At 39.3% G+C, this 72,089-nt stretch overlaps 5 protein-coding genes across 6 annotated transcripts in view; all 5 read right to left on the bottom strand.

Moving 5' to 3' along the window:
- Nucleotides 1-6,388: 6,388 nt before the first annotated feature.
- On the bottom strand, nt 6,389-9,776 carry LOC130217630 (zinc finger protein 271-like). The gene has a single exon (XM_056449773.1). It carries the CDS (start codon nt 9,772-9,774, stop codon nt 8,692-8,694), a length of 1,083 nt encoding a protein of 360 aa, XP_056305748.1. The 5' UTR covers nt 9,775-9,776; the 3' UTR covers nt 6,389-8,691.
- A 10,921-nt stretch (nt 9,777-20,697) lies between these two features.
- On the bottom strand, nt 20,698-36,776 carry LOC130217620 (zinc finger protein 239-like). Its single transcript, XM_056449763.1, has 2 exons — nt 36,600-36,776; nt 20,698-22,406 (listed from the first exon to the last, which is right to left on the bottom strand). The coding sequence occupies exon 2, from the start codon at nt 22,399-22,401 to the stop codon at nt 21,271-21,273; it is 1,131 nt and encodes a 376-aa protein (XP_056305738.1). The 5' UTR covers nt 22,402-22,406; nt 36,600-36,776; the 3' UTR covers nt 20,698-21,270.
- Nucleotides 36,777-43,083: 6,307 nt separating this feature from the next.
- LOC130220655 (gastrula zinc finger protein XlCGF7.1-like) lies at nt 43,084-50,323 on the bottom strand. Its single transcript, XM_056452874.1, has 2 exons — nt 50,141-50,323; nt 43,084-44,793 (listed from the first exon to the last, which is right to left on the bottom strand). The coding sequence occupies exon 2, from the start codon at nt 44,786-44,788 to the stop codon at nt 43,958-43,960; it is 831 nt and encodes a 276-aa protein (XP_056308849.1). The 5' UTR covers nt 44,789-44,793; nt 50,141-50,323; the 3' UTR covers nt 43,084-43,957.
- Nucleotides 50,324-54,048: 3,725 nt separating this feature from the next.
- On the bottom strand, nt 54,049-63,991 carry LOC130220654 (zinc finger protein 501-like). Of its 2 annotated transcripts, XR_008836214.1 has the most exons (3): nt 63,664-63,991; nt 55,064-56,563; nt 54,049-54,819 (listed from the first exon to the last, which is right to left on the bottom strand). XR_008836214.1 is itself a non-coding variant. In XM_056452873.1 (2 exons), the coding sequence occupies exon 2, from the start codon at nt 56,556-56,558 to the stop codon at nt 55,596-55,598; it is 963 nt and encodes a 320-aa protein (XP_056308848.1). In that variant the 5' UTR covers nt 56,559-56,563; nt 63,664-63,991; the 3' UTR covers nt 54,972-55,595. The 2 variants fall into 2 exon arrangements, 1 of the variants encoding a protein (XP_056308848.1); XM_056452873.1 differs by lacking the exon at nt 54,049-54,819 and having other exon boundaries at nt 54,972-56,563.
- A 4,203-nt stretch (nt 63,992-68,194) lies between these two features.
- The window catches only part of LOC130220652 (zinc finger protein 271-like), a 14,887-nt gene continuing 10,992 nt past the window's right edge, over nt 68,195-72,089 (bottom strand). Inside the window, exon 2 of the mRNA XM_056452872.1 lies at nt 68,195-70,280. Within this exon, the coding sequence (XP_056308847.1) occupies nt 69,193-70,275 (1,083 nt within the window). The 5' untranslated portion in view covers nt 70,276-70,280 and the 3' untranslated portion in view covers nt 68,195-69,192. The remainder of the gene's footprint in view (nt 70,281-72,089) is intronic.

The following is a 72,089-nucleotide window of genomic DNA, read 5'->3' as shown; positions in this document are numbered from 1 at the left end:
AACTTCTTTTAATAAACAAGCTAATATCTTATTTACACAACGGCATGTGATTTCTGTCTCTACATGGTCGCGCAATTACACATTTCTGCACTCTGAATCGCGCATGGTGGAGTTTCACACAGACCCTTTCTGCTGAATGGGAATGAGAGTGCACGCCACATCTAACAGGACTGAAGGCTCCCGTATATTAGGCCTATGCATAGCCTACAAGCAGCCACAACACAAGTTAACCCAGATCGGTGCAGTTTTTCGCAGGTTTTTACGTCTTTCATTCATGTTAAGAGATCGAGTTTATCGATTTAAGGAAATATGTCTTGACAATCCACACAGATGTGACTTAGTAAAGCGTGAAGTCCTGTAGGATTTTACGTGTTGCATTAGTCTGAATGTAAATCCCCTTGTCAGGCAGTGTATCTGTGCGTTCAGTCCGTTACCACCATGATTGAAACCCAGTCAGGCAGTGTAAAACACAGAGTGGACCAAAGCGCATTGGTGCAATTATAATGCATCTAATATTTTTATTTAAAAAATAGCGATGCCTCAATTTAATAAAAAATTTAATCGTATTAAAACGCAAATTACAGTTAATCGAAAGAATCGCCCAGCCCTACGAGCACGTTATTAATATGAGCTCAAAATGTTTGTTGTTTCACATATAGACGCGATCGCGAGCTCTCTGGACAAAGTGAAACCGCTCGCACTTTTAGATGGGCTGGTAAAGCAACAACAGGACACAGCAGATTTTGTCCTTCCTGGCTTTGTGGCTGTTCATCAAGACAACAACAAGGTTAGTTTGAGCTTGGGTCGACCATGGCTTGTTATTATATGTATATATTATTACGGTGTAATGTCTCGGCTGTGTCTTTAAAAATGGCGCTTCGTTTTAATTCTCCTGCTTCTGCGAATGATGCTTCTCTGTAAACCAATAACGTTAAGCTGTGTGTCTAGCTCCACCTTATGGTACCCTTTGTGACCAAAAAGTAGTATGGTGCGGTTCGCTTTTATGTACCTTTTGACAGTGAAACGGCCATAAAAGCGTACCGAACCACTCAATGGAAATGGGCCATAATGATCTTAAATTCCACTAAACTGATTCATTAAGTTTTAATACTTTAAGACCCTGCAGACACCGATTGTAGTTTCTACTAAAATCATACCGGACTTTTATTTTAATAGGAGATTGTTTTGAATATTCATTGATAAATAAATTACTTCCATCCCATTCTGGACTAAAAAAAGACATAAAAAAGCATTATGGGGTAACCTAGAGAAAATAATGCTGTGAAATGCATAAAACACTGACCAAACCTTGATTCTTGCTCAAAATGATAACAAAATAAACCAGGTAAACACAACGAGCTGCTGTCTATATATTTTGTGAATCACGGCTTGTTATTGTACAAATAACTTTTATAGTACATTAATAGTAATTTTTAGCTCATCAATTTTACAGTCTTTTACTGTTTTTACACAAAACTCACATTTCATAGTTCGGTAACACTTTAGAGTAATTTTAGCCCATCAGTTAATGTATTTACTAATATTAAGTATGAATAATTTTATAAATCATTTATTAATCATAGTTCAACATTTACTAATGCCTTAATAAAATCCAAAGTTGTGCTTCTTAACATTAATGCAGTAATTTAACATGAACATTAGGTTAAATAATATGAACAAAGATGAATACCATAATGAATGTATTACTATTAATTGCTTGTTCATGTTAGTAAAGGCATTAACCTTTATCTAGACAAAAAATAAATAATATCAATTATTTTAAAGTGTTACCCATAATTCTACTATGGTGAAATGATCAAATGCTCTGCATACTGTAGTAAACATGAGTTTTTACTACAGTAAACTGTGGTGTGTTGTAATATAGTTGTTGAAAATGTAGTAGAGTGTTGGGTGTTTTGTATTTATACTACACTATTTACTATAAATGACTACAGTATTTGTCCATGAGGGTGAAATTAGTGAACACAGCATTTGATTTGCCGCTAATAAAGATCAGACAAATCCTGAAGTATAAGAATGTGTGAAAGTAAACAGGAATCATAACCTGTGCTTTTACCGCGAGAAGCTTTTACATCGAGAGCTTTAATAAAGAGGTTAGTGGCCAAAACCAAGCAAAAACAAAGCTGAAAACAGCGCGGGAACCGACACTGAAGAGGAACACAGCCGAGAGAAAAACACTTGAATATTGAGAAAGTAGGAATCTGAACTAATAAATAAGGAGAGAAACACAACGTTACCTGTTTACATATGAACACGTTAAAAGTCCGCTATTCCTGATCGCTTTCACAGAGGAATTGACAGTCAAGAGCCAGGATATAATGAATAAAGGCAGGAGTTGTGTCGTGTTCGCTAAATAATCTCTCTAGAGTTTATAAAAGCTGAAGTGTAGCCTCTTTGTTTCTTCTCATCTTCAACACGAGTTTAATGTTGCTTGTTCTGAGCTTTTACTCCAGCGCCTCCGCTATCAGTGTGCTGTGTGCTACTGCCATCTAGAGGACAACCACAGCAACAGCGACTTACAGCGGTAACCGGGCTCCAGGAGGAAATCAGGTTCAGTAAAACTAATCATTTCAGAATCAATGTTAAGCAGACAATAAATAAATAAATACCAAACACATTCAATAGAACTTCTTGTTTTAGTTCGACTCATCATAGGACAAAATCAATGTAATTTACAGCAGACACCACACATGAAATAATACTATAGTAAATAGTGAGCGGAGTGAAGCAGCAGGAATTTGTACTGCTCCACACTCCATGTGTTTTGTATCCGCTCACTCCACACTGTAGGAGAGGGGTCTTGATGCAGACCTGGTGCAGTGCAATCTGAGCTGAATCCAATGCTTTTTAATGCGATCACCTAACCCTTCTTGTCACTCTATTGAGTGCATTGTGTCTGACATTGCATCGCTGAGTGATGCAATCCCAGCTTGCATCATAAAGGCTGCATCCAGATACTATTGCACTGTAGACTAAACCCAGCTGTTGTCATTACTAAAGAAATTAAGTTAATATAATTGACATTACTTAAAATATCAAGTTTAGGCATCAAAACTTAAACAGGTGTGTTTAACTTACTCATTAGGCAGCAAAAACCTTTAATTAATATTTTAAGTTCTCTGAATTGGACATTTTAATTAGTTTAAACGATTCACCACACTGTAAAAAGTGATTTGTTACTTAAACAGAGTAAACTAATTGCCTTAAAAGCAACAAGTTGACTTCACAAAGATAATGTGAGTAAACCCATTGTAATCTGGAACTGTTCAGTTGACTTCATTTGTATAATTATGCTAATTGAACTCACTTATTAAAGTCAACTAATCTCTTTTTACAGTGTCAGACTATTTTAGCACGTCTGTTTTTAAATAACCACTGTAATTATTACAATATTACATATTTGGTGCTTCATTAAGTTGATCAAATCTACAATTATAGTATAGGAGCCATATTACTTTTCATTTAATTATAATGTTTATTTGTATACTGATTAGTTTGGGATTCACAGTGACGTTTAATGTTTATAGTCACGTGGGCCTACCTGGCACCTGCTAGAGCAAATAAAGCGCGTGCACAATCACACAGGTGTTAGGAGGAGAGAATGAGAGTGGGGTAGCTGTACTTTTTGTTGACCGCCACAGCACACGCAACAACGCCACACGCAACAACCCTATACAATGCAATAATCAGCTCCATAGACAACAGGTATTTAACCCATAAATTAATGTTTTGTTTGTCATGTTTCAACTATATATATATAACATTTTGCTAATAACATCTTGGGCTCAACGTGTCTGTCTCAGCCATCAGCACGTCACAAATTCAAAGGACCCTCACTGCCTCACTAGCAACTTAAGGACAAGTCAGGAAGTCGCAATTATAGCCTGTATTGAGTTTAGAAGACACACTGGAGTCTGGAAGAGCAGATTTATCTTACTGTATGTCATTTTGCTGGATACAGAAAAGCTGGAAAAACACAAATATAATAAATCTATATTGGTGTATTGGAAAAAAGGGATTAGTTTACTTTATTATTTAATAAGTGAGTTCAATTAGCATAATTATATAAATGAAGTCAATTGAACAGTTCCAGATTACAATGGGTTTACTCACATTATCTTTGTGAAGTCAACTTGTTGCTTTTAAGGCAGTCATAAATATTAGTTTGTAAATGCTCTGTTCTTGTAACGTGTTCTGTTTTAACATTGGTCTGACATCTGAATAAACACTTTGTGAATAAATATGTCTTATTTTGGGTTATAAAACATAAAGTAACATTATTAAAATACATCAAATCATAATTTCTGAGCATTTATACAGGTCAGGATTCAAACTCAGGCTATTTAGCAGCAGTTACTTTGTGCACACAATAGCCCACTAGACTACATGAGATACCCAGCCAGTAAAATGCAGATTCATTAGGTCTCGAAACGCTTCTGAAATGACCAAAGCTTTGAATCACTTTATTCACATAACCAGGGGCCTCATGTACAAAGACTTGCGTTGATTTGATACTAAAACATTGCATCCGAACGAAGCTGTAAATGTGCGTACGGACAAAGCTGTAAATAATTCAGATGTATGAAACACTGCATATGCAGAATCCTACGCATATTCTCTTTGTACATCAGAATTAACGTGAAACTGAGCGCACGTGCACAAGCGCAAAACCCCTCCCTGCCTCCTCCCCCGCATAAATATGGTGATGACTCTACTTTGGCAAAACCAAATGAAAAAGCAATGTGAATTGGAGGTGCTTCTGTCAGAGGTAGACTGGAGAAAACTGTGTTATTTGCAAGTTTGTCCTCTGGATTTAATAACAAAAGAAAAAAAATAGAGTGGGAGAGTTTAGCTGACGTGGTTAATGCAGTGGGGTCTGAACATTGCACTGTGAGTGAATTAAATAAAGAAACGGTCCCATGTAAAGGTGCAGTTTAAGAGGAGAACAGTGGCGCACTGTCAAAGTGTGGACCAAACAGGTGTGGGAACAGGGGATGCTGAACCAACACCCTTTGAGGAGAGAGTTGCCTCAATTGTGGGTGACACTTTACTGTCTGGAGTAGTATCCGTGTCTGTGGGAGACACAGATGTATTAGAGGAACACTTTGTGAGGGTGGTATAGAAGCACCCCTCTGCTCTTATCAAGGCAGCACCACCGGCATTTCAGCTGCCCAATCATTGTATTTGTGCACTTGGTCAGTTTGTGGGTTGTTGAGGGGGGTTAACAGCCCCGTCTTTAATGGATAACCACAGTCTCCTGATACGCAGTTAATAATAATGCTCAAAAAAAAAAACTTAGCTGGAATAAAATCTTTAAATACATCACTCACCAAGAAGCCACCCATCGCGCACCCTGCCACCTTGGAGCCTCCTCGCTGTCTCTCTTTACAAATTTAGACTCAACTCAGCACAAAGCTCCAGGAGTATAGCTCTAGGAAATCTGAATGGCTAATAAGACAGTCATCATCGTGTGCCAGAAAATCCCTGTGATTCCTAAAAATGCGTTCCCATGGGATTCGACCATTGACGATGTCCTTTAATAAGGCCAACACTGCCATTACCATAGACTAAGGGTTGTATACATCTGCAAATGCTTTTATAGGTTCTAAATAACATAGTTCGTTAAAAGATATTGTTAAATAACCCATTTTATCAATTATAAATGAATAGCAATGTTTTTCACATGTGTTGGTGTGATACTTTGTGCGCAATTTAACATAATTGTCTCTAGGAGTCACCAATGGAAATAAAACAAACACACAAGAAATACACATACGCCAGACATGAAGTTGGCGCAGTCCAACGCACACTCTCACGTTCATTTCATCATTAGTAAATCCAAATGTGAGCGTGAAACCTGGCGTACACAAAGATTTTGTGCATACACAGCGCTGACACATGAGGCCCCTGGTGTTTCAAAACACAATCACGTGACCTGGGTGTTTCAAATCATCTTAATCATTTGCGCTTTAAGATCTGGACACTTTGTCGAAACATCAGTTTCACGTCATCCATCCCTAACGATGCGTTTTCCTTGCCGTCTTAGACCCTTGCCTTGTTTTATTGTTTATTCCTGTCTGCTGCCTGCCTTTTGACCCTCCGCCTGTTGTATGACCACGACCCTGGATTTGCCTGTATACATCCGTTTGCCCCTGTGTCAACCGTTGCTTGCCTGACCATTCTCTTGTAATAAACCTGTATGTGGATCTGATACTGCTTCACTGACATTGTTTACAGACTGACAGACAGCATGCAGGGCTGGAGCAAGCTGAACTGACACTGTAGGCAAACAACACGCATCACGCTGCCCTCAATTTGAAAGTAAAAATAGAAGTGACTGGTGTCGCAGACGATAGTGAGGACCAGGAGCTGGACGCCACCCTCACTATTTCTGCTGCCCTTGGCAGCTGCCTAGGTCACCTCTATGATCGCGCCAGCCCTGACAGCATGCAAGAGAGGCATGACGTTTCCTGGTGACGTGGAGCCGATCTGCCAATCACAACACATTCAAGAGTTCAGACTTAGCTGATGTTTGATTATAAAAGCTCCTCCTCATAAGTTCCTCGAGCCCGGGGCTCCCTTCCGTTTACAGGATAAAAGGGGAGTTTGAGCTCAGGTAGGACTTGAGAACCAAACCAGCCCCGCCCATCTTACTTAGAGTCTATGACAGATTATAAGTTGCTATATAGAGATATGCTGCTGGTTAAGAGCTCGACTATAGTGCTAATTTATATTGATCAATTCACTTATGACGCAAGTTTTTGGACTGTGGGAGAAAACCAACCCTAGCACGGGCAGAACATGTAAACTCTGCACAGGAGGCATGGGGTGGAAGGGGGGATTGTTCTAGGTGAGGGGTACTCAATAGGTGGACTCCGGTCCGCACCTGGACACGAAAAAATCTGGACCGACGCCAAAACCAGCATGCCAATTTAATCATAATCCAAATGAGTTTTCAATGGAGTGCGCAATTGTGGATCCGCGATATATCCTTGAGGATTCTACTCCGTTTGGCTGCTTCAACTATGTCCAATCACAGCAGTTGTAACAGCCAGCATTGCTATAGCAGCTAGGTCACTCGCTCGCTCACATGCTCACTATCTTGCGCACTCCAGGCTGTCATTTTTATGAGAGAGGGGATTAGTGTCACGCTCGACAACTCACCATCCTGACCTCATGGCATACCACTGCATAATTCACCAGATGGTTTTGTGTGCCAGTCTTGGAGAAAGGTACTCAGATGTAATGACAAAAGTGATGAAACTTGTCAACGATCTGAGAGCATCCTCTGCTCTGCAACATCGTTTGTTGCGCTCATTTCTAATAGAAGTAAATGCAACGTTTCTTCACCACAATGTTGTGGCTTAGTTAAGGCAAGGTACTGGAGAGATTTTAGGCACTGCGGAAAGAGCTTGAGACATTTCTTTTGGATCAAAAGAGTGCAAAAGCCTAACCATTTGTGGATTTCATGAAGAATGAAAAAGAAATGGAAGTTGTTGCTGTTCTAGCTGACATTACTTCGCACCTTATGACCTTAATATGAAGCTCCAGGGCAAAAATAGACCTCATGTCAGCTGTCCGTGCTTTCCAGAGGAAGCTGGAGGTGAGGTGTTCAAATGTGACTTACAGCAGAACTTGCTTCACTTCTCAAGACTTTTGGATCAGACTGCAGGAAAACATCTACATCACAATTATGCTGAATTCCTGAAAAACTCATTCAAAATGTCCAAACTCAATTTAAAGATTTCCCTCTGGGAAAACAAATCTTGAGCATAGAAAATCCATTACTAGTCAAAAGTATTGCAAAATTCTCAACTGAAGCCATGAAAGTCTTCCCATAGGCAAATGCTGCTGTTTTACAAACTGAGCTAATTGAGCTCCAAGAAACCCTAGCACTGCAGGAATCTCTCTGTGACCCTGTCACCTTCTGGACAAAAATTACTGCAGCAGGTGTTCCTCTCCTGCAGAAGATGGCCCTTCAGATTCTCACAATGTTTCCCTCAACGTACTGCTGTGAATCTGCCTTTTCAAACATGAACATGGTGAAAAACTTCCGCAGCACACTCACCAATGAACTGCCTCCGCCTGGCCCTGACCTTTTATGCCCAAATTTAAACAACTGGTGGCACGAAGAAGGTGTCACCTTTCACACTAAAGGTTCTATGATGATATTTTTTGTGTATAGTTGGAAAATTTGGCGATTGCCTTTTTCTGTTGGAGTTCTCTATTTGGAATTTGAGCTTTACTTTTCCGGACCTCGGCCTAAATGAAAATTCGGTGAGTGGACCTTTCAAATTTATATTTGAGTATCCCTGATCTAGGCAAAGATAACTAAAGTAAGAAACTCAGGTTATTTATAGTGAGTTACGAATCATGCGTTAATGTGGGACCAGCCATCATCAATCATAAGCACGCGCTCCTCTCGAAATTAGTTTATAAATAAACTTCACTTAGGTTAGCTGACTAATTAGAGCCCGTTGAGGGCGGGCCTTATAGACAGAACCAGGAAATATAGTAGTCGTTTTCATGTTAGTTCAGTAGCTGTATAAAATGAAGGTAAGATATGTGAACAAATAACATGATTTTTTACAAATGAATCATGAAAACACACATTGTTTTGCACCACATAAACACAATCGAATCTTAAAAAAACCACGGTGGACCACCCCTTTAAGGTTTTTCTCTGGTGTGAATCCTCTCATGCGTTTTCAAGCCTCCTAACTGTCTGAATCTCGTGTGGCAGTGTGAACACTTGTAAGGTTTCTCTCCAGTGTGAATCCTCTCATGTTGTCTCAGATGTCCTGAATCATTGAATCTCGTGTGGCAGTGTGAACACTTGTAAGGTTTCTCTCCAGTGTGAATCCTCTCATGTTGTCTCAGATGTCCTGAATCATTGAACCTCTTATCACAGTCCGAACACTTGTAAGGTTTCTCTCCAGTATGAACCCTCACATGTTTTCTCAGATTTCCTGAATCACTAAATCTCTTATCACAATGTGAACAAATGTAAGGTTTCTCTCCAGTGTGAACCCTCGCATGTTTTCTCAGATTTCCTAAATCACTGAATCTCTTGTCACAGTCTGAACACGTGTAAGGTTTCTCTCCAGTGTGAACCCTCACATGTTTTCTCAGATCTCCTGAATCACTGAATCTCTTGTCACAGTCTGAACACGTGTAAGGTTTCTCTCCAGTGTGAACCCTCGCATGTGTTTTCATATGTGCAAACTGACTGAATCTCTTATTGCACAGTGAACAAATGTAAGGTTTCTCTCCAGTGTGAATTCTCTCATGTATTTTCAAATTTTCAGCCCTAGAAAAGGTTTTCTCACACTCAAAGCACCTGTACTCTCCCACACCGGTGTGGATCTTCTGATGACTTCTTAAACTTTCTTGACGTGTGAAACTCTTCCCACACACAGAGCATGGATAAAGCTTCTCCTTTGTATGAACTCTAAGGTGGCTCTTCAGGTGTGAAGCCCTTAAAAATGTTTTGCTGCATTGATCACATTTGTGTGTTTTCTCTCCAGTGTGGATCTTCATGTGTTTAGTAAGGTTTGATGAGTTTCTGAAACTCATCCCACACTGAGAACATGTGAATGGTTTCTCTCCAGTGTGGATCCTCATGTGATATCTGAGACTCTGTTTGTTTGCCAGACTCTTCCCACACTGAGTGCAGGTGACACATTCTTTGTCTTTTCTCTTCAGTGAGTGAGTTTTTTCACTCATTTTCTCATGACGCTGTCTCTCCTCCATCAGGCCTGAAATAAAATGAAAAAAGACTGCCTTTTAAATGACATAACAACACGCTGACATAATAATAATATATTTTATAAGGATCCATCCAGTTAATCCAATGACGGAGTCCACTGGTGGATGAAGGTTGAGGGTTATATCCTTTGTTATGAAGTAGTGTTTCACAGACAGCACTTTGGGTTAAGTTACTTGAAGACCGATGGGTTAACATTGCTGCTGAGGAACTGTACTATTCACTGTCTTTAATAAAGTCTTCTCCCCATAATGACTTTGGTAATCGTACTTATTTTATGTAACAGAGTAATCTAAAACATTGGCGAGCCACCCGTGAAAGGTTAAGCCAAACACAGCTGAATCTAACAAAAGGTTCACATGAAAGAGAAATCCAAATCAATAACTAGACTAGTGAACAAACACTTTATGTGGGTTTTTAATCAAAATCTCTCACTTTTAAAAGAGTGAATTAAAGTTTAGGTACAGGTGCCAGTTGCACTAGCAGTGCGCAAGTTACTGATATTCAGCAAAAGAGAGGGCATGTTTCGTGTTCATCATCATCATCATCATTTTCATCTGCTTATCCGGGGCTGGGTCGCGGGGGCAGCACTCTTAGGAGAGAACTCCGGACTTCCCTCTCCCCAGACATTTCCTCTCGCTAGTCCGGGGGGATCCAGAGGCGTTTCCAGGCCAGCCGAGAGACATAGTCCATCCAGTATGTCCTGGGTCTTCCCCGAGGCCTCCTCCTGGTGGGACATGCCTGGAACACCTCATTAGGTAGGCGTCCTGGAGGCATCCTAAACAGACACCTGAGCCACCTCAGCTGACTTCTCTCGATGTGGAGCAGCAGCTCTACTTCGACAGAGCTCCTCACCCTGTCTATTAGGGTGCACCCTGCTATCCTACGAAGGAAACTCATTTCAGCCGCTTGTATCCAAGATCTTGTCCTTTCGGTCATGACCCAAAGCTCATGACCATAAATGAGAGTAGGAACGTAGATTGACCGGTAAATCGAGAGCTTTGCCTTTCAGCTTAGCTCCTCCTTTACCACAATGGACCGGTACATCAACTGCATTACTGCTGCCACTGCACCGGTCCACCTGTCAATCTCACGCTCCATCCTTCCCTCGCTCATGAACAAAACCCCAAGATACTTGAACTCCTTTACCTGGGGTAAGGCCTTTCCTCCAACCTGGAGATGGCAAACCACCTTTTTCCGGTGGAGCACCTTGGCCTCGGACTTGGAGGTGCTGATTCTCATCCCAGCCGCGTCACACTCGGCAGCAAATCGCCCCAGTGCACTGCAGATGTGTGCGTTGTATGTTATTATTGACTGACTGTAATTTAATATGCTATAAAAATGTGATTTATAACTTCATTTTCATAGGACAGAAGGCCCTAGAGTGGACTTTACGTTTCAGTTTAAAAATAAACTTACGAACAGCTGCTGCAACTCTACCTAGGACACACCAAGCCGACGCAAAACAACCATCACCAACAAAACCCGTCTGGACCAAAAAGCTGCGCGTGAACACACCAAACAGACGAAAGCTGACTGAAACAAGAGCCGCATTCTGAGCCTGTGCAAGAGTTCGTGTTTTTCAGCACCAGTAGAGGGCAGCATCTGTTTTCTCGTTCCACAGAGATAAAAGGAAATTCTGGCGTGTAGACAAAGAGTAAAGAGAGCAGCATTTAGTACCATTATCACAGTAATTATCAATAACCACAGAGAAATTCGCTCCTGCTCATATGTCTGATAACCAAACCAACAACCAAACTAGCTTAGTTTGACAACCAAACTAGCTTAGTTTTAGATCCTTAGGGCGTGCTCACACTAGGTACTAGGCATGGGCCGGTATAAGATTCTGACGGTATGATAACCTTGGATAAAAATATCACGGTATCATGGTATTGTGATCACTAGTAAAATATAGTTTTTTTTTAAAATGTCTAGTTAAAAAAAAAGACATTTTAAGAAACACTTAAAATATTTTGGAGCAGTAACTAGTCAAGCTGAATAATTGAAATTAATTATTGAATTCTGCTGTCTTCATTAGTTTCAGAAACAGATTTATTTACAATTTAAAACGGCAACTTTGGATATATTTTCTGTTGGAGATACAGTTGTAAACAACTAAACAACAACAAAAAAAGTTTTTAAAAATCATACACATACCATAGGAACAGTATTACAAAAAATTTTGACAGTTTTAAAACCTTGACTTTTCCAAACCTCGGTATACCTTTAAAACGGTTATCGTGCCGTGCTTACTAGGAATTGTGGTTACTAGGAACTGTGCACTAGTTTGTACACCGAGACTAATAACCACGCACACTAGATTAACTATGACTGAGGCTATTAACTAAGGCAAGCTTGTGCAAGTTCATTATTTCAAATGGAGGGACACGCACGCGACGCAACGCTCTCACGCTTTAGATGTGCACTAGTTGAGATGTGGGCTTTTGTGACCGCAGGAACTGCAAACAGCTGAAATTTGAGGAAGAAGCAATAAAAAAAAAACATGTTGGCAAACCCACTTAAAGTTAGAAATATTGGTGCCGATGAGAGGGATCATGTGGTGAAACTTGATCCGCCAGCCGAGATTAATCCAGTGTTTTCGGAGAGAGTGCAGAAAGACTCAGTGGATCAGCTGTTTAATGGCCCGAATCTCGATGCGTTGCATTCTCGCGTTTTCAACGCAAATGGATGCTAAATGTAAAATCTAACAGTGTATAGATCTTTGCTAAAGAAGCTCAACTTTACTTATTTACTACTTGTAAACTAAAATTCGGCTCATGACAACGAACGGTACTGTGCAGGTGGTCATCGCGAGAATCCTGCTCTGCGCCGCTCATATATTGGGTCGGCTGACTCGCCTGCTTTCTTCCACAAACACAGAAAAATGTAAATCAGTGCATAATGAGACTGAGCATTTACAATGACACAAACCCAAACCAAAACCTTTAAAGAGTAGTAGAAGTGACACTTCTGCCTTTCTTTTGTCCGATCTTTCTGGTTTTTATATTGACATGCGTATAAAAACAACAGTGCAAAATAAATATTTCTTACTGCAATGCTTCATTTTTGTTTGATGCAAACCATAGATTTAATTTTCAAAAAGTAACAGGAGGACTGTTTACAGCAGGTAACTCACATTAAAGCACATTCAAAGCAGCATCATAATGTTATTCACTGTTAGTATTATTGTCGTCATCGACTTCATTAATATTTGATCATTATTAGACACTAATTTTGGAATTATTGCACAAATATCATTAAGTCATAACAGAATAATATGTTTCTGGTTTTTGTTAGTCCTGATTGATGTTGTTTTCACATACAATAAATCTGTTAATATACAATTTGCTGTGGTGCTCATTCATTTTTGGTGGGTGCTCCTAACTTGTTTTGGTGCTCCTAAAATTTATGAAGTTGGGAGCAACTTCACAAAAGTTCATTTCAAGCACCATATTAGACAAATACCATTTGTTTTATTTATTTATTCATTGTTCTGTCATTTATTTTCAGTGTAAAAATTATTTTCAATGTCAAAAATGTAACTTATTTTTAAGCACAAAGAGAGAAATGGACTATTGTTTGTTTTTAATATTATTTTGTGCTGTATTAGTTGGTTATTGAGCAGCAAAAACACTTTAATATATAAGGAGTTTTCATGTGATTTTTCTAAGCTAGTAGTGTTTTGAAATTAATGAATGCATAATATTGTGATAACCGTGAAACCATGATTATTTCTCAGACTATAATCGTCCAACCAAAATCTATTATCATTGCATCCCTAATGCCTACTAGATACAGTTGCCTTGAACCATGCTGAATCGCGATTGTCCCCCCTCCCCTCCCCCTGACAGCATTCTGAACCAGAGCATGCTTACGCTATCAATAATGCGACTGTTCAGTTTAACAGAAGAGAAGCGCTCTCGCTCAGCAGTGGAGATTGCTTTATATTATTTTAGTCATTTGGGATGCAGTGACACGTAGTCAAATATTTTGACGAACAGATCCACAACTTTTGACACTCATAAATTATAATAAAGACCTCGTGCTGCAGGTATTAGGGGGTTTGCTGAAGGTGCAGCTGAAATGCAGCGAGGGGTTTACGTCTTTAATAAACTATGACAGTTCGTGTTTATTGAACAGTAAAAATGATTCATAAATTCATATGAAAGTGCTTTAAAAGTGACGTTGCGTCTTCAGATTCGCACTCAGGTGCGCTTTACACTCTCACTACACACGTACTACGCCAAAGCCTAAGTGAACTGCGCTCTGGCACACCTCTTCCAAACGGGCCAGGGCTAGCCAACTGAACTGCGCCTGGGCCCAGATTCAGAGCACTCACACTGTTCAAACTAATGTTGATTCTTGCTCAAAAGATATAATAAAACATAAAAATAAACCAGAAAAACACAACGAGCTGCTGTCTATATATTTAGTCAATTACAGCTTGTTAATATGCAAATAAATGTTACAGTACATTAATAAATTATTATTTCAGCTCATCAATTTTACAGCCTATTATTGTTTTTACACAAAGCTAACATTTCATAGGTCAGTAATAGTTTACAATAACTTTAGTCCATTAGTTAATGTAGTTACTAATATTAAGTATGAATAATTCTGTAAATTAATCATAGTTCAACATTTACTAATGCCTTAATAAAATCCAAAGTTGTGCTTCTTAACATGAGTTAATGAACAGAGATTTAACATGAACTAACGTTGTTTAACTTAAATAATGTTAACAAAGATGGATGAATACCGTAATGAATGTATTACTAATTGTTTGTTCATGTTAGTAAAGGCAATAAACAACCTTTATCCTTACAATATTATAATGTCAATTACTTTAATGTGTTACCCAAAATTCTACACTTTTCTGCACAATTTTATGGCTACCCACATGACAAATACTACGGTAATTTATAGTAAATACTATAGTGTTTTGAACCATATTATAATAAAGTGTATTGTACAACTGTGTTACTGAATGTTGAAGCAGTAACTATGGTGAAATGACCAAATGCTCTGCATACTGTAGTAAACATGAGTTTTTACTACAGTAAACTGTGGTGTGTTGTAATATAGTTGTTGAAAATGTAGTACAGTGTTGGGTGTTTTGTATTTATACTACACTATTTACTATAAATGACTCCAGTATTTGTCCATGAGGGTGAAATTAGTGAACACAGCATTTGATTTGCCGCTAATAAAGATCAGACAAATCCTGAAGTATAAGAATGTGTGAAAGTAAACAGGAATCATAACCTGTGCTTTTACCGCGAGAAGCTTTTACATCGAGAGCTTTAATAAAGAGGTTAGTGGCCAAAACCAAGCAAAAACAAAGCTGAAAACAGCGCGGGAACCGACACTGAAGAGGAACACAGCCGAGAGAAAAACACTTGAATATTGAGAAAGTAGGAATCTGAACTAATAAATAAGGAGAGAAACACAACGTTACCTGTTTACATATGAACACGTTAAAAGTCCGCTATTCCTGATCGCTTTCACAGAGGAATTGACAGTCAAGAGCCAGGATATAATGAATAAAGGCAGGAGTTGTGTCGTGTTCGCTAAATAATCTCTCTAGAGTTTATAAAAGCTGAAGTGTAGCCTCTTTGTTTCTTCTCATCTTCAACACGAGTTTAATGTTGCTTGTTCTGAGCTTTTACTCCAGCGCCTCCGCTATCAGTGTGCTGTGTGCTACTGCCATCTAGAGGACAACCACAGCAACAGCGACTTACAGCGGTAACCGGGCTCCAGGAGGAAATCAGGTTCAGTCAAATTAATCATTTCAGAATCAATGTTAAGCAGACAATAAATAAATAAATAAATAAATAAATAAATAAATAAATGACCACCAAAAACATTTAATACAACTTCTTGTTTTAACTCAACTCATCATAGGACAAACAAAACAATGTAATTTACAGCAGACACCACACCTGAAATAATACTATAGTAAATAGTGAGCGGAGTGAAGCAGCAAGAATTTCTACTGCTCCGCACTCGATGTGTTTTGTATCCGGCCCTCTCCACACTGTAGGCTAAACCCTGCTGTTGTCATTACTAAAGAAATTAAGTTAATATAATTGACGTTACTTAAAATATCAAGTTTTGGCATCAAAACTTAAACAGGTGTGTTTAACTTACTCATTAGGCAGCAAAAACCTTTAATTAATATTTTAAGTTCTCTGAATTTAATATTTTAATTTGTTCAAACGATTCACCACACTGTAAAAAGTGATTAATTACTTAAACATTTCAGCATCACAAGCACAATGAGCACCTTGTGTCATCATATAACACATATCAACCAATCAGCGTGGGTGTCAGGGCAGAATTTCAAGCGCAACCAATCCTGTTAAACAGAGACATGTGCTGTAAAAAGTGATTCGTTACTTAAACTGAGTAAACCAATTGCCTTAAAAGCAACAAGTTGACTTCACAAAGATAATGTGAGTAAACCCATTGTAATCTGGAACTGTTCAGTTGACTTCATTTGTATAATTATGCTAATTGAACTGATGCTGAATTTTGCTGATACACAGCAGGACTGAAGAACTACCTGAACCCATCTGATAAAAGAGAAACGGTAAATCAGTATTAGAAATGAGCAGATTTACTCAGAATAAAGAAAATACCACATCATATCATGTTTCATTATTTATTCATTTACTAATGTGTGTTGTTTTCACTATAGGTTTGTCCCTGCTTTCATTTTTGTATTTTCTTTTATTTATTCAGCATAAACATACTCTTTATAAATACCTGAAGTGTGTTTTAAATTGTCCTAGCCTGACTACAGTACAATGTCACTACGACTGTATTTTTACGACATGGTTAAACCTCAGAAAGTAAAGGAAAAACCAAAGTAGACTGTTTTACCTGCTCTCTATTAGAAACGGAGACTTTACAGCCTTTATGTCACGGTCACCAGCGATCCAGCCTGTGCAGATCACTGAAGAACTACAAATCTGCCACTTTAAAGAACTACATGTCCAGTCATGCATCGCTCACACACGCCTGTTCCTCATTCGGTTCATTACTCATACAAACACGGTTGGGTGCTGCTCAGGAACGGATTAGAAAGACTATATACACAAAACAAACACACACTTCAGTGCTGAGTCTTATTATCTGTTGTTGTGAGGCTTCATGAAACTGCGAGGCTTCATGAAACACTGAAACAGCTGAAGCAAATGTGTTGAAGCGTTTTGAAACATGTCTCTACAGTGACACCTAGTGGTCATTTTCTGTATTGCTCTGGAACAGCTTCAGCAAAAAAACAGTTCAGCAAATTGATGTATTAAAGGGTCTCGAAACACCAAAACACATTTTTGAGCTGTTGACAGTCGTATATGTGTCCCACACTGCTAAAACACTATTATGACACAGATATTTCACTTAAAAAATTTGAAAAAAAAAAAATTGGTTGTTTTTGCGTTATTTCGAGTAAATTCGTTCTTCCGGTTTGAAACTAATTTTTGAAGCTGCGTCACGGCCATGAGATCTTAGCGTGTGTTCCAGAGTGTAGACTGGACGTCTGTACCTGGGAGTACCTTATGACGTCTCTGAGTGTGCTGTATTCATTCATGAGTAAGACTTGGTTCAAACCAATCAGCGCGCTCTATTGTGTATGCGGTGCAACTTTATTAATATGCATGATAGCTGCGAAGACTGTTTTTACCTGTTACAGTGTTCAGACGGCAGAGAGACGCCATGTTGTGTTGCTAAAACAAGCATGCAGTGTTGACTTTATAATTTACTGCAGTGAAGGTTTTATTTTTATTTTCTCTCTATGAGAGCGCGGCTGGACTCACGTGTGGATTACAGTGCACGCGACGCTCGAGAACAATAGTCGAGATACTATGCGCAAGGAACATTTTTTTACCCGAGAGCTTTTCTCATCTGGAAATGGTGAGATCCGGATTTGCCGCTTGTCTCCTCTTAATAAAGACGCGGCTCTAGTTGCTGTTGATTGTCCAGTCTCTACAGATTTGGTAAGTGAACGACCAGTGGTCTTTGTTTATTCAGATGGCGTTCGTATCGAACTAACTATTACACCAAGTGTAAACATGTTAGCACCACAATCAAACTATTTCCGTCGTGTAGGATTTTCACCGCATTTTGTGACAGGAAAAACACACACGGCTTTCTGACGCTACCTGCCGAGTGCATCTAAGTTTCCAGGAAATGCAGAGGTTTTTTGCATGAAAAATACACTCTTACAGCAATTCCTCAAATCAAATATCTCGTTTGTCACGAGGGGCATGAATGAAATTCCTGAATGAAAGAGCCAAACTGTAGTTCAAGTCCACCATTTAATAATTTGGCAAATAATTCAATTACTGATGTCCATGTAAACACAGTCACTGTCTTTCTCCCGTGTGTGTTTGTTTTGGCTCTGTGAAAATCAGCGCGTGCCCAAACCGACACTGCCATTTTTATGCAAATTTTTACAGGCCATCCCTCTTTCCCTCCTCCGACACTCCCCCTCAACAGAGTTGAACACGCCCACTTTCCTGACTTTTTCCAAAGTAGAGGTGTGAAAAAACCCAGCTGAAACAAGGGGGTTTCATGACCCTTTAAACGCCACGCTGTAGAGTTGAGTTTTCAAGTGATTTAGTGGAGCGGTGAGTTTCTGACTAGCATGCAGAGGTAATAGGTTTGAATCAACGGTGATACAGTTATGAATATTAGTTTGTAAATGCTCTGCTCTTGTAACGTGATTTGTTTTAACATTGGTCTGACATCCGAATGAACACTTTGTGAATAAATATGTCTTGATTTTGGTCATAAAACATAAAGTAACATTAAAATACATCAAATCATAATTTCAGAGTATTTGTACATGTCAGGATTCAAACTACTTTGTGCACACAATAACCCACTAGGCTACATGAGATTGTCAGTCAAACGCAGATGAAGGATTCGGATTTCTGCCTTCCAATTCGTCTCATCATGAATCAACGTTTATCCTTTTGCATCATCCTGTTCCTCATTATTTTTTATTAAATATAATTATTTGAATATTTAGATGAGTATTTAAATCTGAAAGGATTTTAACTAACGAATAAGTAACACACTGCTCTATGTAAGAATGTTCAGTGCGTTTGCCTGTCTCTGTGTATCTTTTTCAGAAGCCACCAAACTAGGTCAGAGGTCACGGAGACCTTGATTGGAACTGAGGGCTGAGGACAGCAAGCGTCTGTCTCTAATGTTATTTCTACGAGTTAATACTATCTAAAAGTGATTTTGCTATTTTACGGTTAATTCTTTTAAAGTGATTCTACAATTTTATTCAAGATAGACTTCGTGTAGTAAGGATATTATAACTGCCTGCATGTAGATTATACCAGGTTTTATAAAGATGGCTGAGAGTACACTCAGCCTTGGATAAGACACAGATTATACTTTAAGTGTGTGTGCTCTATTTGATTGTGGATCCGTTTCACAGGTCTGGAGTCAGCTCTAAACAGTCTACTGGATGTTTGACGTTTATATGCTTAAGATATTGTTCAGAATTGTACGTATGCACCCCATGTGGAAATGTTCCTACTCTATCTGTGTTTTAACCAATCAGGTTAGAACACCTATATGTATGATGCAGTATTGACCTTATGTGAGAGTATAATTGTTATTGATTTGTGATTGTAAGCAGAGCGGCCTAGGAACTCATTGCGAGTGTTGAAGCTGGCTTCTGCTGATGAAACTGCAAACTATCTTCAGTAAACTTTATTTATTTGAAACTCTGACTCCGGCTCTTCTTCATCTGACAGACTGCTCATTCTTTGGGTTAAACAATAAACCATCCCTACAAAGATAAGGCAAGTCTCGAAACGCTTCTGAAATGATCAACGCTTTATTCACTTGACCTGTTGTTTCAAATCACCTTAATCACATGACCTGACTGTTTCGGATCATGCTTTGGTGCAGAGTTTCAAAACACTTGTGCTTTGGGATCTCGACAGTGTGTCGAAACATCAGTTTCACATCATCCATCCCTAATGTTTTCCTTGCCGTCTTAGACACTTGCCTTGTTTTATTGTTTATTCCTGTCTGCTGCCTGCCTTTTTACCCTCCGCCTGTTGTATGACCATGACCCTGGATTTGCCTGTATACATCTGTTTGCCCCTGTGTTGACCGTTGCTTGCCTGACCATTCTCTTGTAATAAACCTGTATGTGGATCTGCAATGACCTGGAAATGAAATAAAGGAATATTTGTAACACAAAGTATTTGAATTTGTTTACTACTGTCGCTCACAAGGTTAAACCACATCATATAAAATGGCATACAATAGTAAATGCATTGTACTGAGTGGGCTTCATTTCTGTGTCTGACTCAGGCTCAAACTGATACGGCTTCACTGACATTATTTACAGACAGCATGCAAGAGAGAGGCATGATGTTTCCTGGTGACGTGGAGCCGCCAATCACAACACATTCAAGAGTTCACACTTAGCTGATGATTGATTATAAAGCTTGTTTGGCATGCTATCTGAGGAGAGAGGCCTGAGCTCATAAGATCCTCGAGCACAGGGTCCCTCCCGTTTGCAGGGCAAGAGGGTAGTTTGAGCTCAGGTGGTTCTCGAGAACCCCAACGCCACCCCAACCCCCTCATTTAGAGCTGATGACAGATTATAAATTGCTATATAGAGATATATAACTGGTTAAGAGCTCGACTATAATGCTGATTTAGATAAACTTCACTTAGGTTAGCTGACTAATCAGAGCTCGTTGAGGGGGGGCCTTATAGACAGAACCAGGAAATATGATAGTCGTTTTCATGTTAGTTCAGTAGCTGTATAAAATGAAGTGAACAATAAACATGAACAAATAACATGATTTTTTACAAATGAATCACAAACACACATTGTTTTGCACCTCATAAACAATCAAACCTTTATAAAACACTGTGGACCACCCCTTTAAGGTTTCAGAAAGTGGTAAGAGCGTCAAAGGTCGCTCTGGCCACCCTGGTGACAATGCTGTCTGCCTTCAGCTCTTATTATCAAATACATTTAACTACGGAAAATCTAGTTGCATGTGGTCTGGCTTTGCTCCACTTTTCCAATATGTGTCCATATGTCTGAAATATCCTGAAGCAGCAATACTGTTTTGTATTGTCACATGAGATTCCTGCTTTTTTAAAGAAAAAAAAATCTATATAACATTAATGCACATCAGTAATTTCCCAGTAACTTTTTAAATGCATGTTCCTGTAAGAAAACATTGCAAATAATTGGAAATCTGACAACCGCAATAATCAAACCCTTGGGAATAACTGTGGTCCGAACCAAAGTTCACAGTGACTTTGTTCTCTGAACTCTTCTCAAGTGGTGGACTTCTACATTCTGATTGGTTGCCGCCGAACCGCATCATAGCTTATTACCATAAAGTTGACTTGATTTCAACTCTTCTTGACGCCCACACCGGCCAAGACGTGCCGCGCTGCTCCTTGCCGCTTATCGCCGCTGGCTCTCATTGACTTCCAGCTACTTTAACGGTCTCGCCGCTTTCGGTGTGAACGTACAGTTTCTCTCTGGTGTGAATCCTCTCATGTATTTTCAGCCCTCCTAACTGTCTGAATCTCCTGTCGCACTGTGAACACTTGTAAGGTTTCTCTCCAGTGTGAATCCTCTCATGTTGTCTCAGATTTCCTAAATCACTGAATCTCCTGTCGCAGTGTGAACACATGTAAGGTTTCTCTCCAGTGTGAACCCTTTCATGTTGTCTCAGATTTCCTGAATCACTGAATCTCTTGTCACAGTGTGAACACTTGTACGGTTTCTCTCCAGTGTGAACCCTCGCATGTATTTTCATTTGTGCAAACTGACTGAATCTCTTATTGCACAGTGAACAACTGTACGGTTTCTCTCCAGTGTGAACCCTCACATGTTGTCTCAGATGTCCTGAACCACTAAATCTCTTATCACAGTGTGAACACTTGTAAGGTTTCTCTCCTGTGTGAACCCTCGCATGTATTTTCATATGTTCAAACTGACTGAATCTCTTATTGCACAGTGAACAAATGTAAGGTTTCTCTCCAGTGTGAATTCTCTCATGCATTTTCAAATTTCCAGCTGTACAAAAGGTCTTCTCACACTCAAAGCACCTGTACTCTCCCACACCGGTGTGGATCTTCTGATGATTTCTTAAACTACGTTGATGTTTGAAACTCTTCCCACACACAGAGCATGAATAAAGCTTCTCCTTTGTATGAACTCTAAGATGGCTCTTTAGATCTGAAACCCTCAAAAATGTTTTGCAGCACTGATCACATTTGTGTGTTTTCTCTCCAGTGTGGATCAACATGTGTTTATTAAAGTTTGATGAGTCTCTGAAACTCTTCCCGCACTGAGTGCATATGAATGGTTTCTCTCCAGTGTGGATCCTCATGTGTTTCCTGAGACTGTGTTTGTGTGCCAGACTCTTCCCACACTGAGTACATATGAATGGTTTTTCTCCAGTGTGGACCCTCATGTGACGCTGGAGACTGTGTTTCTTTGTCAGACTTATTCCACACTGAGGGCAGGTGACACATTTTTTGTCTTTTCTCTTCAGTGAGTCAGTTTTTTCACTCATTTTCTCATGACGGTGTGTGTCCTCCATCAGGCCTGAAATAAAAAAAGACTGCCTTTTAAATGACATAACAACACGCTGACATAATAATAATAATATATTTTATAAGGGTCCATCCAGTCCACTGGTAGATGAAGGTTCACTGCATGTTCTGCCTTTTCAGTGGACAATGCCGTTTTCAGGGTATATACAGGGATCATGTAGTGAAATTCATTACCTTTTAAGACCTTTTTTAACACTGTTTCCATAGATTTCAATAACTCATCGTCACTTTAGGTTTCAACTAGTAACATTGGTGACATTTGAACGTACTGTATATTTACTAAATACTGATTGTAATATTACAAGCACAACTAAAGAGTCTTAGCTTTTGAAAACTCCTTGTGAATGCAATATAAGTCAGAATAATGGGAACGAGGAGTAATAGATTTAAACGACTACCTCCTATGAAGGTTGTAACAGTTAAATAATGTTACTATTATTATTTTCTGATTTGTTTATTTTTTTGCATTGTGTATTGTTTGGCATGTTAAAATCAGTATGTTGACATGTTGTAATATTGCTTTCAACCTCCGGGGGAAGCTAGGTTTATTTGCACCCTTATAAAGAGCCACTTACCATAGAGTAAGAATGAGTGTTTAGTAGAGTGTACACCGCATGTATCACTTTCGCTGCCGGCCTTCGCATTTTGTCCAATGTTGAGAACTGTTGCAGTTATTGCTCAATTGTAAGTATATGTGACTTTATTTGATCTGTTGTTTTAGGCAGTTACGCATGTTGCGATGTTGTGAACCCAGTGTGGGCCCACTATGAGGCGTGGGAGGCCTGATCACCACAATAACCCCCCCCCCAAAAAAAACCCAGTGGCAAAAATCCAAACACAATGGCCTGACCCGGAAGTGTAAAAAAAGGTGGTATTTATTTACAATAATATGGAGGATAAATGTCCAGTGCAAAATATATATCAAATCAACAAATCAAATATAAAGACGAATATATAACACAAAAACAAACCAAAGAAAAAAAAAAGTCAAACGTAACCACGGTATACAAGTATCCACTCACTCAGAAAATTGCTCACAGCTCTGCCACAGCACGCTCGCTCGCCAAGTAAACTGACCCCGCGCTAGAGTCTGGTGTCCACCTTCATACGCCAGACTCCGCATATTAACAGGATAAACAATGCTGGATGTACCCACAGACAACACAAATTATACGGTCAGATGTTCAGCGCGCGAACCACCATGGCGCGGCTTCTGATGTAATAAGTGCGTGCCAGCCTTGCACTGAAGTCCGAACCCCCCTCTAGACAAACAAACAAAAACACGAAGACTGTGTGTGTGTGCGCGTGTAAGTGTATGCTTCGTGTGAGACTGAAGGGGAGAGATTAACTGTGGAGGTGTGATTGTATGCCTGTGATATGATGCGTGCACTCATCAATATAACCGCTGACGGAGGAGGAAGGAATGAAGGTAAGTGGTGTGGGCGTGTATGTATGTGTGTGTGTGTGTGCCGGTGCGGCCGTCAGAGATGGAGGGGAGAAGTCTCACTTCTCCACATTATCCTCCCCCTCTCCAAGCTGCGTACTGTCCGGAAACCTGGACAAGAAGTCGGCTAACAAATTTTTCCTCCCAGGGCAAAGACTTATCTTGAACTGGAAAGGTTGTAATGTCAGGTACCACCGGGTCACTCTGGCGTTAGTATCTTTCATGGAGTTTATCCAGGTAAGTGCTCGATGGTCTGTTTCCAAGTCAAACTCCCGCCCCAGGAGGTAGTAGCAGAGGGATTCCAAGGACAATTTAATTGCAAGACACCCCTTCTCTATGGTAGAGTATTGCGTCTCCCTGGGCAACAGCTTCCTACTCAGAAATACCACAGGGTGCTCTTGTCCAGCTGGTCATTGGGCTAGTACCGCTCCAATCCCTCTATCCGATGCATCCACTCGCACCATAAATCTCTGAGAGAAATCAGGGCTCTTTAACACAGGATGTGTACATAGCCTCTCCTTCAAAGTAGTCCATGCCTGTTCACAGGCATCAGTCCAAACGACTGGATTCTTCATCCGTTTAGCGAGCAAGTCTGTTAGAGATGCTGCTGTCGTTGCGCAGTCGGGGATAAAACATCGGTACCATCCATCAATCCTAGGAAGGAACGTACCTCCTTTTTGGTCCTAGGTTTTTGGCTTCTCCGAATCTCTTCTACCTTGTCCACCTGTGGTCTGAGTCCACCATTGCCCAGTCTGTACCCCACGTAGTTGGTTTCCTTCTGTCCCCACTTGCACTTAGTCACATTTAAGGACAGACCCGCTCCTTGAATTTTCTCCAGGGCCTGTTTTACGTGCTTCAGATGTTCCACCTACGTGTGACTGAATATCACCATGTCGTCTAGGTAAGCAGAGCAAAACTTTCACAGCCCTGGAGAACTCGGTCCATGAAGCGCTGGAATGTTGCAAGTGCCCCATGTAACCCAAACGGAAGTACCGTAAACTGATATAGGCTAAGAGGGGTTTTAAAGGCAGTGAGGGGTTTCGATGAAGGATGGAGGGGCACCTGCCAGTAACCTTTGCACAGATCTAGTGTGGTTATGTAGCGGGTCTGCCCTATTCTCTCCAGCAAGTCATCGATCCTCGGCATGGGGTAAGCATCGAACCTGGATTGAGCATTTAGTTTTCTGAAGTCAACACAGATCTTTAAAGATCCATCCTTTTTAGGGACGATGACTATGGGACTGCTCCACTCCGATGACGATGGTTCAATTACTCCAAGTTGCTTCGTGGTTTCTAGTTCCTCCTTCAGTGGCTTTAACAGTTTTTCAGGAGCATGATATGGTCGTTGTCTTGATGGTGTTGTATCTGTCAGGTGGATGGTGTGCTGGGTTACCTTCGTTCTTCCTGGCCTCTCCTGGAACAAAGATGGGTAAGCATTGAGTACCTCCTTTAACTCATGTTTCTTGTCCTCCAGGTGATCCAGCTTTAGCTCAGCAGCTTGTCACGGTGTAAAAATCTCCTCAGCATGATCGTCTTCATCCTCCTTCACCATCAATACTTTCTCTCCTTCCTTTGTCTCTTTCCACTCCTTCAGCAGGTTGATGTGGTAAACCTGTCAACTTTTCTTCTTCTCTGGATGGAGAATCTCATAAGTGACTGGCCCCATCTTCTTTGTCACTTCATATGGCCCCTGCCATTTCGCCAGAAGTTTGTTGGTGGACGTGGGTAAAAGCAGCAATACCTTTTGTCCTGGCTGGAACTGGCAAAGACGACTTCTTTGGTCATACTATGTCTTCTGCTTTGCTTGAGCCTCTTTAAGGTTTTAAACAGCCTACTCCCTGTAGGTTTCCAGCTTGTCTCTCATCTTTAGGATGAAGCTGATGCTGCTGCCGTCCTCCACTGCTCCAGAAGGTCTAGTCCACGCCTTCTTCAGAATATCCAGTGGTCGCTGGACTGGCCAGCCACACATCAATTTGAACGGTGAGAAACCTGTTGATGCTTGTGGTACCTCCTTGTATGTAAACAACAAAAATGGCAACCATTTGTCCCAGTCTCGTCCTGTATCTGATACAAACTTCCTCAACATGTTCTTCAATGTCACGTTGAAACACTTCACCAGCCCGTCTGTCTGAGGATGGTATGGTGTTGTATCAGTAATCAGTAATGATCTCGTCCGGGATTCCTACTCTGGAAAACAATGCAGTGAGAGCTTGAACAATTTTAGTGGTGGTGACTGTGCGAAGTGGGAATGCCTCCAGGTAACGAGTGGCGTAAACACAAATGACAAGAATGTAGCAATGTCCAGCACTAATTCTCTCCAGTGGTTCCACAAAATCCATGGCAATACGGTGGAAAGGGGTTGAAATAATGGGAAGTGGATGTAATGGTGCTTTGTCTCTATGACGAATCGCACTGGATGTCTGACAGATGTTGCATGTGTTGCAATGTGTCTGGACGTCAGTGTACATGGTTGGCTAATAGAAACGTGTACTGATAAGGGTGTATGTTTTCTAGAATGCCAAATGTCCTGCCCATGGAAGTGTGTGTGCAAGATGTAACACAAGGGGATGAACAGACATGGGTACAACCAAACGTATTACATCTCCTACTTGCACATATAAAACATCGTCAATGACAACAAATTGTTCATCATTCAAATTGATGTTATCAGGTTTTTCAGCTCTCACACACAGTTTTCTTAAAGAATCATAATTTTTCTGTAGTTTAGAAATGTTATCAGGAATCTTTCAGTTTTCTGCCTCTAAACCATTCATATTAGGTTTCTGACCTGGAGACCCTAGCCTTTTTAACAGTCTTTTCTGCTGATGCGTTTTCCTTTCGCCCTTGGTTGCACCCTGCAGCAGACTATCATTAAAGTCTAGCAGTGGCTGCAAACCAGCTTTTTTTTGGGCACGCAATACTACAGAAAACACATTTTCAATGTCATTTAAACCTCCATAGCCCTGCTTGGTAGACAAATAGCACAATTTGGGTGTAAAGGTAGGTGTAAAAAATTTGGGTGGTGGTAGGTAGGGTAGGTGGGGGTGATCTCTCCACTGTGGATACTCTACTGGGCGATGGCGCGTTCAGCTCTGCCGGCCGTATTGACTTACGGAGTCCCCACAGCTCACAAATAAACTGTTCCTCTCTTGTTACTCGCCATGCCCTCACTGGACTGAGTAGAAGACTCACTGGTGCTGGGACACTCCGTAGCTGCCTCTTGTCCACCAGATGACAGTCTAAGCCAAGCTGCGTCCTTCACCACTGATCGTAGACCCAGCCTCCTCCTCCTCATTCTCTTCCGGGTGGCCACCGCTTCTGACACCAACTGCGATGTTGTGAACCCAGTGTGGGCCCACTATGAGGCAAGAGGCCTGAGCACCACAATAATCCAGCCTCGCAATAATTGGCCAGCCTCGCACCGAAGTCCGAACCCCCCTAGACAAACAAACAAAAACACGAAGACAATGTGTGTGTGCGCGCGTAAGTGTATACTTCGTGTGAGACTGAAGGGGAGAGATGAACTGTGGAGGGGTGATTGTATGCCTGTGATATGATGCGTGCACTCATCAATATAACCGCTGACGGAGGAGGAAGGAATGAAGGTAAGTGGTGTGTGCGTGTATGTATATGTGTGTGTGTGTGCCGGTGCGGCCGTCAGAGACGGAGGGGAGTCTCACTTCTCCACACATGTCGATTTTGTTTGTTTGTTTTAGAAAGGACTGTTTGTATTTTGCTATCCTTATGCTTCTGTTTGCTTGCTGTTTTCACTTGGAGTTTAAGCAATACTAAGCTTATCCAACTTTTCGGGGAGCAACATCATCTCACTCAACAGAGGGCAACTTAACGTCTTTCCTATATGCATCAACGGTCGTTTCCTAACAAGTGACTGGACCACGAAAAGAAATTGCATCGCTCTCAAGTGCTCGTAACGATAAGTGGTCACTGACTTTATTCAAAAAGATTATTTAGATTCTGACTTACAAAATGTCTTGTTTTTTTTGTTGTAATTGATGTTTTTGGTTCGATGCTAAAACAACACATTGGGGTAAAATAAAAAGAGAGTTTAAATTGCTATAATTAGTTTCAAGAGTGTTTATTCAGTCAGCCAAATTTGTGTAGAGCCCCCCTCAGAGTCATACCGATTCAAGGAGAGGAGGTGTTGCAAAGTGATAGATTGTGTAACTTGTTTCATAAGCAAACAAGTATCTGTTTGGCCTACAGGAACTTAAGGGTGGTTGGAGGAGGTTATATCCTTTGTTATAAAAAAGTGCTTCACAGACAGCACTTTAGGTTAAGTTGCTTGAAGACCGATGGGTTAACATTGCTGCTGAGGAACTGTACTATTCACTGTCTTTAATAAAGTCTTTTGTACTATTTACTGTCTTTAATAAAGTCTTCTCCCCATAAGAACTTATGCTTACTTATTTTATGTAACAGAGTAATCTAAAACATTGGCGAGCCACCGGTGAACGGATAAGCCAAACACAGCTAAATCTAACAAAAGATTAATAAGAAAGAGAAATACAAATCAATAACTAGACTAGTAAACAAACACTTTATATGGGTCTTTTATCAAAATCTCTGAATTTTAAAAGACTTAAGTTTAGGTCCAGGACACACCAAGCTGACGCCAAACAACTAGCACCAACAAAACTGCTTGCAAATATTTGAGAAATGTAGGAAAATTACAATCAGAGCCGCCAGTCCAACGCCAATACTACACGCTGAATCAGGTCAACGAGCTCCAACAGAAGTGCTCTCGCTCAGCACAGTGGAGATTGCTTTAGTTATATAGTTTTAGTCGTTTGATATGCAGTGACACACAGTCAAATATTTTGACGAACAGATCCACAACTTTTGATGCTCATAAATTATAATAAAGTCCTCGTGCTGCAGGTATAAGCAGGCGCCATCAACAACAGCACATCTCTATTTGTTTTTTACTTCACGTCAAGCGATCTTTACATTGTTTGAATACGTTACTAAGCAACGCAAGACACTGAATTGCGGCGGTGCCACAGTGTGCGAGCCTCATAGAAAACGTTTACAATTGGGTCATGTCTAGGGTTGGGTACTGAAACCAGGTGCCATTATAGCACCGGCACCTTTGTAACCGGTATGTACCGGATCAAATGAGAATATGAATTTTGGAGCCTAATTTCGGTGCCATTGGTGCCGCGACAAGGACATAAGAAGCATCAAAGGGGTGCATTAAAGACACATAGGCATTGTGTCACACCATCTATAAACATTTAATTCTAAACAACTTTGAGGAATACTGACAGGCGATGTCACGCGATTGTTATTGTCGCTTAGGGAACGAACGCACGCAATGCAGGCAGTACAGCGCATTCAGCCTGGTTTTTGGTGAGCGAGAGTGATACTTCAGATCAACATGCATGAGCGCGTTCATCAAATTTGCTTAAACTAAGCATTCTAAAGCGTATTTTACAAGCAAGGATTTTACTACGAACTTGCGTTATCACTTAACAAGACACCACGCAAATGAATTAGCAGCACTGCGACCTTAACCGAAACCTCTTGATTCAAGGCAAACTACACTGAATGACATCATCAACAACTCAACTCGCGCAAAGAAGATACCAGAATCAGTTGTGCACTTCATTTGTAAAGATCTGTGGCTGGATAGTGTGGTAGAAAATGCCGGCTTCAGGCATAAGGTGAACACTATGGAGCCGCACTACCTGATCCCCACTTGCAGACACATAATAGACGTAGCAGTGCCCACAATTTATGTAGAGGTAAAGATATATGTCACAACATGGCTTGCCTCGGCAGAAAGAGTGACCCTGCAATGCCATCAATGTAGCTTCTGAGCGTGCACTGAAGCTCCCATCATTCACACGCTTACTTGGATGAGTGAGATGCATAGCCAGTTTTTTAGACGCAGCACTACAGCCAGCCACGTACTGCAGCAAAAACAAAAGCTACTACCACTGCCCGAACACAAACTTATGACTGACGTGGTTACGAGGTGGAACAGTACTTTTGACATGCTGCAGCGGTTTCTGGAGCAGCAGCCAGCTATTTGTGCAGCCTGAGAAAGACTGATAAGGACTTGTGCACATTCAGTGATTCAAACATAACATCTGCAGAAGAAATTGTCAGCACTCTGAAACCTATGAAGGTAGCTACGCTTGTCATATCAGAGGAGAGCACCGCAACCCTATCACTAGTGGAACCACTCCATGCCCAGATGGTCCATGATCTACAAGAGAGCCCCAGTGAGTCCACCATGATAAAAGAAATTAAATCTGCTATATGCTATATGCGTCCGAGACACTCGGGACAGTATACAGGAAGGATACTGGCCCGATCGGACCAGTGCTACCTTGTCACTAAAGTGTAATTTGGCTGCGACTCTTTGTCAATTGCGTGCAAATACAGGGTGCTTTTCACACCTGACGTTTGTTTCGAAACCTGTCTCGTTTGCCCAGTAAGCGCGGTTCATCTGGAATATGTGAATCCTGCAATCGAGCTCGGATCTACGCCAAAACAATCAGTCCGAGATCGCCTGAATGAGATAGTCTCGGCTAGATAGAGCGGATCAATTGTAGTGAGAAAACAAAACGAACCAGGCTTTATCAGTGTATTATGGTTGTGTAATAGCCATATATACGGCTATATGAAGAGAGAATGATGAGTAGGGCAGGATGTCATTTCTACCGGTAAATGTGCGTTTCGTGTCTAATACGAAAGTGAAAGCATGCTGAAATATCCCAGAGAGCTGTTTATCTGTTAGGAAAATTGACTGAAATTACCATAAGATAGTTTTTTTTTTACATTATTTTGTTCATTTCTGCACTGACACCTCGACAGCAAGACCAACATTGATCTGCTTCATGATCAGACAGCAGTCCCGCTGTTGTGCCGAGAAATGCACCCCTGCAGTAAAATGCACACACCCCCTTCATAGACTTTCAGTAGCATTCTCAGTCTACATATAAAAAAGAAACAAAGGCCATAATTGATTAAACTGTAGGCTAATGTGATTATTATGTTGATGGATCAAGCAAGAACAAGAAGTGTGCAAGAAGACATCCCATCCAAGAGACCCAGAGATTGTTTTACTTTAGCTGATCTACTTGGACAAACATGGTGCAGTAAGACCTTTACTGAGGAAAAACAACACATGCACTGGCAGAGGAGGAGATTAAAAAATACAAGGAAGCAGCACCCATGTCACTTACTGAAGCCAATCCACTGTACAGGAGGAAGCGGCACCAGAGCGAGTATTCACTCTTGTAACACCTTGCAAAATGATACCCATGTATCCCAGGCATGAGTGTCTCCTCAGAGAGAGTTTTCTCTTCCACAGAAGACATGATCACAGCACAGAGGAGTGCACTTAGCCCAAAACATGTCGATCAAATTCTGTTCCAGAGCAAAAATCTAAAGTAAGCCAGCTATTATATCCTGCTAGTTGTTGTTAACTACAGATGATTCTACAGTCACTCAGGAATGGTACATTTACAGTGTTTCCCCTACCATAATATTAGCGGGGCGCCCCGCCCTCGCAACGGCTTTCCCCGTCCCCCTTGAAGTCAAGTTAATTGTATTTTATATTTAGCACCACATCACAACTTCTTTTAATAAAAACCAGATAAATAGCCGTTTGAAATATCTTCTTTACACAACGGCATGTGATTTCTGTCTCTACATGGTCGCGTAATTACATATTTCTACTCTCTGAATCGCGCATGGTGGAGTTAACACAGCCACTCTCAGCTGTATGGGAATGAGAGTGCGCGCCACATCTGACAGGACCAAAGATGCACGTGCGCTCCCGTATATTATGCATAGCCTACAGCAGCTACAACACAGGTAAATGATGTGTGGGGCCGATCAATGTGTTCGCGTCACAGTGACAGCAGCTAAAAGATATACAGATGCAGTACGACTTGTTTACAGTGATGCTTTCTTTGTTGCAAGTGCAGCTATTGTATCTCCACTGTTTTGAGCTGATGTGACGCAGTCACCCCTATCTAGCGTCTCATCCAACCGTGTGACCTCTCCAGGAAGCTCTGCGAGTCTCCCGCAAATTTATACCAGCCCCGTGATCCCCCAAAATAAGTTAAAATACTCGGAAATCATGGCGACGAGAGTGAATGAACAGATCGCGAGAGGCACTGTAATAGCATTACATTTCTTCGGTTAAATTAATAGAGCAGGAAAGATATCGCTTGTGCAAATCCCTGAGAAAAGCAGAGTGATCTGCAGTCATTAGTTCGAAGCCAGCAAAATATTGGAATGGTCCTGCATGTATTTAGGCCTTTTCACATATAACAACGGAAAGTTCTGTGTTCACATTATTGCAAGTTCACTAAAAGCTGGCTGGAATTATTAGATAAATAAAACTTTATTTTTTAACATGAATATTTAATGATATAAATTCTTGTAATACACTCATTGCTATAAACAGTTGTTGATATACTAAATTTCCTTTTAGTAAAGAAGTATTAAATTTATAGGCGTGCATTTTACCTTCTTATGCATCAAATATACGCTCCAAACTTGATTGAGTCATGTTGAACTCTTCTTTCATCATTTGCAGTGTTTCCAAATTGCATTGTAATTTTTCAGAACAATTTTTATATCGGTGTCATATTATTTTCTGTGGTAGTTCATTCCGCTGTGGGAACCCCCAACACAATCTCACGGCAATTCGTAACTTTTTGATTTAGTGGCTAATTCGTATGAATTCGTACGATCTAATTCGTAAGATTTTGTATGATTTGCTCATCCCCCAATGACGGTTGGGTTTAGGGGTGGGGTTAGGTGCCACGCCTCCTTTTTAAAATCATACAATTTCGTACGACTGAATTCATACGAATTAGCCACTAAACTGACAAAACGTAAAATACTTATGTTTTCTCGTGAGATCAGACTGGAACCCCTGATAAACAAGGGACTAAGCCAGAGTAAATTTAATGGATCAATTATTTTCTGTAAAGCTGCTTCTGTTTAAGGTATTATATGCAGCATCCTTAATTTATTCTCTTAGGTAAGGCAAGATCTTCTCTTAAGGTTTATACTTGTAGGGAAAATGTGGTTAATCCATTATAAAGCGTGAAGCATTAGAATCAGTACTCGGTATCAGCCGATCACCATGACAAAGAATCAGTACTCTGTATCGGCTGCAAAAATCCTGATCGGAGCATCCCTAGCTTTGACCTAACTTGGCTGTCAGAGCAGCAATACTTCCTCTAGCTGTACAAGACTGATCATGGTAATTCAGTAAATACAAAGAAAAGAAAAAGAAGTATACTATAGTAAAGGTCAAGTATAAAAGTTTACTTTAATTAGTAAGTATACTAATATCAGTGTACTAGTAGTGTACTTGAAATGTTCTTCCAGAAGCCCATTAAGATACACTGCAGTGACAAAAGCTGCACACTTTGTGGATAAAAGAAATATATAAAAATACATTTTCATTTTTAGCTTGTACGGTTGTACAGTTCAAATGATTGTTAAGTTGTTTACTGCTGTCATTAAAAGAAACAAATTAACACCACCACACCCCCAATCCCCCCTCAGCTCCCCCTCCCAACATTGTAAACCTAGGGGAAACACTGATTTACTCACATTAGATACTTAATGTAATCATTTATTAGTTATTAAAATATTTTAGACACTGAAGTGAAGGATTCGGATTTCTGCCTTCCAATCCGTCTCAGCATGAATCAACGTTTATCCTATTCTCATCATCCTGTTTCTCATTATTTTTATTAAATATGAGTATTTGAGTATTTAAATGAGTATTCAACTTTGAAATGATTTTAACTAATGAATAGGTTACACACTGCTTTATTTAAGATGATTCAGCATCCTTGTTCTCTCTCTTTGACTGTCTATTTGAATTTTGTTTCCAGGAGACACACAAACCAGCTCATAGGTCATGGAGACCTCTCTCCCTCTCTAGAGTGGAATTACTGATCTTGAGGATGGGGAACAACTGTTTCTATTGTTATGATACTGTCTACAGTAATTTATCTAATTTAATTGTTAATTCTTTTTAAAGTGATTCTTTTTTAATGCTAGATAGACTGTGTGTGTAGTGAGAATATTGTAGCCGAATGTTGATTAAACCAGTTTTGAACTAGTTTGATAAGAAACAACCTTGAGTTTTCATACCAGATTGTCTCTTGCGTCTGTGTATACATCCATGGTTCAGCTTTTTATAGGTCGGAGATCAGCTCTTAATAGTTTAGGGTCGGCCTGACCCCAAGAACCATGCCACCATCCATATCTGGATTTAGATACAATCCTTCATTGACGCACAAATTTAGAATTGTCTATTTTTCCTTTAACTAATGAGAACTGTTTACCTGGATCTCACCTTTTCTGGACTTGTATCAAGAGTATAATTGCTGCACTGTTGTATTGTGAGCGGCCTAGGAACTCATTGCGAGTGTTAAAGCTGGCTTCTGCTGATGAAACTGAATCTATCTTCAGTAAACTTTATTTGAATCTCTGACTCCGGCTCTTCTTCATCTGGCAGACTGCTCATTCTTTGGGTTAAAACTATAAATAATCCGTACAGAAGTTTCTAATAGTTTACCGCATATTAGAGCATTGTGTTCCAGTTTAATGTTTACTTGATGCACTTGCATTTTTTGCCACTTACTATTTTAGTTTTATAAACTGTTTATTTCATTTATATATGACTTTAGTGGCATATAAATTTAGTTAAGTGTTTATAACAATATGCACTTAATACATTTCCGTGAGCTCTCTGTTCAATCGCACTGTGCAGTTCTGATGAATTGGAATGGATCGAAAATAAACTGGAAATTTAATTAGTCTGCTGACTTTATCAAGTAGTCAATCATCAATATAATGTGACAAACATACAAATACAAACTATTGCAATATATCGTGATATACTGTATCGTGACTCATGTATCGTGATATACTGTATCGTGACTCATGTATCGTGATATACTGTATCGTGATATACTGTATCGTGACTCATGTATCGTGATATACTGTATCGTGACTCATGTATCGTGATATACTGTATCGTGATATACTGTATCGTGACTCATGTATCGTGATATACTGTATCGTGACTCATGTATCGTGATATACTGTATCGTGACTCATGTATCGTGATATACTGTATCGTGACTCATGTATCGTGATATACTGTATCGTGATATACTGTATCGTGACTCATGTATCGTGATATACTGTATCGTGACTCATGTATCGTGATATATTGTATCGTGACTCATGTATCGTGACTCATGTATCGTGATATACTGTATCGTGACTCATGTATCGTGATATACTGTATCGTGACTCATGTATCGTGATACTGTATCGTGACTCATGTATCGTGATATACTGTATCGTAACTCATGTATCGTGATATACTGTATCGTGACTCATGTATCGTGATATACTGTATCGTGACTCATGTATCATATCGTGAGGCTCTTGCCAATACACAGCCCTGCTCAACACATCCATTGATAAAGACACTGATGTACTGAGACTGATTTTTCTCGGCCGACTGTGATTGTTTTACCCAGCAAATTGGTCGATTACATATTTTAGAATAATTTAGAATTTTTAAAAATAGGAAAAAATGAACAAATAATAAATGAAATGAAATTAAATGAGTATGTGACCGACTATTTCTGTCTGCTCTATCACAGGCTGAGGCAACAACTGCGCTTTCATTATGATCCATTCAGCAAGATTTGACTGATTTCATAAACTACACTGCACCCCAATATTCACAGATTAAATTAAGGCAAACTTTGGAAAACAACGTCTACACAGTATATTCATTTTGGACAATGAAATGAAATTAAAGACTTTAAAATGCATAAAACACTGATCAAACCTTGATTCTTGCTCAAAAAGATAAAATAAAACACAACGAGCTGCTGTCTATATATTTAGTGAATTACAGCTTGTTAATATGCAAATAAAGTTTACAGTACATTAATAAATAATTATTTTAGCTCATCAATTTTACAGCCTATTATTGTTTTTACACAAAACTAACATTTCATAGTTCAGTAATAGTTTACAATAACTTTAGTCCATTAATTCATGCATTTACTAATATTATAATGTCAATTACTTTAATGTGTTACCCATAACTCTAACTAACTACATAACTACACTTTTCTGCACAATTTCATGAAGTGAAAAATACTACAGTAATTTATAGTTAATAATACTATAGTGTTTTGAACCACACTATAAGTGTATTGTACAACTGTGTTACTGAATGTTGAAGCAGTAACTATGGTGAAATGATCAAATGCTCTGCTTACTGTAGTAAACATGAGTTTTTACTACAGTAAACTGTGGTGTGTTGTAATATAGTTGTTGAAAATGTAGTCCAGTGTTGGGTGTTTTGTATTTATACTACACTATTTACTATAAATGACTCCAGTATTTGTCCATGAGGGTGAAATTAGTGAACACAGCATTTGATTTGCCGATAATAAAGATCAGACAAATCCTGAAGTATAAGAATGTGTGAAAGTAAACAGGAATCATAACCTGTGCTTTTACCGCGAGAAGCTTTTACATCGAGAGCTTTAATAAAGAGGTTAGTGGCCAAAACCAAGCAAAAACAAAGCTGAAAACAGCGCGGGAACCGACACTGAAGAGGAACACAGCCGAGAGAAAAACACTTGAATATTGAGAAAGTAGGAATCTGAACTAATAAATAAGGAGAGAAACACAACGTTACCTGTTTACATATGAACACGTTAAAAGTCCGCTATTCCTGATCGCTTTCACAGAGGAATTGACAGTCAAGAGCCAGGATATAATGAATAAAGGCAGGAGTTGTGTCGTGTTCGCTAAATAATCTCTCTAGAGTTTATAAAAGCTGAAGTGTAGCCTCTTTGTTTCTTCTCATCTTCAACACGAGTTTAATGTTGCTTGTTCTGAGCTTTTACTCCAGCGCCTCCGCTATCAGTGTGCTGTGTACTACTGCCATCTAGAGGACAATCACAGCAACAGCGACTTACAGCGGTAACCGGGCTCCAGGAGGAAATCAGGTTTAGTCAAATTAATCATTTCAGAATCAATGTTAAGCAGACAATAAATAAATAAATAAATAAATAAATAACCACCAAACACACTCAATACAACTTCTTGTTTTAACTCAACTCATCATAGGACAAACAAACCAATGTAATTTACAGCAGACACCACACATGAAATAATACTATAGTAAATAGTGAGCGGAGTGAAACAGCAAGAATTTCTACTGCTCCGCACTCCAAGTGTTTTGTATCCGGCCCTCTCCACACTGTAGGCTAAACCAGGGGCATGCTAGACATAAAGCTCTACTGAGGCACATACCTTTCTCCCCCCCTTCCAAATAATAAAAATTTAATAAAATAAAATTATATAATATATATAAATTATGTATAATTATATATATTTAATTATAAATTATATATAAGTATAAATTATATATATATATATAATATTTATTATAAACAAAAGTTTTATTATTATTATCCAATTATTCTTCTAAATAATCTTAAATGTAACTGGAAAACAATGTTAAGACACAACTAGAGTGATATGCTAAGATCATTTAAGAAATCTTTAGCATAAATATTAATTTCATTTGAGTGAAATTCTATAAACAATTCAATAAAATACAAAAAAAGATGTTTTATAGAATTATCTGTTGTCTTAGACTTGACACATGGCAGATAATTAATTTATTAAGTCTTTACCTCTCTGACTCGTCATCCCTCCTTTTTGCTTCATACAAAAAAATCTATCAGGATGCCTGCTTAGTAAGATCACCATCATATTGTTTAAACTTTAGTTGTGTCGATTTGCAAAACAAAAAAGGCTGTTACGCCAGTTTTACAACGCATGAGCGGCGCGTGACAAGCAAGTAGTCTGCTTTTTTGGTGCGCATGTTAACTACCGGGAGCAGAAGAGCAGCGCGTGCGAGAGTGTTCATTTTGTGTCAGCATTGTCTTCTGAGGTGCAAGTACATTTAGTAAGTAAAGAAAAGATTGACGCAGCTTCTTCTACCGCAGTAAATTCTGTTTTTACTGTTGATATTTGGCTTCCGTTTAATCTGGAAGTGGCAATTTTGTTCTCTTTGACTCGTTGGATGGAAACGCTGCTTTATTCACAAGTCTTTTGTGCGATATTCCAGTTTTGGACATAAATTTAATTAATATATCAGGATGGAAACAGCTATTGCCGACATTTCAGTCACACAAAGAACAAAGTCACGTACGAGAATGGCTTGTCCTTTTTTAATGAATAATTAGCTTAAATTCACTGTCCTTTGACGGGGACATGTGCTTTTACTAGATTATACGGGATTATTATTCTTTCTAAAAACTATTTTTTTTATTATACTTGAATATTTAAATACTTTAAATGTAAACTTACGCATAACTTGAGCAGCTGTTTTCCCACGCTGTCTCTGTTTCCCTGATGCAGTAGTGTTGCTTTTTTAAATATATGCTCATATTTGCTATAACTTTACATGAGCAGATCATGTTCAGCTGGAGAAAGAAATGCTGATCTTATAGTCACCTATATGCCTTTTTATAGTCGCAGTGTGTGCGCTTAACTCTGAGTTGCTCTACTCAAAGTTGATTGACCTAACTCAGATCAGCTATTCTGAAACCCAAAACTCTGAATTTTTAATCTCTCTGTAAATCAACTCAGAGTTCAAGTTTAAACTCAGAGTTGGTTGAACCTCCTTACTGAAACAGGCCCCTGATCTGTTATTATCTGTTGTTGTGACATTACAACGCGCAGTGGTAGGCAAAGCGAGGCTTCATGAAACCCTGAAACAGCCGAAGAAAATGTGTCGAAACGTTTTGAAACCTGTCTCTACAGTGACACCTACTGGTCATTTTTTATGTATTGCTCTGGAACAGCTTCAGCAAAGAAACAGTTCAGCAAATTGATGTATTAAACCCCACGCTGTAGAGTTGAGGTTTCGAGTCATTTAGTGGAGCGGTGAGAGTTCCTGACTAGCATACACAAATAATGGGTTGGACCCTAGGGTGATACAGTTCTGAATATTAGTTTGTAAATGCTCTGCTCTTGTAACGTGATTTGTTTTAACATTGGTCTGACATCCGAATGAACACTTTGTGAATAAATATGTCTTGATTTTGGTTATAAAACATAAAGTAACATTATTAAAATACATCAAATCATAATTTCAGAGTATTTGTACAATACTCTGCAGTAGTTACTTTGAGCACACAATAGCCCACTAGGCTACATGATATAGAGGATTTTCCAGACCCCGTCAGTCAAACACAACTGAAAACTGGCCCAGTGCATGCTGAAGGTCCATGTTCGACGAAGCCAACAGAACAACATCATCTGCGAATAACAGAGATCCTGTGGTCCCCGAACTGGACCCCCTCCAGCCCAAGACTGCACTGTCCATAAAAATTAGGAACAGAATTGGTGACAAAGGACAACCCTTCAGTCTGCAATGACCAAAGCTTTGAATCACTTTATACACTTGACCTGGTGTTTCAAATCACCTTAAAAACGTGACCTGGGTGTTTTTGGATCATGCTTCAGTGCAGTGTTTCAAAACACTTGTGCTTTGGGGTATCGAAACATCAGTTTCACGTCATCCATCCCCAATGATGCGTTTTCCTTGCAGTCTTAGACCCTTGCCTTGTTTTATTGTTTATTCCTGTCTGCTTCCTGCCTTTTGACCCTCCACCTGTTGTATGACGATGTAGTGAAATTAGCTCAGTTTATGAATATTAACTATCAGTAATAATGAGTTATTAATAACTATTAATATTCTGAATTAACTTGTAAACCCCCCCCCCCCCCCCCTCCCCCCAATTCTGGTTAATTTGACCAAATAAATATACCAATGACCTCACCCGCTCTGTAATTACCTATTTATTTAGAAAGGGAATTATAACTACTTCTTGTGAAGTAGATTATTGTACTATTATTATTGTGTTATCATTATAATAGTTTAGAAATTATTAGTAACTCAATCAGCTTGTAGCAAGATCAATCATTTAATGACTTTTTTTCTGTGAGGCAAACAAAAACAATCCACGTGGTTATAGCGTGATTTATTGACTAGTCTGGTCGAGAAAGGTGTGTGTGGGTTGGGGGTTGGGGGGGAACCCCACACACACAAAAGGAACTCAAGTTTCTCCCGTCTCCCCATCTGCAATATAGATTAAGCAGCGACAATGGGTACCCAGCATCCAATAAGCATCTCGGGGTATCAAGGTGTCATGCGCCGCAACCTTTGTCTCCAGACTATCTGGAGCCGGAGGACATAAACTTCGAGCTAGTGAGAAATATGGTCTCTTAAAGCCGATCATCCTTTCTTCAGCTGCGGCCCATATGTTACAACCGCGACCCTGGATTTGCCTGTATACATCCGTTTACCCCTGTGTGGACCGTTGCTTGCCTGACCATTCTCTTGTAATAAACCTGTATGTGGATCTGATACGGCTTCTCTGACATTATTTACAGACTGACAGACAGCATGCAGGGCTGGAGCAAGCTGAACTGACACTGTAGGCAAACAACACGCATCACGCTGCCCTCATTTTAAAAGTAAAAACAGAAGTGACGGGTGTCATGGACGAAAGTGAGGACCAAGGGGTGGACGCCACCCTCACCATTCTGCCGCCCTAGGCAGCTGCCTAGGTCACCTCTATGAACGCGCCAGCCCTGACAGCATGCAAGACAGGCATGATGTTTCCTGGTGACGTAGAGCTGATCTGCCAATCACTGATACACTCTGCTCCACGCTAACATCATGTCTAGACAGACTATGCCCTCTGACATCCAGACCAACCCGAGCCAGTCCTCCTGCACCCTGGCTCTCTGATGTTCTCCGTGAGCATCGCTCAAAACTTCGGGCTGCTGAGAGAAGTTGGCGAAAAACAAAAAATCCTGAACAGCTCATAACATACCAAACTCTTCTGTCTTCTTTCTCGACTGAGGTTACTTCTGCAAAGCAGACATACTTCCGTCAGAAAGTCAACAGTGCCACCAATCCTCGCTTGCTTTTTAAAACATTTTCCTCCCTCCTTCACCCTCCTCCTCCACCCGCATCCTCCACACTCACTACTGATGACTTTGCTACATTCTTTTGCACCAAAACTGCAAAAATCAGTGCTCAATTTGCTGCACCTACAACAAACACGCAAGATACACCACCAACACCACACACACTCACCTCTTTCTCCCAGCTCTCTGAGTCTGAGGTGTCCAATCTCGTGCTATCAAGCCATGCAACCACCTGTCCGCTAGATCCCATTCCCTCTCATCTCCTGCAAGCCATTTCTCCTGCAGTCATACCAACACTGACTCACATAATTAACACATCTCTTGACTCTGGTCTATTCCCTACTTCATTTAAGCAGGCTAGAGTAACCCCTCTGCTAAAGAAACCCAACCTGGATCAAACGCTACTTGAAAACTACCGACCGGTATCCCTGCTTCCATTCATGGCCAAGATTTTGGAGAAAGTAGTGTTCAATCAAGTCCTAGACTTTCTTACTCAAAACAACCTCATGGACAACAAGCAATCTGGCTGTAAGAAAGGCCACTCAACTGAGACTGCCCTGCTCTCGGTCGTGGAGGACCTCAGACTGGCTAAAGCAGACTCTAAATCATCTGTCCTCATCTTGCTGGATTTATCAGCTGCTTTTGACACTGTAAACCACCAGATCCTGCTATCTACGCTTGAGTCACTGGGCGTCGCAGGCACTGTTATTCAATGGTTCAGTTCCTACCTCTCGGACAGGTCATTCAGGGTGTCGTGGAGGGGAGAGGTGTCCAACCTACAGCATCTATACACTGGGGTACCTCAGGGCTCTGTGCTTGGACCACTTCTCTTCTCTATCTACACGGCATCTTTAGGAACAGTCATCCAGAAACATGGTTTTTCCTACCACTGCTATGCTGATGACACCCAGCTATACCTCTCTTTCCACCCTGATGATCCCTCGGTTCCAGCTAGCATTTCAGCCTGCCTGTCAGACATTTCACTCTGGATGAAAGATCATCATCTCCAGCTTAACCTCATGAAAACGGAAATGCTTGAAGTTTCTGCCAACCCGACTCTTCACCATAACTTTTCAATCCAGATGGATGGAGCAACCATCACTGCATCCAAAATGGTAAAAAGCCTTGGAGTTACGATTGATGACCAACTGAACTTCTCTGACCACATTTCTAGAACTGACCGATCTTGCAGATTCGCACTCTACAACATCAGAAAGGTCCGACCCTTCCTATCTGAACATACAGCTCAACTCATTGTTCAAGCTCTTGTCCTCTCCAAACTGGACTATTGCAACTCTCTGCTAGCCGGGCTACCAGCTAGTTCTATCAAACCTCTTCAGCTGCTTCAGAACGCAGCAGCACGAGTGGTCTTTGATGAACCCAAAAGAGCACATGTCACTCCGCTACTCACCCGTTTGCACTGGCTTCCAGTTGCTGCCCGCATCAAATTCAAAGCTCTGACGTTTGCTTACAAAGTGACCTCTAGCTGTGCTCCTTCGTATCTGCTCTCACTTCTGCAGATATATGTGCCCTCCAGAAACTTGCGTTCTGTGAAGGAACGTCGCCTCGTTGTTCCATCCCAAAGAGGGAAGAAATCACTTTCCCGAACTCTCACATTCAATCTGCCCAGTTGGTGGAATGAACTCCCTAACTACATCAGAACAGCCGAGTCACTTGCTGTCTTCAAGAAACGACTAAAAACGCAACTGTTTAGTCTCCACTTTTCCTCCTAATCTGCAATTGCCTCTCTGGCTATACCACTAACTGCGCCCTCTTTCTCTCTCTCTCTCTCTCTCTCTCTATAAAAAAAAAAATAATAATAAAAAAAAAAAAAAATTTCTACTAATGTATTGCTTCTTAGACTTTTACACGCCTGAAACTTGTCTATAGCGCTTGTTCACTGCTGCTCTTATAGTTGTGTAAATTGCTTCCTTGTCCTCATTTGTAAGTCGCTTTGGATAAAAGCGTCTGCTAAATGACTAAATGTAAATGTAAACACATTCAAGAGTTCACACTTAGCAGATGATGGATTATAAAGCTTGTTTGGTATGCTGTTCCAGGAGAGAGCCCTGAGCTCATAAGATCCTCAAGCCCAGGGCTCTGTCTCTTTTTGCAGAGTGAGAGGGGAGTTTGAGGTAGGCAGGTAGGTCTTGAGAGACCCCTTCCCCACCCCCTTATTTAGAGCTGATGACAGATTATAAATTGCTATATAGAGATATGCTGCTGGATAAGAGCTCGACTATAGTGCTGATTTAGATTTGCAAAACTCACTGCATGCCGTCACCTCCGCATTAAAGGTCGTCAATTTCACAACACATGAGTGGCGCGTGAGCAGCAAGTATTTTATTCGTCGTGCATGTTAACAACCGGGACTCGCACCGGGAGAAGAGCAACGCATCAAGCAGGGTCCAGCAGGAGCGGTGTGTGAGGCACCCGCACCCGGGTATAGTTTTCTGCGCACATGCAGAGATGCGTCAGTTTGCTTTTTGATTCAACTACATTGCTTTTACCAGCGGTAGTTCGGTGCACATAGAGAATAACGTCTTTATTCCGGGGTTACCACTCTTAATGAGTACACTTTGCATATGAAGTAAATCATATATCAGAGCATTGACTGGGGCACTGGTAAAATTAGGTCTAGCGACACCCCTGGTGCTAACCACTGGGCCACCATAGAAAGGGAAAGGTGGAGGTGTAGGAGTGGAAAGGGAGATTCTTCTAGGCGAAGATAACTAAAATAAGAAACTCTGGTTATGCGGGATCAGCAGTGATCAATCATAAGCACGTGTTACTCTCGAAATTAGTTTATAAATAAACTTCACTTAGGTTAGCTGACTAATCAGAGCCCGATGAGGGCGAGCGTTATAGACGGAACCAGGAAATATAGTAGTCATTTTCATGATAGTTCAGTAGCTGTATAAAATGAAGGTAAGATATGTGAACAAATAACATGATTTTTTACAAATGAATAACAAACACACATTGTTTTGCACCCCTTAAACACAATCAAACCTTTAAAAAACACTGTAGACCACCCCTTTAAGGTTTCTCTCCAGAGTGAATCTTCTCATGTCTTCTCAGATTTCCTAAATCACTGAATCTCCTGTCGCAGTGTGAACACATGTAAGGTTTCTCTCCAGTGTGAATCCTCTCATGTCTTCTCAGATCTCCTAAATAACTGAATCTCTTGTCACAGTGTGAACACTTGTACGGTTTCTCCCCAGTGTGAACCCTCGCATGTATTTTCATTTCTGCAAACCGACTGAATCTCTTATTGCACAGTGAACAAATGTAAGGTTTCTCTCCAGTGTGAATTCTCTCATGTCTTTTCAAATTTTCAGCCGTAATAAAGGTCTTCTCACACTCAAAGCACATATACTCTCCCACACCGGTGTGGATCTTCTGATGACTTCTTAAACTTTCTTGCCGTGTGAAACTCTTCCCACAGTCAGAGCATGAATAAAGCTTCTCCTGTGTATGAACTCTAAGGTGGCTCTTCAGCTCTGAAGCCCTCAAAAATGTTTTTCCACACTGATCACATTTGTGTGTTTTCTCTCCAGTGTGGATCAGCATGTGATTAATAAGGTTTGTTGATACTCCGAAACTCTTCCCACACTGAGAACATGTGAATGGTTTCTCTCCGGTGTGGACCCTCATGTGAATATTAAGGTTTGATAATTGACTGAAACTCTTCCCACACTGAGAACATGTGAATGGTTTTTCTCCAGTGTGGACCCTCATGTGACGCTGGAGACTCTGTTTGTGTGCCAGACTCTTTCCACACTGAGGGCAGGTGACACATTCTTTGTCTTTTCTCTTCAGTGAGTCAGTTTTTTCACTCATTTTCTCATGACGGTGTGTGTCCTCCATCAGGCCTGAAATAAAAATGAAAAAAGACTGCCTTTTAAATGACATGACAACACGCTGACATAATAATAATAATAATAATAATATATTTTATAAGGGTCCATCCAGTTGGTCCAATGACGGAGTCTACTGGTGGATGAAGGTTCACTCCTTTTCAGTGGACAATGCCGTTTTCAGGGTATATACAGGAATCATGTAGCGAAATTCATTAGCGAAATTCTTTTTTAAAACTGTTTGCATAGATTTCAAGACCTCATCGTCACTTTAGGTTTCAACTAGTAACACTGGTGACATTTGAAAATACAGCATATTACAAGCACAACTAAAGAGTCTTAGCTTGAGAAAACTCCTTGTCAATGCAATATAAGTCAGAATAATGGGAATGAGGAGTAAGAGGATTATTTAAACGACTACCTCCTTATGAAAGTGATAGATTGTATAAATAGTTTCATAAGCAAACAAGTATCTGTTTGGCCTACAGGAACCCAAGCATGGTTGGACGGGGTCATATCCTTTGTTATGAAGTAGTGTTTCACAGACAGCACTTTGGGTTAAGTTACTTGAAGACTGATGGGTTAACATTGCTGCTGAGGAACTGTACTATTCACTGTCTTTAATAAAGTCTTCTCCCCATAATGACTTTGGTAAACTTACTTATTTTATGTAACAGAGTAATCCTAAACATTGGCGAGCCACCAGTGAATAGGGTTGGGTACCGAAACCCAGTGCCATTATAGCACCGGTACTTTTGTAACCGATTTGTACCGGACCGAATCAGCATATGAATTTCGGTACCTAATTTCGGTACAACTGGTGCTGCGACAAGGACCTAAGAAGCATCAAGGGGTGCACCAAAGGCACACATAGGTAAGCGTTGTCTAACCCTTTAAGTATTTTATAGTCTTTTATTCAGATTAAAGTGTAATTTAAAGACTTAATCAGATAACTACGAAAGTTGAAATAATTAGTCAAATTATTTGTAACTGATGTGTTGTGTAAACCAAAACATATTCAATAAATATAAAAGGAGGCTATTAATACTGACCTTAATTTTTTTTATTAAAACCTGCTTTTATTCAAGAAATAAACAATATGACTTATTATGACTCCAGAATAATTATTATTTTAGGAAACACTGAGAAAATTTTCAGAAACATTTTAAATGAATGCGAGGGCAAAATTAATTGACTTCAACTGTAGGCATATCTGTTAAAGTTTACCGGTGCAACAATGTGCCCTGACGTACTTAAATGTTAGAGATGTGTTCTCCTACACCAGTACAAAGTGACTTGTCAAATAAATGAAATGAATGAAGGAAGATTATTTTGAGTTTAAGCTATTTAATTATCTTGTTTATGAAGACTGCAGAGTGATGCATGAAAAAATGACTTTGAATAATTTTTTAAGTATTTTGTGATGCTTGTTAAAATGTGCCCCCCAAAAATACAAGTGGTGCTGACTACAACACGTAAGACGGGATCATGAAAGAAACATTCAAAAAGCAACTCATGTATACACTTTAATCATATTATTGTCTTGTTCAGATTAAGGCAAATCATTAGATTACTGATAACCATGTAAACACAGTCATAAGCCACAACCCTAGAAAAAAGGAGTTCAGTATTTTGCTGACAGCCTGTCCACAGGTTAGTAGTGAGCTAATGTAATTTCATAATGCAAATCTTAAATTCATGCTCACCCACAAATGATCAATGGAAATATATATATAAATAATTAAATATATAACATTTAAATTGATGTTTACTTTAAACTTTAATTTAATTATTTAATTATTGGGGGTGTCAAAAATTTATTGTTTCTTCGGTGCATCGCAGACGCGGACAATTCGGTATCGGTTCAGTAATAATCATAACCGGTTACTTTGTACTGACGTCATTTATCTCATATGCGCTCTGTCGCGAGGGAGGCGAGTGCGGGTATTTACAACACTACAGGCGCTAACCACTTAAAAATTTCACTGTGTGTGTTTTCTGGAAAGTGTTTCACTGGAACTTACAGCAGAAGCCCCTATTTCACTGCGATTGAGGGAATGAAAGTACTCCATTTCTCTCTCTAACTGTGGCCCATTTCACCTGCTGGCGTGACTTTTCCTCCCCTCTCCTTTCCTCTCGGCTGTATGCATTCCCGCGGCTGTACCTGTGCATTGTCGCGGGACCCGACCAGATTTCATGCGGCGCGGGAATAAATTTTAACAGGAGTGGGCGGTCTCACAATATCGCTCCCGAGCGAGTGGGCGAGCATGCAAACGCGCGTGGTGTGTGTGTGTGAGAGTGTGCGTTTGTTTGGTGCTGTCTATGTTTGTGTATGTGTGTGAATGACAGACAGTGAGGTGCTGTGTGTCCATGTGTGTATGTGTTTATACACACAGCTTGTTATAGCCACACCCCAAAATACAACACTGTGTATGGAAAGCATCGTCAATGCACTGAAATATCAAATTGAACCGAATCGATGACATGATAATCGTAACCGAACCGTGAGACCAGTATAGGTTAACACCTCTATTATTATATTGTTCCATTAAAATAATTTTTCAAAACATTTTGCAAATAAAAGATGTTTCTAGAGTCATCCACTATAATTTTGTGGCTCAAAAGTATCGGTTCAGGCACCGTTTCGGCACCGGTATCGTTTTAAAAGTATCGATTTGGCACCGTTATCGAAATGAAAACCCAAATGATACCCAACCCTACCAGTGAACAGATAAGCCAAACACAGCTAAATCTAACAAAAGGTTCATAAGAAAGAGAAATACAAATCAATAACTAGACTAGTAAACAAACACTTTATGTGGGTATGTCATGTAAAAGGTGTTAAATGCTAAACGTTTTTAAATTTGTCTTTTAAAGGGCACCTATGGTAAAAAATCTACTTTTCAAGCTATTTGGACAGACATATGTGTAGGAATAGTGTATAGACTGTCATATTGGGGTGATATAAACACACCCAGGCCTTTTTTTATAACAACGGTGGACCAATTGGAGCGGTTTCCAGCCACGACTCAGTTCGTATTTCTGCCACACCACAGAGCGCCATCAGAATAGTCTAATTTTAAATAACATGCGAATGTGCGCATCTGGTGTGTGATACTTCCAACTGTCATGTGCGCGCCGTGTTGTGGTGCATCCGGTGTGTGATGCACTTTGACTCCCATTTAACACAACTCAACACTTCCATCGATAAAGACACTGATGCACTGAGCTTGATTTTTCATGGCCGACTGTGATTGTTTTTCCAAGCAACAATATGCACTTAATACATTTCCGTGAGCTCTCTGTTCAATCGCACTGTGCAATTCTGATGAATTGGAATGGATCGAAAATAAATAGGAAATTTAATTAGTCTGCTGCCTTTATCAAGTAGTCAATCATCAATATAATGTGACAAACATACAAATACAAACTATTGCAATATATCGTGATATACTGTATCGTGATATACTGTATCGTGATATACTGTATCGTGACTCATGTATCGTGATATACTGTATCGTGACTCATGTATCGTGATATACTGTATCGTGACTCATGTATCGTGATATACTGTATCGTGATATACTGTATCATGACTCATGTATCGTGATATACTGTATCGTGACTCATGTATCGTGATATACTGTATCGTGATATACTGTATCGTGATATACTGTATCGTGACTCTTCTATCGTGATATACTGTATCGTGACTCATGTATCGTGATATACTGTATCGTGACTCATGTATCGTGATATACTGTATCGTGACTCATGTATCGTGATATACTGTATCGTGACTCATGTATCGTGACATATTGTATTGTGACTCATGTATCATATCGTGAGGCTCTTGCCAATACACAGCCCTGCTCAACACATCCATTGATAAAGACACTGATGTACTGAGATTGATTTTTCTCGGCCGACTGTGATTATTTTACCCAGCAAATTGGTCGATTACATATTTTAGAATAATTTAGAATTTTTAAAAATAGGAAAAAATGAACAAATAATAAATGAAATGAAATGAGTATGTGACCGACTATTTCTGTCTGCTCTATCACAGGCTGAGGCAACAACTGCGCTTTCATTATGATCCATCCAGCAAGATTTTACTGATTTCATAAACTACACTGCACCCCAATATTCAGATTAAATTAAGACAAACTTTGGAAAACAACGTCTACACAGTATATTCATTTTGGACAATGAAATGAAATTAAAGACTTTAAAATGCATAAAACACTGATCAAACCTTGATTCTTGCTCAAAAAGATAAAATAAACCAGAAAAACACAACGAGCTGCTGTCTATATATTTAGTGAATTACAGCTTGTTAATGTGCAAATACATTTACAGTACATTAATAAATAATTATTTTAGCTCATCAATTTTACAGCCTATTATTGTTTTATACACAAAGCTAACATTTCATGGATCAGTAATAGTTTACAATAATTTAGTCCATTAGTTCATGTATTTAATAATATTAAGTCTGAATAATTCTGTAAATTAATCATAGTTCAACATTTACTAATGCCTTAATAAAATCTAAAGTTGTGCTTCTTAACATGAGTTAATGAACAGAGATTTAACATGAACTTACGTTGTTTAACTTAAATATTGTTAACAAAGATGGATGAATACCGTAATTAATGTATTACTAATTGTTTGTTCATGTTAGTAAAGGCATTAATCAACCTTTAACTTGCCAATATTATAATACCAATTACTTTAATGTGTTACCCATAACTCTAACTAACTAAATAACTACACTTTTCTGCACAATTTCATGAAGTGAAAAATACTACAGTAACTTATAGTTATTTGAATAATACTATAGTGTTTTGAACCATATAATAAAGTGTATTTACAACTGTGTAACTGAATGTTGAAGCAGTAACTATGGTGAAATGAGAAAATGCTCTGCCTACTGTAGTAAACATGAGTTTTTACTGCAGTAAACTGTGGTGTGTTGTAATATAGTTGTTGAAAATGTAGTCCAGTGTTGGGTGTTTTGTATTTATACTACACTATTTACTATAAATGACTCCAGTATTTGTCCATGAGGGTGAAATTAGTGAACACAGCATTTGATTTGCCGCTAATAAAGATCAGACAAATCCTGAAGTATAAGAATGTGTGAAAGTAAACAGGAATCATAACCTGTGCTTTTACCGCGAGAAGCTTTTACATCGAGAGCTTTAATAAAGAGGTTAGTGGCCAAAACCAAGCAAAAACAAAGCTGAAAACAGCGCGGGAACCGACACTGAAGAGGAACACAGCCGAGAGAAAAACACTTGAATATTGAGAAAGTAGGAATCTGAACTAATAAATAAGGAGAGAAACACAACGTTACCTGTTTACATATGAACACGTTAAAAGTCCGCTATTCCTGATCGCTTTCACAGAGGAATTGACAGTCAAGAGCCAGGATATAATGAATAAAGGCAGGAGTTGTGTCGTGTTCGCTAAATAATCTCTCTAGAGTTTATAAAAGCTGAAGTGTAGCCTCTTTGTTTCTTCTCATCTTCAACACGAGTTTAATGTTGCTTGTTCTGAGCTTTTACTCCAGCGCCTCCGCTATCAGTGTGCTGTGTACTACTGCCATCTAGAGGACAATCACAGCAACAGCGACTTACAGCGGTAACCGGGCATCAGGAGGAAATCAGGTTCAGTAAAACTAACCATTTCAGAATCAATGTTAAGCAGACAATAAATAAATAAATAAATGACCAACAAAAACATTGAATACAACTTCTTGTTTTAACTCAACTCATCATAGGACAAACAAAACAATGAATTTACAGCAGACACCACACATGAAATAATACTATAGTAAATAGTGAGCGGAGTGAAGCGGCAAGAATTTCTACTGCTCCACACTCCATGTGTTTTGTATCCGGCCCTCTCCACACTGTAGGCTAAACTCCGCTGTTGTCATTACTAAAGAAATTAAGTTAATATAATTGACGTTACTTAAAATATCAAGTTTTGGCATCAAAACTTAAACAGGTGTGTTTAACTTACTCATTAGGCAGCAAAAACCTTTAATTAATATTTTAAGTTCTCTGAATTTAACATTTTAATTTGTTTAAACGATTCACCACACTGTAAAAAGTGATTCATTACTTAAACAGAGTAAATCAATTACCTTAAAAGCAACAAGTTGACTTTACAAAGATAATGTGAGTAAACCCATTGTAATCTGGAACTGTTCAGTTCACTTCATTTGTATAATTATGCAAATTGAACTCACTTTTTAACGTCAGCTAATCCCTTTTTACAGTGTCAGGCTGTTTTAGCACGTCTGTTTTTAAATAACCACTGTAATTATTACAATATTACATATTTGGTGCTTCATTAAGTTGATCAAATCTACAATTATAGCCTGTATTGAGTTCAGAAGACACACTGGAGTCTGGAAGAGCAGATTTATCTTACTGTATGTCATTTTGCTGGATACAGAAAAGCTGGAAAAACACAAATATAATGAATCTATATTGGTGTATTATAAAAAAGTGATTAGTTTATTTTATTATTTAATAAGTGAGTTCAATTAGCATAATTATACAAATGAAGTCAACTGAACAGTTCCAGATTACAATGGGTTTACTCACATTATCTTTGTGAAGTCAACTTGTTGCTTTTAAGGCAATTGATTTACTCTCTTTAAGTAACGAATCACTTTTTACAGCACACGTCTCTGTTTAACAGGATTGGTTGCGCTTGAATTTCTGCCTTGACACCCACGCTGATTGGTTGATATGTGTTATATGATGACACAAGCTGCTCATCATCTGACAAAAGAGAAAAGTTAAATCAGTAAGTAGAGATTTAAACGGTTATATACATTTGTCTTAATTAAGCTATTCTAATGTTAATTCTCCAGTTTACTTCAGTAGCAGCACAATGCGCCTGGCAGCAAAGCAGGCAGGAAGAGAGACATGAGAGGTTCTTTATGAGTGGCGTTACACATGTAGGTTAATGGTAAAATATAAGTGTAAGCTTGGCTTGGTTGCTATTTATTTTGGAGTATTTTGTATTTATAAACATGCGTGCAGGTGGTCGTGAAGCGGGCAGGGACAGGGATGGAGTCGTGATAAAGGCACATGGATTACGCTGGTAAGTTAATGTTTAACATGCCTGTATGTTGCGTTTTTGGTTTATTTTATACAGATGGACAAGGGATAAATGTGTTTAGGTTAATATGAAGCTTTTGAGAGAACTTCAGTGGCCTCTGTCTCAGTCACAACATCTGATTCTTTTTAAAAGAAATTGTTTTATTAATTGTTAACAAAACATACAGGTTGAAAAAACTATATAATGAAATATATCAAATACCCCCCCCCCTGCGGTCTCCTGAAACTGATGAATAATCCAATGAATAGAAGTTAACATAAAAACAGAAACAGAATACAGTATCAAATGTCAATGATACAAAATAAAACAATCATCCTGGATCCTGATCATTTCTTTGTGATATAAACAAGGAGATTCTGTCAGCAGCTGAAATCCAGATCTTTAATGTACTCATTTGTACCAAGTTCACTCACACTGTGGATAACTCCAACATTATAATGTCCTGAAGTTGTACATGTCTAAATTATTGTGAAGGCAGCCAATGTTGGGCTAGTCATTTTTTAGTTAAGCCAGCCAGCCAAACAGCTTTTTGTAGCTTGGAAAGGTTCAACGTAGAATCATCGCTCAGTAATAGAAGGGAAGGATTCACTGGTACAGGATATTCAATCATTTTGGATTAAGATGACACAGACTTCATTCCAGAATCTTTGTACTTTTCCACATCATATGGAAAAAGATAAAAGTTCCTGGTCGGGACATTTATCACAGAAAGGACTAAAGGAGGCATTGATATGAACACCATCTGATTCTGATAACCAGCACGTTAGCAGTGAGTTCTCTGCATCAATGCATTGTTGAGCAGTTTTACTCAAAATGAAGAAAATACCACATCATATCATGTTTCATTATTTATTCATTTACTAAAGTGTGTTGTTTTCACTATAGGCCTATCCCTGCTTTTATTGTTGTATGTAATTTTTCTTTTATTTCTTCAGCATAAACATATTCTTTATAAATACCTGAACTAGCCTGACTACAGTACAATGTCACTGCGATGGCATTTTATGACGTGGTGAAACCTCATTAATCCAAAGTCTACCCTTTTACCTGCTCTTTATTAGAAACGGAGACTTTACAGCCTTTATGTCACGGTCACCAGCGATCCAGCCTGTGCAGATCACTGAACAACTACAAATCTGCCACTTTAAAGGGGGTAATGAAACCCCCTTGTTTCAGCAGGGTTTGTTCACACCTCTACTTTGGAAAAAGTCAGGAAAGTGGGCGTGTCCAACTCTGTCCAACTCCTCTGTCAGAGGAGGGGAAGAGGGAAGGAAAATTTGCATAAAAATGGGAGTGTCGCAGAGGCAAAACAAACACTTTAACTGCAGAGAGCTGCGCTCTCATAGAGGGAAAATAAAAACAAAACCTTCACTGCAGCAAATTATAAACGCAACAGACGACCCGTATCTCCAAGCAATTCATGTTCTCCCGCTTGGCGTCTCTGCCGTCTGAACACTGTACACACATAGTCTTCGCAGCTATCATGCATATTAATAAGGTTGCACGCATACACAATAGAGCGCGCTGATTGGTTTGAACAAAGTCTTACTCATGAATGAATGCGGCACACTCAGAGACGTCATAAGGTACTCCTAGGTACAGACGTCCAGTCTACACTCTGGAATACATGCTAAGATCTCATGGCCGTGACGCAGCCTAAAAATTTGTTTCAAACCAGAAGAATGAATTTGCTTGAAATAACGCAAAAAAACAACCAATTTTCACTTTTTAGTCCAATATTTGTGTCCTTATAGTGTTTTTAGCAATGTGGGACACATATACGACTGTCAACAGCTCAAAAATGTGTCTGGTGTTTCGTGACCCTTTAAAGAACTACATGTCCAGTCATGCACCACTCACACGCACCTGTTCCTCATTTGGTTGATTACACACACACGGCTGGGAGCTGCTCAGATTAGATGGACTATATACACAAAACATGCACACACTTCAGTGCTGAGTCTTATTATCTGTTGTTGTGACATTACAACGCGCAGTGGTAGGTAAAGCGAGGCTTCATGAAACCCTGAAACAGCCGAAGCTAATGTGTCGAAACTTTGAAACGTTTTGAAACCTGTCTCTACAGTGACACCTAGTGGTCATTTCTGTATTGCTCTGGAACAGCTTTAGCAAAGAAACAGTTCAGCAAATTGATGTATTAAACCCCACGCTGTAGAGTTGAGGTTTCAAGTGAATTAGTGGAGCGGTGAGAGTTCCTGACTAGCATAGAGAAATAATGGGTTGGACCCCAGGGTGATACAGTTCTGAATATTAGTTTGTAAATGCTCTGCTCTTGTAACGTGATTTGTTTTAACATTGGTCTGACATCCGAATGAACACTTTGTGAATAAATGTGTCTTGATTTTGGTTATAAAACATAAAGTAACATTATTAAAATACATCAAATCATAATTTCAGAGTATTTGTACAAGACTCTGCAGTAGTTACTTTGAGCACACAATAGCCCACTAGGCTACATGATATAGAGGATTTTCCAGACCCCGTCAGTCAAACGCAGATTCGACAAGTCTCAAAACGCTTCTGAAATGATCAAAGCTTTGAATCGCTTTATTCACTTAACCTGTTGTTTTAAATCACCTCAATCATGTGACCTGGCTGTTTCGGATCATGCTTCAGTGCAGTGTTTCAAACACTTGTGCTTTGGGGTGTCGAAACATCAGTTTCACGTCATCAATCCCTAACCATATGTCCTTGCAGTCTTAGACCCTTGCCTTGTTTTATTGTTTATTCCTGTCTGCTGCCTGCCTTTTGACCCTCCACCTGTTGTATGACCACGACCCTGGATTTGCCTGTATACATCCGTTTGCCCCTGTGTCGACCGTTGCTTGCCTGACCATTCTCTTGTAATAAACCTGTATGTGGATCTGCAATGACCTGGAAATGAAATAAAGGAATATTTGTATTAATTTGTTTACTACTGTCGCTCACAAGGTTAAACCACATTATATAAAATGGCATGCGATAGTAAATACATTGTACTGAGTGGGCTAGGACAATAATTGAGCAAATCTGTTATTTAGAAAGAGTTATTCGGTCTGTTTGATCTGCTTTATTTCTATCAAATGCTGAAGGCTTGACCACATTCCTCCTCTTACCAACGAACAAAACAAAAACACACCATTCTGAAACATCTTGCAAGAGTCACGTTTGCATGGCTTCAGCTGTGTCCTCTTCATTTTCTGTGTCTGACTCAGGCTCAAACTGATATGGCTTCACTGACACGGTGACACGGTCACTTCCTGGTGACGTAAATCCGATCCGCCAATCACAACACATTCAAGAGTTCACACTTAGCTGACGATTGATTATAAAGCATATTTGGCATGCTGTCCCAGTAGAGAGCCCTGAGGGGCCGTTTTAAGGGGCTGTTGCAGCAGATCATATCAGTTACATTCCCACGTCAAACATGCTTTCTAGAGTGACAATGTTGCACACTTATTATCAAATTCATTTAACTATGGAGGATCAATTAGAAATGTAAGAAAACATTGCAAATAACTGGAAATCCGACGACCGCAATAATCAAACTCTTGGGAAAATGTGTGGTGGTCGGAACCAAAGTTTACAGTGACTTTGTTCTCTGGACTCCTCTCAAGCAGTGGACATCTAAACCGGCCAAGACGTGCCGCGCTGCTCCTCACCGCCAGCTCTCATTGACTTACGGCTACTTTGACGCTCTCGCTGCTTTCGGTGTGATCGTACAGTTTCTTTCTGGTGTGAATCCTCTCATGTGTTTTCAGGCCTCCTAACTGTCTGAATCTCTTGTCGCAGTGGGAACACCTGTAAGGTTTCTCTCCAGTGTGAATCCTCTCATGTTTTTTCAGATTTCCTAAATCTCTGAATCTCTTGTCGCAATGAGAACACTTGTACGGTTTCTCTCCAGTGTGAATCCTTACATGTTGTCTCAGATTTCCTGAATCACTGAATCTCTTGTCACAGTGTGAACACTTGTACGGTTTCTCTCCAGTGTGAACCCTCGCATGTGTTTTCATTTGTTCAAACTGACTGAATCTCTTATTGCACAGTGAACAAATGTAAGGTTTCTCTCCAGTGTGAATTCTCTCATGTATTTTCAAATTTTCAGCCGAAATAAAGGTCTTCTCACACTCAAAGCACCTGTACTCTCCCACACCGGTGTGCATCTTCTGATGATTTCTTAAACTAACTTGATGTCTGAAACTCTTTCCACAGTCAGAGCATGGATAAAGCTTCTCCTTTGTATGAACTCTAAGATGGCTCTTCAGATCTGAAGCCCTCAAAAATGTTTTGCTGCATTGATCACATTGATGTGTTTTCTCTCCAGTGTGGATCATCATGTGATTAATAAGGTTTGATAAGTTTCTGAAACTCTTCCCACACTGAGAACATGTGAACGGTTTCTCTCCGGTGTGGACCCTCATGTGACACCCGAGACTCTGTTTGTTTGCAAGAGTCTTCCCACACTGAGTACATATGAATGGTTTCTCTCCAGTGTGGATCTTCATGTGTTTCCTGAGACTCTGTTTGTGTGCCAGACTCTTCCCACACTGAGGGCAGGTGACACATTCTTTGTCTTTTCTCTTCACTGAGTCAGTTTTTTCACTCATTTTCTCATGACGGTGTGTGTCCTCCATCAGGCCTGAAATAAAATGAAAAAAGACTGCCTTTTAAATTACATAACAACACGCTGACATAATAATAATAATATATTTTATAAGGGCCCATCCAGTTGGCCCAATGACGGAGTCCACTGGTGGATGAAGGTTCACTGCGTGTTCTGCCTTTTCAGTGGACAATGCCATTTTCAGGGTATATACAGAAATCATATAGTGAAATTTATTACCTTTTAAGACCTTTTTTAACACTGTTTCCATAGATTTCAGGACCTCATCGTCACTTTAGGTTTCACCTATTAACATTGGTGACATTTGAACTTACAGTATATTAACTAAACCCTGATTGTAATATTACAAGCACAACTAAAGAGTCTCAGCTTGTGAAAACTCCTTGTCAATGCAATATAAGTCAGAATAATGGGAATGAGGAGTAAGAGGATTATTTAAATGACTACCTTCTATGAAGGTTGTAACAGTTAAATAATGTTACTGTTATTATTTTCTGATTTATTTACTTTTGCATTGTGTATATGTTTGCAGAGATGGGGGACTCGAGTCACATGACTTAACTCGAGTCAGACTTAAGTCTGAAAATTTAGGACTTGAGACTTGCTTGAGAAATACCCAAAAAAGACTCGACTTGACTTGGACTTGACTGTCATGACTTGAGACTTGACTTGGACTTGAGTTAAATGACTCAAAATAACTTGTTTTTGTTAAATACACAACCATTTGTTATATATTATGCATTTAAAAACAAAACAAAACTGAAAGTTCTAAGTCACGCATGTGCAGTATTAACAGCTCATCCGTTCTCAGATTGGTCTGAAAGAATCAGTTGAATTTGCTGGACTGGATCATTCGGTTCATTAAGAAGAACCACTCTAAATGACTCATTAGATTCATTTGAACGATTCATTTGCAATTCGGCCATCAGATAATGCGGTGATGAAAAATATAAGGCGCTACGCCTATTTTACGGGGTTAAAGATTCCTAGCAAGATGGCTAATCAAAGTTTATACTATCTGTATAGTCTGACTCAGTGCTTGCCACACATATACTTTACTTGAGTGGCCGTCTGAGTATATTTAGTGGAACGTTTCTATACAGTTATTATCATTCTTTTACACTGTTTTTTATCCGCAAAATTTAACCAAACATCCACGATCGATGTTGTGAAAATCCTCTCTTGTTACTCATTTCGTTCTGTGTGCCCGTGAACGTTCAGCACCCTCCCACTGCAGACCTACAAAGACGTTTTTGGCACGTCTTTGGCAAATTCGTTCGGCTGGGTTTCTAAATGTCCTTAATAAGGAATTTTTCATGCTACTTGAAAACTACCGACCGGTATCCCTGCTTCCATTCATGGCCAAGATTTTGGAGAAAGTAGTGTTCAATCAAGTCCTGGACTCAATCAAGTCCTGGTTCAATCAAGTCCTGGAGGATCTCAGACTTGCTAAAGCAGACTCTAAATCATCTGTCCTCATCTTGCTGGATTTATCAGCTGCTTTTGACACTGTAAACCACCAGATCCTGCTATCTACGCTTGAGTCACTGGGCGTTGCAGGCACTGTTATTCAATGGTTCAGTTCTTACCTCTCGGACAGGTCATTCAGGGTGTCTTGGAGGGGAGAGGTGTCCAACCTACAGCATCTAAACACTGGGGTACCTCAGGGCTCTGTTCTTAGGCCACTTCTCTTCTCTATCTACACGGCATCTTTAGGAACAGTCATCCAGAAACATGGTTTTTCCTACCACTGCTATGCTGATGATACCCAGCTATACCTCTCTTTTCACCCTGATGATCCCTCGGTTCCAGCTCGCATCTCAGCCTGCCTGTCAGACATTTCACTCTGGATGAAAGATCATCATCTCCAGCTTAACCTCGCGAAAACGGAAATGCTTGAAGTTTCTGCCAACCCGACTCTTCACCATAACTTTTCAATCCAGATGGATGGGGCAACCATTACTGCATCCAAAATGGTAAAAAGCCTTGGAGTAACGATTGATGACCAACTGAACTTCTCTGACCACATTTCTAGAACTGCTCGATCTTGCAGATTCGCTCTCTATAACATCAGAAAGGTCCGACCCTTCCTATCTGAACATACAGCTCAACTCATTGCTCAAGCTCTTGTTCTCTCCAAACTGGACTATTGCAACTCTCTACTAGCTGGGCTTCCAGCTAATTCTATCAAACCTCTTCAGCTGCTTCAGAACGCAGCAGCATGAGTGGTCTATGATGAACCCAAAAGAGCACATGTCACTCGGCTACTCACCCGTTTGCACTGGCTGCCAGTTGCTGCTCGCATTAAATTCAAAGCTCTGATGTTTGCTTACAAAGCGACCTCTGGCTTTGCTCCTTATCTGCTCTCACTTCTGCAGATATATGTGCCCTCCAGAAACTTGCGTTCTGTGAATGAACGTCGCCTCGTTGTTCCATCCCAAAGAGGGAAGAAATCACTTTCCCGAACTCTCACATTCAATCTGCCCAGTTGGTGGAATGAACTCCCTAACTGCATCAGAACAGCAGAGTCACTTGCTGTCTTCAAGAAACGACTAAAACTCAACTGTTTAGTCTCCACTTTCCTTCCTAATCTTAACTGCCTCTCTGGCTATACCACTAACTGTGCCTCTTCTCTCTCTCTCACTCTCTCAAAAAAAAAAACCATTACTAATGCTTTGCTTCTTAGACTTTACACACCTGAAACTTGTCTATAGCACTTGTTCACTGCTGCTCTTATAGTTGTGTAAATTGCTTCCTTGTCCTCATTTGTAAGTCGCTTTGGATAAAAGCGTCTGCTAAATGACTAAATGTAAATGTCCTAAAATGTCCAGGATTTGACTTTTGCTTTCTAAAGCTGTCATTCGTTAATCGTATGCGGATTTTTATTTAAACCTACTTTCGCTTGGCTTTGCAGCTGACTGCTCACAGTTGCGATAGAAACATGCAATAATTTATTCTTGAATCTAAACGACTCAGAAAAACTTTACTGTATACTCAGAGAAGACGAAATGACTGGTCTAAACTGACTGCAAAATATACCTACACCATTAGTAATGGTTAATCAACACATTTGCCTTCTTTAAATAATCTACAGGTTTAAATCTTGTAAATTTGATCATTTGTAGAGATTCTGTCTGTGTTTATTCCTTTTTCTGTCATTTATTTCTCATTTGCTGTATATTTTATTAATTTGATGATGTCATTAGGCTATAATACATAGGCTATTTTATAAACATATCTAAAATGCTTTTGCATTCAAATATGCTTTAAACTTGAAAGAGAGAGAGGCAGATTTGACCTGTCAGCGGTGCACATGGCTCCTGAACAGGTAAGGTTTTTTTACTTTAACCCATTGAAAGTAAACAGTGTAAAAGATTGTCATAATAAAGAAAAATTATTGTAAAAATTTGAATATGTTTTGTTTGTCGCATATAGGAAACTATTTATGTGATGTGGGTAAATGGTGTGTTTCAATTCGGCTACCACTGCAAGTATATTTCAAACCTGTGAGAAGCACTGATAGCATGTATTCATATGCTAATGTTTAACGTTTAAGTTTCTGACATGTTAGGTGTTATGTTTAATCAAAAGAGATTAAATGCTACATTTCAGTTTTTTACTCGCATACATAATTCCCCCCCATAATTAAAAAAAAGACGACGACTCAGGACACTGTTTATATCTCTGCCACGCCACTGAGCAGCCATCAGAATAGTTTCATTTTAAATAACATGTGAATGTGCGCGTCTGGTGTGTGATACTTCCAACTGTCATGTGCGCACCGTGCTGCGGTGCATCTGGTGTGTAATGCACTTTGACTCCAATTTAGCACAACACATCATCGATAATAACACTGATGTACTGATCTTGATTTTTCATGGCCGACTGTGATTGTTTTACCCAGCAAATTGGTCGATTACATATTTTAGAATAATTTAGAATTTTTAAAAATAGGAAAAAAATGAATAAATAATAAATGAAATGAAATGAAATGAGTATGTGACCGACTATTTCTGTCTGCTCTATCACAGGCATGAGGCAACAACTGCGCTTTCATTATGATCCATCAGCAAGATTTTACTGATTTCATAAACTACACTGCACCCCAATATTCCAGATTAAATTAAGGCAAACTTTGGAAAACAACGTCTACACAGTATATTCATTTTGGACAATGGAATGAAATTAAAGACTTTAAAATGCATAAAACACTGATCAAACCTTGATTCTTGCTCCAAAAAGATAAAAATAAACCAGAAAAACACAACGAGCTGCTGTCTATATATTTAGTGAATTACAGCTTGTTAATATGCAAATAAAGTTTACAGTACATTAATAAATAATTATTTTAGCTCATCAATTTTACAGCCTATTATTGTTTTTACACAAAGCTAATATTTCATAGTTCAGTAATAGTTTACAATAACTTTAGTCCATTAGTTCATGTATTTACTAATATTAAGTCTGAATAATTCTGTAAATTAATCAGAGTTCAACATTTACTAATGCCTTAATAAAATCCAAAGTTGTGCTTCTTAACATGAGTTAATGAACAGAGATTTAACATGAACTAACGTTGTTGAACTTAAATAATGTTAACAAAGATGGATGAATACCGTAATTAATGTATTACTAATTGTTTGTTCATGTTAGTAAAGGCATTAATCAACCTTTATCTTGACAATATTATAATGTCAATTACTTTAATGTGTTACCCAAAATTCTAGACAATTTTATGACTACCCACATTAAAAATACTACAGTAATTTATAGTAAATACTATAGTGTTTTGAACCATATTATAATAAAGTGTATTGTACAACTGTGTTACTGAATGTTGAAGCAGTAACTATGGTGAATGAGAAATGCTCTGCATACTGTAGTAAACATGGTTTTTACTAACAGTAAACTGTGGTGTGTTGTAATATAGTTGTTAAAAATGTAGTAGAGTGTTGGGTGTTTTGTATTTATACTCAGTGGCGCAATTCCCGGGGGGGACAGGGGGGACATGTCCCCCTCACTTTTTTAGATATAACGTTATCACAACGTTAGTTGCTCACACTCTCAGCAGTCAAACTTTTTAATTCATTAATTTATTATTTGACCATAGCCTCACTCTTTTTACTCATTATTTTGCCAGCAGATTCGCTTTTATTATTTATTTTCTCGCAGCCCCGTGAGCAGAATGCAGCCTGCAGGTTAATGATGATGTACCATAATTCGACCCCAAACAGCGGCACCTTAGTGAAAACAAGAATTTGAATAATTAATATTAATGAATATTACACCTGCTCAATGAAAATCAGATGATTCACTGCATTCATAAATCTGACATGACTTTATTTCAGCATAAGTTTTGATCCATATGTAACAGTGCTACATGTGGTCCAGTGGTCAGCACATTGCATTACGACTCCGCCGACCCATGTTCGAACCTCATCGGGGTAATTATTATTATTATTTCTTCAGTTTTATTGTTAAGACGTATAATACTGTTAGGGTTGTTGAACATTTGAAGTTCTAAAGCAGCTGTTTTCTTGAAAAAGACGTGATAGTGTCATTAGGAACTGAAATGGAATTGACATTATTGTAGTATAGTCAGTCGTGAACTGATGTAATTCTTTTCAAGAAAACTTACATAAGTAAATATGAAATTTTGATGTAAAAAACAAATAGGATTCTGACATTTAACAAGTAAGATTTGTTAAAACAAATAGCCTAATTGGTGGCATTTGCAAAGTCGGCCTGCAATGTCAGGTTTGCAGTGTTATAAATTTGTGCATGAGTGAATTTGCAGCGGATGTCTTATGGTTAAATGAGGTTAGATTATATGCTGCTTTGCTGAACAATATTTAGTTTAACCTCTGCCTATTACAAGACAGAAAAATAAAACACTTTAATGATAATATCAATATTGTTTTGCCTTTTAAAATGATAATAGAATATAAGCCCATGCTAAATGTTAACTGATTTCCACGGTTATAGCTTATTTAATTATTTAAACAAATTCCTGACAATAAGTCTAGGCCTTTTTATTTAGAAGCAAGTCTTGAATAACTCGCCTCAAATGTTTCGTTGTTCTTGTTGATAATCTGAACAAAAATACACTAAATAGGCCTATAAAATGATACCAAACGAAATCTGTTTAAAAATGATTTTTTCCAACAACAAAAAAAGGTTTTTAAAAAGTCTGTCTGACTGGCTCCTTTTCTTCCAGCATACGCCCGTACCTTACAACACGTCCTTATGGCAATTAAAAAAAATTTATTCAAGCAGGCCTAATATTTAAATTACATAAAAAGTAGCCTTGACTACCTTTACGAGTACCTTTGAAAGGGAGGGATGGCTACAATGCGAATGGAAGAGGATCTTACTTTTCACGTATGTTTGCAAGTCTATATATATTTTATTTTTAGGCATTTAATATAAACATTTTAAGAAGAATTAATGATTTAGGGAGATACATTGTCCCAATAAAATAATATAAAAATAATTTAGCAAGCTGAGGTAGTGTGAAATCCTGAAGATCCTGGATATATAGCCACCTCCCACCACTGATAGTGATAGTGGCATTCTTTAAAGATCAGTCACCTTTCCCCGCGCCCACCACCCGCCGCACACTCCAATATCGAATATCCAAATTTGTTCTTTTACTCTTAAAAACAACTAAATAAACTCTTCTAAAATTTCTACAACTATCACCAACATTCCACTATTACAGTATCACCATCACTCAGATTTGGTCCACCCCACCTCTCAGACCAGAATTGCACCCTTGTTTATACTACACTATTTACTATAAATGACTACAGTATTTGTCCATGAGGGTGAAATTAGTGAACACAGCATTTGATTTGCCGCTAATAAAGATCAGACAAATCCTGAAGTATAAGAATGTGTGAAAGTAAACAGGAATCATAACCTGTGCTTTTACCGCGAGAAGCTTTTACATCGAGAGCTTTAATAAAGAGGTTAGTGGCCAAAACCAAGCAAAAACAAAGCTGAAAACAGCGCGGGAACCGACACTGAAGAGGAACACAGCAGAGAGAAAAACACTTGAATATTGAGAAAGTAGGAATCTGAACTAATAAATAAGGAGAGAAACACAACGTTACCTGTTTACATATGAACACGTTAAAAGTCCGCTATTCCTGATCGCTTTCACAGAGGAATTGACAGTCAAGAGCCAGGATATAATGAATAAAGGCAGGAGTTGTGTCGTGTTCGCTAAATAATCTCTCTAGAGTTTATAAAAGCTGAAGTGTAGCCTCTTTGTTTCTTCTCATCTTCAACACGAGTTTAATGTTGCTTGTTCTGAGCTTTTACTCCAGCGCCTCCGCTATCAGTGTGCTGTGTACTACTGCCATCTAGAGGACAATCACAGCAACAGCGACTTACAGCGGTAACCGGGCTCCAGGAGGAAATCAGGTTCAGTCAAATTAATCATTTCAGAATCAATGTTAAGCAGACAATAAATACATAAACAAATAAATAAATAAATAAATAAATGACCTCAAAAAACATTAAATAAAACTTCTTGTTTTAACTCAACTCATCATAGGACAAACAAACCAATGTAATTTACAGCAGACACCACACATGAAATAATACTATAGTAAATAGTGAGCGGAGTGAAGCAGCAAGAATTTCTACTGCTCCACACTCCATGTGTTTTGTATCCGGCCCTCTCCACACTGTAGGCTAAACCCCGCTGTTGTCATTACTAAAGAAATTAAGTTAATATAATTGACATTACTTAAAATATCAAGTTTTGGCATCAAAACTTAAACAGGTGTGTTTAACTTACTCATTAGGCAGCAAAAACCCTTAATTAATATTTTAAGTTCCCTGAATTTAACATTTTAATTAGTTTAAACGATTCACCACACTGTAAAAAGTGATTCGTTACTTAAACAGAGTAAACCAATTGCCTTAAAAGCAACAAGTTGACTTCACAAAGATAATGTTATGGCTCGTTTCCACTGACTGGTACGGTACGGTTCGTTTTGGTACGGGTCACCTTTATCAGGCTTGCATTTCCACTACCAAGGGTACCCTTTTGGTGGGCGTGGTGTACGACAGAAAGTTTCAGTCGACGTCATTCTCGCTCAAGGAAATGTCTACAGTAAAGCTGTACAGGTCACTCACATATCATATGAGAAGCACTTCTCATAAAACAGACGCTTCATACACATAAATACTTGTGTAGAAATGTTTATTACTAACTTTTCTATGAACATGAGTTGATTATAACTGCAGAGCAATGACAGTGCGAAACAGCCTACTGTAACGTCTGTAATTATATTAAATAACTAAATAAATGAACATATATAAACACATACAGCCCATTACAGTCTCCGATATGTTACCAACCACAGAACTACATATAACAGACATTTCGTCACTATAGGTTTGTCTCTGATTTCATTTTTGTATTTTCTCTTACTCTTTATAAATACCTGAAGTGTGTTTTAAATTGTCCTAGCCTGACTACAGTATAATGTCACTACGAATGTATTTTTACGACATGGTTAAACCTCAGAAAGTGAACGAAAAACCAAAGTTGACTGTTTTACCTGCTCTCTATTAGAAACGGAGACTTTACAGCCTTTATGTCACGGTCACCAGCGATCCAGCCTGTGCAGATCACTGAAGAACTACAAATCTGCCACTTTAAAGAACTACATGTCCAGTCATGCACCGCTCACACACACCTGTTCCTCATTCGGTTATTACACACACACACACGGCTTGAAGCTGCTCAGGAACTGATTAGATTAGGATTAAGACTATATACACAAAACATACACACACTTCAGTGCTTGGTCCTATTATCTGTTGTTGTGACATTACAACGTGTATTTGTAGTATTAAACCCCACGCTGTAGAGTTGAGGTTTCAAGTGAATTAGTGGAGCGGTGAGAGTTCCTGACTAGCATACTGAAATAATGGGTTGGACCCCAGGGTGATACAGTTCTGAATATTAGTTTGTAAATGCTCTGCTCTTGTAACGTGATTTGTTTTAACATTGGTCTGACATACGAATGAACACTTTGTGAATAAATGTGTCTTGATTTTGGTTATAAAACATAAAGTAACATTATTAAAATACATCAAATCATAATTTCAGAGTATTTGTACAATACTCTGCAGTAGTTACTTTGAGCACACAATAGGCCACTAAGCTACATGATATAGAGGATTTTCCAGACCCCGTCAGTCAAACACAACTGAAAACTGGCCCAGTGCATGCTGAAGGTCCATGTTCGATGAAGCCAACAGAACAACATCGTCTGCGAATAACAGAGATGAGATCCTGTGGTCCCCGAACCGGACCCCTTCCAGCCCAAGACTGCACTTAAAAATTATAAGTTATGGACAGTCCTCCAGTCTGAAATGACCAAAGCTTTGAATCACTTTATACACTTGACCTGGTGTTTCAAATCACCTTAATCTTGTGACCTGAGTGTTTCGGATCATGCTTTGGTGCAGTGTTTCAAAACACTTGCGCTTTAAGATCTGGACACTGTGTCGAAACATCAGTTTCACGTCATCCATCCCTAATGTTTTCCTTGCAGTCTTAGACCCTTGCCTTGTTTTATCGTTTATTCCTGTCTGCTGCCTGCCTTTTGACCCTCCACCTGTTGTATGACCACGACCCTGGATTTGCCTGTATACATCCGTTTGCCCCTGTGTCGACCGTTGCTTGCCTGACCATTCTCTTGTAATAAACCTGTATGTGGATCTGCAATGACCTGGAAATGAAATAAAGGAATATTTGAATTAATTTGTTTACTACTGTCGCTCACAAGGTTAAACCACATTATATAAAATGGCATGCGATAGTAAATACATTGTACTGAGTGGGCTAGGACAAATAATGGAGCAAATCTGTTATTTAGAAAGAGTTATTCTGTCTGTTTGATCTGCTTTATTTCTATCAAATGCTGATGGCTTGACCACATTCCTCCTCTTACCAACGAACAAAACAAAAACAAAAACACACCATTCTGAAACATCTTGCAAGAGTCGCGCTTGCATGGCTTCAGCTGTGTCCTCTTCATTTTCTGTGTCCGACTCAGGCTTATACTGATACGGCTTCACTGACATTATTTACAGACTGACAGACAGCATGCAGGGCTGGAAGCGACTGGTGTCGTGGACGAAAGTGAGGGGGGAAGACTGCCCTCACTATTCTGCCGCCTAGGTCGCTTCTATGGGCGCGCCAGCCCTGACAGCATGCAAGAGAGGCATAGCGTTTCCTGGTGACATGGAGCCGATCCGCCAATCACAACACATTTAGAGCAGTGTTGCTTCCAAACTGTAATGCATTACAGATTATTGGTTACATTTATTAAAAAGTAGTCCCTTACCTTACAATATTACTGTCCCAGAATTGTAATATGTTACATGACTCTTATATTACTGTTTAGTTACTTTCACCAAAATAACAACAGAATTAGAACTTAACATTATAAAATGACTAAATGTACTGCAGAGCATTTTACATCCAGTAGAAAGCGATATGATGTAGCAGATTGACTGGGATCTATCCAGGCTACTAACAATATATAGTGTATATTTGGCAATGTGAAGGTTTAAGACAATGCAAGAAAGAATGACAGTCAGGATCAGAAATGATCTGTTGAAAGTATGGTAAAGGTAAAGTGATTATCCTGCAATATCTGTGAATAGCTTGACTATATTCATATTAGACACAACAGGCCTATATGTAAACTCCAATGCCATAACAAGATGCAGATTTTCTTTTCTCATTGTTGCCATTATTGTAATCACTTTAAATTCAGGTTCACAACACAAAACTGTCATGAACAAAGTGAGCATGATGAAGAGCTTTCTCAATATAATGCTCGTGCACCGATTTCCTCTGTTTGTAGACAAAACTGCTTGCGAGTTCTCAAATATGCACTGGTCATGCACAAATTCTCACGCTCTCTCAAATATGCACTGCTCATGCACAAATTCTCACGCTCTCTCAAATTTGCACTGGTCATGCACAAATTCTCACGCTTTCTCAAATATGCACTGCTCATGCACAAATTCTCACGCTCTCTCAAATATGCACTGCTCATGCACAAATTCTCACGCTCTCTCAAATATGCACTGCTCATGCACAAATTCTCACGCTCTCTCAAATATGCACTGCTCATGCACAAATTCTCACGCTCTCTCAAATATGCACTGCTCATGCACAAATTCTCACGCTCTCTCAAATATGCACTGCTCATGCACAAATTTTCTTGCGCGCTCTCAGTACTCTGCTTGCTCAGTGAGATTATATGCAGACTCACAATTTGTGTCTCGTGTTCCCTCTTCTATTCGTGCCTTTTGATATGATTTATATTGGTGCACTATTTATTAACAATAACCAAAACACTAAAATAGACCTACATATGAAACTCTTTATCTAATAAACCATAACATTTTTGGCTGTATGTTATATGAGGAGATATTTCCAGTTTCAAACACTTAAAGACACAAAGAATAGATGTTGGATGTAAAGAATACATTATATTTAAAAACATTAATTAAACATCCAAAAGATGCACCATACTAATCAAATAAAAAACATTTAAAAAAGAATATAACACAAGCAGAAACGTAACTGTGATAGAGAATAGGAAAACACGTGATAGGGTATTATAGCCTACTGTACTATTCACAATAAATCTCACTATCAAATCTCAATTATCATGTCAACTAAAATAAAGTGAACTAGTCTCTGCTGTCTTCCACATTGTTGATGAGACATTTTCCCTGTCATCCTCTTCATTTTGAGGAGAAGCTGCTCCAAAGGGCCCCTGAACACCTCTTTTGGCATGTACAGTGTTTTGAACAGTACTATAGTAAAGTACTTCAATTATTCTGTTGTGGTAATACTATAGTTGCTAGTTGGTAACACAAGTGTAATATAAACAAATGACCCAATGCTGTAGTTTTTTACACTATAGGGTATATTATTCTACAATTCACCACACTTTACTGTAGTAAAACTACACTGTATTTCATTTTATCAGTTCACTATTCTCACTACAGTATGCTGAAGCATTCATTAACACGTAAATAGTACTAGCCTAAAACATAGGCAGTATACCCAACACTCAAAAACACCCGTGTTTATTATAGAATTGATCTTAACTTGTAGGTAAAGTGTACTAATATAACCATATCAACATTTTTAGGATAACAATTGAACAGGAGGATCTCTGGAGAGCAAAAGCACGAAAAGAGGAGGAAACACAAGGCACAGGTTGAGTCTGCATCATCTGATGGACCGAGAGCAGATCATTCACACGTGAGCAGCCGTGTTTAGAGTGCATGCGAGGAGTTTTGTCCACAAACAGAGGAAACCGGCGCGTTCGCTCGCTCGTATTACATGCGCTCGTGACTTGTAATTCTGCGTTTATGACATTTGTCAGTGAAATAACCCCATATGCACGTACGTCCATCTCACGAATGTACAGTCTTCTGCCATTTTCATCTATTCGCCGCTTTTCTGCTGCGTGGAAGGTAAGATATGTGAACAAATAACATGATTCTTTACAAATGAATCACGAACACACATTGTTTTGCACCCCTTAAACACAATCAAACCTTTAAAAAAAACACTGTGGACCACCCCTTTAAGGTTTCTCTCCAGAGTGAATCTTCTCATGTCTTCTCAGATTTCCTAAAGCACTAAATCTCTTGTCGCAGTGTGAACACATGTAAGGTTTCTCTCCAGAGTGAATCTTCTTATGTCTTCTCAGATTTCCTAAATCACTGAATCTCTTGTCGCAGTGTGAACACATGTAAGGTTTCTCTCCAGTGTGAGTCCTCTCATGTGTTTTCAGGCCTTTTAACTGTCTGAATCTCTTGTCGCACTGTGAACACTTGTAAGGTTTCTCTCCAGTGTGAATCTGCACATGTTTTCTCAGATCTCCTGAATCACTGAATCTCTTGTCGCAGTGTGAACACGTGTAAGGTTTCTCTCCAGTGTGAGTCTTCTCATGTCTTTTCAGATGTCCTAAAGAACTGAATCTCTTGTCGCAGTGTGAACAAATGTACGGTTTCTCTCCAGTGTGAACCCTCGCATGTATTTTCATTTGTGCAAACCGACTGAATCTCTTATTGCACAGTGAACAAATGTAAGGTTTCTCTCCAGTGTGAATTCTCTCATGTCTTTTCAAAATTTCAGCCGTAATAAAGGTCTTCTCACACTCAAAGCACATATACTCTCCCACACCGGTGTGCATCTTCTGATGGCTTCGCAAACTTTCTTGACGTGTGAAACTCTTCCCACAGTCAGAGCATGAATAAAGCTTCTCCTTTGTATGAACTGTAAGGTGTCTCTTCAGGTCTGAAGTCCTCAAAAATGTTTTGCCGCACTGATCACATCTGAATGGTTTCTCTCCAGTGTGGATCATCATGTGAGTATTAAGGGTTCCTGATTGACTGAAACTCTTCCCACACTGAGAACATATGAATGGTTTCTCTCTAGTGTGGATCTTCATGTGAGTATTAAGGTTTGATGATTGACCGAAACCCATCCCACACCGAGTACATGTGAATGGTTTCTCTCCAGTGTGGATCCTCATGTGACGCTGGAGACTGTGTTTGTGTGCCAGACTCTTCCCACACTGAGGGCAGGTGACACATCTTTTGTCTTTTCTCTTCAGTGTGTCAGTTTTTTCACTCATTTTCTCATGACGGTGTGTGTCCTCCATCAGGCCTAAAATAAAAATGAAAAAAGACTTTTAAATGACATAACAACACGCTGACATAATAATAATAATAATATATTTTATAAGGGTCCATCCAGTTGGTCCAATGACGGAGACTACTGGTGGATGAAGGTTCACTGCTTGTTCTGCTTTTTCAGTGAACAATGCCGTTTTCAGGGTATATACAGGGATCATGTAGTGAAATTCATTACCTTTTAAGACCTTTTGTAAAGATATATATTTCAAGACCTCATCGTCACTTTAGGTTTCAACTAGTAACACTGGTGACATTTCAATTCAATTCAATTCACCTTTATTTGTATAGCGCTTATACAATGTAGATTGTGTCAAAGCAGCTTCACATAAAAGGTCACAGTAAATAGAAACAGTGTAGTTCAGTTTGTAGTGTTTAAGTTCAGTTCAGTTTAGCTCAGTTCAGTGTGGTTTAATAATCACTACTGAGAGTCCAAATACTGAAGAGCAAATCCAACGATGCGCAGCTCTATAGATCCTGAATCATGCAAGCCAGTGGCGACAGCGGAGAGGGAAAAAAAACTTCACTAAAGGCGGAAGTGAAGAAAAAAAACCTTGAGAGAAACCAGGCTCAGTTGGGCACGACCATTTTAATTTCTCCGCTGGCCAAACTTTTGTGCAGAGCTGTAGTCTCAGTGGCGGAGGCTGGAAGCTGGCCTCAGCGAAGACTCGTCTGTCTCTGGAGCGTCACAGGAATCAGTCTCATGTTCTCCACTCCTCCATGACCATCACAGTAGCTGCTCAGGATTCGGCCAGGTCCAGGATATAAAAAACCTTGGGATCATCTCGTCGTTGGTCTTGGATCGAATCAGTGACTCTGCATAGTCTGAGGGCCTCGGGAAGAGTATCCCCAGGTGGAAATGGAGAATAAAGAAAATAATTAGCGTAGCTGATGTTCACAGTGTATATCAACAAGATGCAGAACCTGTGTGGAAGCCCCCAAGTGGTGCACTAAGTGTATGCTTTACTGAACAGATAGGTCTTTAATCTAGTTTTGAATTGGGAGAGTGTGTCTGAGCCTCGGACGTTATCAGGAAGGCTATTCCAGAGTTTAGGAGCTATAAATGAGAAGGCTCGACCTCCTTTACTCGACTTTGCTATTCTAGGTACTACCAGAAGCCCTGAGTTTTGAGACCTTAAAGAGCGAGTTGGATTGTAGCGAGACAGAAGATTGGTTAGATAAACAGGAGCTAGATTATTTAGAGCTTTATATGTAAGAAGCAATATTTTAAATTCAATACGAAACTTAACAGGCAGCCAGTGTAAGGAGGATAAAATTGGGGTGATGTGATCAAATTTTCTAGACCTGGTAAGAACTCTGGCAGCTGCATTTTGTACTAGCTGAAGTTTGTTAATAGAGGATGCTGGGCAGCCAGCAAACAGTGCATTACAGTAGTCCAGCCTAGAAGTCATAAAAGCATGGACTAGCTTTTCTGCATCTGAGATGGATAGCATACTTCGTAACTTAGCGATATTTCTCAGATGAAAGAAAGCAGTTTTTGTGACATGGGATATATGATTTTTAAAAGTTAAACTACTGTCTAATATGACACCCAGATCTTTTATAGTAGAGCTAACGCTAACTTTGTATCCCTCTAATTGTAGGTCGAGTTGTGAGATCTGCTGTGTACAGGATTTAGGCCCAATAAGTAATAATTCTGTTTTGTCTGAGTTTAAGAGAAGATAATTGTTGGTCATCCAGTCTTTAACATCTTTAATACACTCAGTTAGCTTGGACAGATTAGACGTCTCGTCAGGTTTAGTTGAAATATATAATTGAGTAT

The sequence above is a fragment of the Danio aesculapii genome, chromosome 3 (genome assembly GCF_903798145.1).
Source record: "Danio aesculapii chromosome 3, fDanAes4.1, whole genome shotgun sequence".
NCBI lineage: Eukaryota > Metazoa > Chordata > Actinopteri > Cypriniformes > Danionidae > Danio > Danio aesculapii.
Note: the sequence above shows the minus strand (reverse complement) of the source record. Positions and strands in the feature narration are given on the sequence as shown.

Excerpts from the sequence above, each read along its gene's own strand:
- LOC130220655 (XM_056452874.1), bottom strand. The coding sequence starts at position 44,788 with ATGGAGGACACACACCGTCATGAGAAAATGAGTGAAAAAACTGACTCA.
- LOC130217620 (XM_056449763.1), bottom strand. The coding sequence starts at position 22,401 with ATGGAGGACACACACCGTCATGAGAAAATGAGTGAAAAAACTGACTCA.
- LOC130217630 (XM_056449773.1), bottom strand. The coding sequence starts at position 9,774 with ATGGAGGAGAGACAGCGTCATGAGAAAATGAGTGAAAAAACTCACTCA.
- LOC130220654 (XM_056452873.1), bottom strand. The coding sequence starts at position 56,558 with ATGGAGGACACACACCGTCATGAGAAAATGAGTGAAAAAACTGACTCA.